The sequence below is a fragment of the Crocodylus siamensis genome, chromosome 1, assembly GCF_052110815.1.
Source record: "Crocodylus siamensis isolate JL-2025a chromosome 1, ASM5211081v1, whole genome shotgun sequence".
NCBI classification, from domain to species: Eukaryota; Metazoa; Chordata; order Crocodylia; family Crocodylidae; genus Crocodylus; species Crocodylus siamensis.
The window spans coordinates 14,289,602-14,361,690 of NC_143395.1; positions in this window are offsets into that span (position 1 = coordinate 14,289,602).

The following is a 72,089-nucleotide window of genomic DNA, read 5'->3' on the forward strand; positions in this document are numbered from 1 at the left end:
CTGCTCCCCAGCCCAGCACAGATCAGGACCTGTCCAAATCTCCATGGGTTAGAGAAAGTTGTCTCAGCCACCAGGCAGCTGTCTCCCAGCCATGTGAAGATTGGAACACATCCCAAACTCCATGTAGCTGGGAGGCTGTGTCTCACCGAGCTGAGACGTCTCTTCCTGCTCCTGTGGCTCTCTGCTGCATCAGCTGACCAGGAGCAATTTGCTCCCAATGAGTGTCCACACATGCACTTTGGCACATTAGTTTAAGGGGTCTTTTTCTAGTACCTTGAAAATAGAGCATTAGGCTAATCTACTGTGCTTTAGATCAGTCAAATATGCAGTAAAGTGTCTCATGTAGACACACCCATTCTGTATCAGCAATCTGTTCTTTTCATTACTTAAAAACCAGTACATTGTATGTCATCTGAAACCTCTCCCAGTAATAAACTAGGGCAGAAGTCTATCTTCCTTTGGGCACCCAAAAGGCAACTTTCTAGTAGCTTTTTTGGCACTTTTACACAGGTAGCAATTCTTCTGATCCTTCTGCATTTCTTCATAACTAAAGCTGATTGGCATTAATTAGATTTCCCTCGGTTATTTCATTATTATGAATAAAGTCCAATATCAGCCATTCCATTCCTTAGCCTGAAATCAGTGTCAGGCTGATGAACCTATGATTAGTCAGATCAACTGATATACCATTTTTAATAAAACAAACATGATCTTGTTTCCAGTTCTCTGGAAGTACTCCATGTTCTGAGATTTGTTAAAAGTCAGCAGTACAATATTAACTGGAATCCAAGACTACTAGCCTGATTTTAAGATCACGTCCCAGTAATTGGATTCTATACACGACAGTTTTATCAATTTGTTATACTTTTCCAGATATAGTATCTAATTATTGGAGGGTCATCTTCATTTCATTCTGACCACCTGTGCATCAGAAAAAGCAGTGGTCGAGGGGCAGGTGCTGGCGGCAGCAGTAAGGGGACAGGCAGGGGCAGGGCATTGAGGGGGCAGGTGATGGGGGGGAAGGTGGAGGGGGCAGCCAGTGTGTGGACATGCAGTAGGGCAGGAATTGAGGGAGGCAGGCATTCCCCCCTCAGTTTTTGGCCTCCACTTTCCTTCCCCCTGGTACCCCCCCAACACAGGTTGCAGGGAGGTGCAGAAGTAGCACAGAGGGAGGAGGAAGGTTGGGTGGGACATGAGGCTGGGGTGCAGAGAGAGGCAGGGTGAAAAGGCCTTGAGGGGAGAAACAGGCGACAATTGCAGCTTCCGTTCTGACCAGGAGTTGGGGCTGGAGCTGGAGCCACAGCAGCGACCTGTTTCCCTGACACCTCATACTTGAATCCAACATGAGGGGCTTTTTTCCTCACATTAAATTGGGGGAGAACCTCATCTTGGAATCAAGTAAATAGCAATATTCAAGAAACCTCCTTTGGCAACTCTTTTAAAATTCTTGAATGCAAATTATTTGAACCTGCTGATTTAAAAATGTCCAACCATACTAACTGTTATTTAACATACTCTGTAATTGCGATTGAAATAAAAAATACTTCATTATTGTCGTATGGTATTAACATGTTATTTATTTTTTTCCAGAGTTAGAAAATAACAGTTTGTTGAACATTGGCCTTTTCTGCATGATTACTGTCAATTCTACAATTTCCATCTAGTAATGGATTAATATCATTGCTTTCTTTTTCTTGTCCTTTCTCCTGTTGGCTATACATTTCTCCTGAGCTATCTTGCTTCTCTTATAAGTTTTCTATCATTCTAGCATCTAATTTACATTGTCTTTTTTTTTTATAATAAATATATAATATATGTATTTATTTAGTAATACATATTAGTTTTACTGATGCTTCCATTTTCCCTTGAAGCAAGGCTGTTTTTTGTGAACCATCTTAACCTTCTCTCTCAATTGTGGGATTGTGGTTTTCTGGGCATCTAGTAAACAGTTTCCAATTACCATTCACATTTTTCTGTTTAAATTTTTCCTCCCAGCTGATTTGGTTCATAATTGTTTTCAGCTTTTTGAAACTGGCCTTTTTAAAGCACCAAGTGTATGTGTGTATATATATATATATTTCTGGTTGGAACTTTATTCTGATTGCACGTAACAAATGTAATCAAGTCATGAACATTTGAACTTAAGTAACCACTAATTTTTAGTTCTGAGATCAATTCTTCTTCTTCTGTCAAGATGAGTTCAAATGTAGAATACAATGTTGGATGCAATATTTTTCGAGTTAAGAAATTGTCATCTGTAATTCTAGAAATTCGAAAGATGTTTTAATTCTGGGAACATGAGCCAGCCAAAAGATGTTGCTCAAAATGAAGCTTGCCAAGGGGAAAAAAAAGTTTTCCCTCCTATAAATTAGAGATAAGTTATATTTTTTTTCTACTGTAAGTCGGTCGTTTACAGTAGCCACCCCCCAGTACTCCTTTGGTGCTTTCTCTGTTATCACAATCATTCATAAACATTCAAGATTATTTATTTCTAAGTTGTCAGTGAGGAAGGTTAGGACTACACTGTGCATTGCACTCCTCAGTTTAACCCCATGCCATGGATAGACTGCTTCATATACACAGAGATCTATGTATACAGTATTGCGTACATACACTCAAAAATAGGCAATTTCACGGTTGATATTCAATGACTTTTGTTCTCCCCTTTTCTTCATATGCTCGTTCTTTATAGGCTTACCCAGGGATTTTAACATTCCAGTGCACTGAGTCTTTCAACCACACTGAAATAATATCAACTAGGTTGACTTTGTGCTTATAAATGAGCAAATTCAATTCCGTTTGTTTATTATATAGGTTCCTCCCATTGATATGTAGGCAATTAAAGACTGTCTTCTCTTCACATCACAAGGAGACTTGATTATTTCTTTTTGTTTAAGCAGCTACATTAGGCACAAGTGTTCCTAAATAATTCTGTGGAATCGTTCTTCCCCTTCCCTGTCTGTAATTGCAGGCATACTTTACCATGATCTCAGTGAGAAGAGGCAGGCAGTTAGCCATGTTAGTCTGAACTCAGGCAGATGGCAGGGCAGGCCAGAACCTTAGAGCCTATGAAGAAAGGCATAAGCTTTTGTAGGTGATAGTCTACTTCTTCAGATGCTCCCTGCTGCTGAGGCAGGGGGACATTGTGCCCACCCTGGCGGCAGGTAGCCCCTGGGGCAGGATGTAATGTCCCAGCCCTGGCCAGGAGACAGCTGTCTCCTAGCCGGGTGCTCCCTGCCAGCCCCTGGGCTAGCACCCTGGTGGTAGTAGGGGCCCATTGCATGGCCCCAGGAACCAGGAGCAGTTTGCTACCATTAACAGCAGCAAATCTGCTCCCCCTTCCCTGCATACGTAGACACCTGCCCAGAAGCATTTGTCCATGAGTAGTTTATTCACAAGTAAACTGATCCTGGATGAAAATGCATGTGTACATGAACCCAATGTCTACCTTTGTTAAGGACTTGGTTTACTGTGGCATACAGGATATTGTCCACTGATTATGCTGACAGCATTAATTAAATACAGTTTACTAAATAAATTTAAATTAAGCCATATGAAATTTCCAATTGGATGCCTTTAAAGTAAATAGTGGCCACATCTACATGAGATACTTACTGCACAGTAGCTTGTTACTACTGCACAGTACTGTTGCTGGGCGTAAACCATGACGCAACATTACTACACAGTAGTAGCAGGCTACTGCACAGTAGTAATGAGCTACTGTGCAGTAACCATCACTGGGCTACCGTTATGCAAATACTAAATGACTGTACAGTGACAACTGCACAGTGGGCAGCTTGTGTAGACATGCCCAGTAAGGCCCAAATCCAATCAGACTCTTACATTGATATATCACACAATGTTATGTCTCCTTACAGCTTCTTTTCATATCTTAATGATATCTATTGTAATCCAAGGTGACCTCTTCTTTTTAAGGGCATGATCTAAAGTTTATAGAAGACAGTAGAATGGCTTATATTGATATCTGTGAGCTTTCAATCAGGCCTTAAAGTTCTCTTTTTCTTTTTCTAGGACCTTTCTTTTCTACAGCATAAACAGACAAATTTGATTTTTAAAAAACTGCAATAACTACTAATTCTTCAAATGTTCCTTCATAGTTCTGAAAAATATTCTATAGCCTGAGTGGACAAAGAGTAATTTTTTCAGCTCTCTAGTTGGGAATACACTGATTCAGCATACATAGCTGATTAATCATGGCTTGGCCACTGTCTTGCTCTATGACTTTGGATTACTCCACCCACCCCAAGGCCTTTTTGTCTTATCTACATACATTACAAGCTCTATTTCCTACTCCGTATTCATGCAATTCCCGGCATGTTTTGGCCCTAATCTTTGTTCAGGTTTGTAGGAGCTACTGTAAAATAATAATAAAATACTCCCAATAATCAGGTGGCTGAAGGCATTGACTTTGACCTCATACCTGACAAACCACCTGAACATCACAGTGAACCTGTGCATTGAGTTAAACACGGCCCTGCCACGTACAATCATAACTCCTAACAAAATCCATGGGAGCTTTGTATGCATCTGAGGGCAGGGTTTGGGCTGTAAAGTTTAAGTACGAGCATCTGGGCACAATTTTCTCCACTAAACAGAATTCCAAGTTTCTGTAACATCTGCTGTGGGAACTATAAGGACTTTATATTAACGTTTTACACTGTGTTAGCTATAATCGCCTATTTTTATGAGAAAAGTGTAGTCATCTCCACCTGGTGGTTTTAGCGATATGGACACCTGTCTGTTAGGAATTGGACCGAGACCATCAACACTTTTTACATAGGCTAGCAAAGAACTGTCAGATGGTTATGACTTCAGGTTGTAATTTGCAAGTGACCTGCGTATGCTGGTTTTTTTCCAGCAGAACATCATTTTCAGATAAGCCTTTGTTTCTCTATTGGGATTCAGCAAGTTCCACCACTTCATATTTTTGGGAATTATTTGGCTAAGAGATACAATTGCACTGACACATGGAAAACAATATCCTTAAAAACTCACTGTTTGTGCCTAGTGATCTCACTGATAGGAAAGATAATGTATAATTGGTTGCTTTGTATTTAATGTACTAATAAAATGATTTAACATACTAATAAAATGACTACTTAAAATGGTTTTAAGAATTCCAGCAAACATCCACAGTTAATTTATCTAAATACAACTTCTTGGTTTTTGTTGTTAGGTTTTCTTTTATGCATACAGCCTTGATTCAGGAAAGCTCCTTATTCAGGAGGGGTATTTAAACACTTTATCTTTAAGCTATTACTGCATGTGTACACTGCAACACAGTGTACAGAAGCAATGAGCTCTATGCTGCCACGGCTGAGCTGCTCCCAGTATCTGAACAAAGTACTTACATGCTAGATCAAGCATTGCCATATTGCATACCCTTGATGTAGAACACACATCAAAGTACACATCCTACTTATCCTGAATTAGTGTCTGCCTTAAAACTATGTGCCTAGTATCATTTACCTAATGAGAAATTCTACTATTTTCTGCTCATTTGCTGAAGAATATTTTAACTATGCAAGATGCCATAAACAAGTGTAGTTGCCTTTTTTCCCCTTTGGATAGACGTTACTTGCTAGTCTGTAAATATCCTATGAATAAAATCCACAAGAAGAAAATGTACTAAAATTTTCCCTACAATGAAGTGGTATTTATATGATCTAATGTAAAAATCATGGTCATAAGTGTTTGCTAATTCATAGTTAAGCACATGCACATAGTTTTGGTTGGGACACTCCAAGACTCCATAGCCCAGTCCTGGTCAGTTGGTCAAAAGTCCCAGGCCAGAGTCCAGTAGGGAGGTGTAGGGCATGGTGCGCCAGGCAGATGGCTGGGCATGCACTGCTGCTCCTATGCAGGAATAGGTGCGCAGACTGGAACAGGTGCCACCCCACCTGCACGTGGCACATCCTTGCTGCCACACAGAAGCAGCGGTGCCTGCCCAGCCACCTGACTCACGCACCATGCTGCTCCACCTCCCTGCTGGACTCCAGCTCCGGACTTTGGGCCAGCTGGCCAGGACAGGGCTGTGGAGCCCTGGAGTGTCCTGACCACCCCGAGACTCCTGGTCACCCTAACAAAGCTTCACAATGGGCTAGCAACTGAAGTATCCTCAGCCCTTGTCTCTGAGTCAGAGGACCCATGGCAAGCTTTCTAACCACTTAGCAACCCCATCAGTTTTACAACATAGTTGAAGCAGCGCAATGTAATCTGTGAAGAATCAAGTCGGAAAGAGAGTAGTTGACAGTTTTGCTGTCATTGTTGGAAAGAAGCCTTTCTGAAGATTAACTCCACCACTCTTGAACATGTCTCTGCATGTGCTTAGCTTTAATCCCATGGCTGCATCCACTGACTTCATTAGTTCTACTCCTAGGCATAAAATGTCAAGAATGAGCTTAAGCATTACTATGATTGGGCATTTGAGGGCTGGCCACTCCACTTCCCTTGTGGGAAATACCTTTGTGAAAAAAGAAAGGGAGACAGTTTTGAAGGAGAGCTTACATCCTTAGAACAGTAATTATGGGACTGAAAACTATGGGATAGAACAATGGGAAAATGTAATATTATGGGAGGACTAGCTTTTTTGCATTTTTGATTTTATTTTCAATCTGTTTTACCCTTAAGTATCTGCATGTGCTAATGAACCGAGGTGTGATAATTGATATGTACTAGTAAAGGAATATTTGTACTGAGGAGACACAATGAGCTAGGGCAGGTGGGCAGGACATGGTTAGGTTGTTCCACCAAACCTTCCTTTTTAATGTATTTTAGCATATTTTAAATTGTACTAAAGAGCAGATGTTATTCTATGATAAAATACAATAAAATAAAATGCTTTAGTTCAAATAACAAGTTATTCACACTGGCAAGGAAAACTCCTGTTTTCCAGAATCATAAAATTGTGTCTGCACAAGTAAAATTTAATAACTTGCAGCTTACCACAAAAATGGAGCATCAGTCATGTTGCCAATCAATAACTTCAGTTCTCTATTTGTATGGATTGAATGGACATCTTCCTAGGGTCACCAGTGTGGTGAAAATCTTCCATTTACAGTCAGTTGTGGAGGTGTGAATTCTTATTTTGCAGTAAGCATGGGGATATTGCCAAAACTAATATTCTGGGCTCCATATGTGTTAAGTGATCAGCAGTTCTGGAGTGTAAAATCAGGAAGCCAAGCTAGGGAAACCTCTAGGAACATTGAGGCCAAGGGGAGAAATAGCCAGGAACAACTTCTTTGAAGTTTGGAAACATTTAAGGCAGGGAACACTTGTGTTTGGGAACTACCCAGGCTGAGTACATTACAAGTTATCCTGGTGTTGCTTTTATAGCAGCTTTTGGCGTGTTATATAATCATGTGAAGTTGCATGAAATTTGACTACAACCCTATCAGTGAAATATGTCAAATGAGAAGACAATGAAACCAGCATTTGTTGTCCACATTTGTTTCCACAAATCCCCATTCTTTGTTTTCCACATTTGTTTTTTATCTATTATGTTTTCCATCTTACCTCTGGAACTCATCTCTTATACATTTGTTAGAGTCAGCAGTTACACAACTATCAGCTATAAACATGTATTTTCCTAACAAGGATTCTTGGGAACTTTTTGTATGTCTATTATGTGAATTTATGTGTTGTGTATGCATGTATATATATATTATATATATTAATAGTTGTCATTCTTGTGTCTTAATGTTCTGTTAATTGCTGTTATAAGGTAAAATGCACTTCTCTGTGAAATGCCACCAAACTTCACTTAAACGATACATTAGTCTTCTTCTTGCCTTCTACACAGAAATTCACAGGTGCAAAGGTGAATTTTCCAATATAGAATATGACATAGAATACTGAAATGGAGCATAATAATAGCAGTCATTACAGGCACCACTATATTTAACTGCCATGAAAGTGTCACTAAGAATTATTCATGAATGACTATTATGAATTGATTCAGTAATTGCAATTGAAATTATCAGGGACCATATTTCAACTGATGGATTTTTTTCCAGTTATTTGTATCAGTTATATCTTGGACCATTTGCCAATCATTATCTTGGATGTGTTCTTGGTCACCTTGGCCACATTACATTATTTTGCCTACTTGATTGACTGGCTATTTAAACAGGGATATAATGTATGAATAACAAGTAAGGAAGAGAGAATAATGAATAACAAATAATGAATACTCTTGTTCACATGCAAATGACTAATCATGCAAAGAACAGTTATTTCTCAGACATTTCTACAAAGGAAAACTATTGCACAAACATGGTTGAACTGAACAGCTGTTTGGAATTGGAACAAACGTTCATGAACACTGTTTTTGCACTATCAACAAGTTCCACTTGGCAGACTATTTTCAGAAAATAAATAAAAAGGTTCATGAATACCATGAAAACAAAGTTGCAGTAGGTATTGAATAATTTTAATGAATAGTGGTGAATATATTTCTAGCAATAATTACTAGGATTTGGTCACAATCCTGATCCTCCCCCTCTATATGACATTAGTCAGGCCGCAGTTGGAGTACTGCATCCAGTTCTGGGCACCGCACCTCAGGAGGGATGTGGACAACATGGAGAGGGTCCAGAGGAGGCCACTCGTATGATCGGGGGCAGCAGGGCAGGTCCTACGAGAAGTGGCACAAGGCCTGAGCCTGTTCAGCCTCCACAAGAGAAGGCTGTGAGGGGATCTGGTGGCCATCTATAAACTGGCCAAGGGAGACCAGCAGGCAATGAGAGAGTCTCTGTTCCCCCAAACACTACTGGGAGTAACAAGGAATAATGGCCATAAGTTGACTGAGAGTAGATTCAGGCTAGATATTAGGAGGCACTACTTCACTGTCAGGGCGGCTAGGATCTGGAACCAACTTCCAAGCGAAGTGATGTTTGCTCCTACCCTGGGGGGTCTTTAAAAGAAGGCTAGATAGACACCTTACCGGGGTCGTTTGACCCCAGCATTCTTTCCTGCCCATGGCAGGGGGTCAGACTTGATGATCTGCTCAGGTCCCTTTCGACCCTACCTACTATGAAACTATGAAACTGATACTCACATGTCAATAGGAATGACAAATACAGGTTTCAAGAACCAGAAGTTACAACCGTCAGTCCTAAACAACATCAGTTGCTCCATCATATCGACCCAAGGACCTGATTGCATAAAACTCCTCCATGAACATGGACCAACATAATTTGATTGAGTCATTACTTCTAGACTGTAAATTGAGCCATATACGTCTAGGCTGTAAAATTTTTCCTCCATTCACAAAATAATCTTAGGAACAAAATAACATAGGACTATAAGGGTTCTCCTGTGTTACTGACTCAGGACCCCTTTATATCCTTACTGAATCTGTCAAAAAGGTAATTGTCCTAGGTCAAATCCAGATCAGTTCTGTGGGTGCCTAGATCTAGGCAGAATTTAGGTGCCTAAATTCCAGAAAGTGACTCAGATTGGCCTTGCTTCACAAAATGCATTAGCTACCTACATTCATTTCGTACATCCATTCTGGATTTCACAGATCCTAGAAAACTACAGCTGAGCTTCTGGGCATGCTCAGGAATGCTCAGTTTGACCCCCAGTGACCTGAACTATGCTGCTATCAATCCCTAGAGGAACCCAATTCATTAAACATTCTCCAAGGACTTCATTTCCCTGATATTTACTTCCTTCTATTTATAGCTGATTAATTGAAAATAATTGGAAAGGTATTTATATTACTTTTTTTACTAGTGCATATGTCTTGCACCACAACCAGGATGTGTAAGTATGTTGTGCTTGTGTATATTACATCGAAAAAGGTGTTTAACTGTCACACATTCACATGGGATAATTTCCTACCCCAGACGCATATTTTGTGCAGTATCTTAAAGTTAATTCATTGTAAAAAAAAAAAATTTTTAGGACATTGACACTAGCACTGCAGTACACAATATCCACAAAGAATAGCCAGCCATGAATGGTTTGCTCTCTGTGGATGAAAATCTGCCTGGGGTAACATGTTGCCCCAGGCATGAATGTGTTTTTCCATATGGGGTAACTACTTACCCCAAGCCCATGTTAATGCATTTCTGTATAAATGATAGGCCTAGACCTGTTTGGCAACTTTGGGTGGATGCATCTGAAAGGTAAGCATTCATTCACATCTCATTCATGTGCACTTCAGGTATCCATGGTTACTAATGGATGGCCATCCTCCACTCTGCTTTTGCAGAGGATGTGGTAATCCCTTTTGCTAACCACTTTTTTTGCAGGCTGCAAGGTCATCAAAACACCCTGCCCTTTGCCAAAAAAACCTCAGAAAATGTTGTCACACCTAAATCCACCTCTGCTCTCTTTTCTTATGGCAAAACTCCACCTTACCTGCCCCTTTCACAACAGTTTGCCCTGCCTTTGTTGGAAGTGAGGACAAGAAGCAAAGAGACAGCAGAGAAAAAACAGAACAACACCGTACTGCAATACAGCTTACACTATGGAGCCCCCTTCAATGGTAAGGGCTTGACACCCACCTGCTCTCAATAATCCCCTGCATGTGTGGTTTCCAAACAGCATCCACCCACATCTGGCTTGCCTGCAAAGGGTGGATGCTGGTCTCTGGCTTCTGTGCCCAGGAGGAGAGGGTACTACCTGTGTTGTCATAGGGCAGAGCGGAATTGTTTCTGTGACAGCATAGATGGACAGGCTTGTCTTTGATTGTTATTTATATGCATTCAGCAGTAATAATTTTTTTGGTTTTTTCTGCAGTCCAGTATGAGAAGGCAGCACGTATTCAGTACTGAAGCCTGTCTTGCACAGGTAACCAAGGAGGACAGCGACACATCCACTGGTGAAATCTTATCCCAGGCAGTGAAGATGCTGACTTTGTTCCAGGCATGGGAGATTGTTCAGAGCAAGAAGACCATGTGTCTATGGAAGCTTCATCTAGCTCAGATGGAGAGGAGTTGATGCCACAAGCAGAAGTGATGCCAATACTTCTACTGGGAAAGGGAAGAGGACCAGTCTGAAGCCGCCGTGGAATACAGAGAAGACCTACAGCAGGACATGGAGCAGAACCACTGCCACCACACCCAGAAAACATTGCAAATGATGACACTTTAGAGGAAAGAATGGCAGAGTGTGGGGAAAAAGTCCACAGCTAATATATCACTGGAGAACAGACAATAACATAGTCCATGAAAGTGCTGGGCCAACAAGAGAAAGTAATAAAGACACAGTGATGGAAACATTCCACCTGTTTCTCTCCCAAGATATCCTGGCTGTTATCATAAAAAAAAAAAAAAACAGAGAGGCAGAAAGAAGATTCAGGGAGTGGATTTGATAGCCATCTTGAAAATAGAAAGGGGTGGAAAAAGCTGAATGAAACAGAGCTGAAAGCCTACGTTGGCTTCCTGCTGCTGAGTGGTCTATACCATGGTGGTCACAAGGCACTGGAGGAGTTGTGGAAGCAGCACACTGGGCATCTTTGCTTCCATGCCACCATGACTTTAAAACAATTCCGTCAAATCACCAACTACATGAGATTTGACAACAGACTGACAAATGAGGAAAGGGGAGCCGTTGACAAGCTTGCTGCCTTCAGAGATATTTGGACACAATTTGTAGAGCAACTTAGGAAATAGTATATTCCAGGAATACACCCAACAGTTGATTTAGCAGCTCATTTTGTTCAGGGGTTGCTCTCCCTTCAGACAGTATAGGCCCAGCAAGCTTGCCAAATATGACTTGAATATTTGGTGGTGCAGTGATAAAGCAACAACATTCCCCCTGTCTGGAGACATCTACCTGGGCAAGCAACCAGAAGCTCCATGCCAAGGTAAATCTTGGTACCCAGGTCATTGAAAAATTGGTTCATCCCTGGTACAGGGCAGGAAGAAATATTGTGGGTGGCAATTTCTTCACAAATACTGACCTGGCAGTAAGACTGCTACAGCAGGACTTGACCTGTATGGGTACAATTCAGAAAGACAAGGTCAATATCTCAAACAAAATGCAATAGAAGAAGGGAAACTTTTTCATCCATTTTTACTTCTGATGGGGAATTCATCCTAGTTTCCTATGTTCCAAAAAAGTCCAAAGTTGTGCTGTTGCTGTCAAGCATGCAACCCTGTCAGTGGGTAGAGAGCCAGACATAATCCATGACTACAATATAAAGAAGGGTGGGGTGGATAACCTTGACCATTTAGTCCTTATGACCACCTGCAGATGGAAAATCAACAGGTGGCCAATGACACTATTTTTCAATATGCTGGATGTGGCTGCTATTGCAGCCACATCATTTGGCTAGGCCACAGTGCAACCTAGAAGCAAAAATCACATTTAAGAAGATGGTGCTTTTTTTTCAAGGATCTTGGAGAACAGTTGATTGATGAACAAATAAAATGAAAAATTATGGATACACATAATCTAAGTCCGTCGAGTCTAGTATGACTGCCCTAAATTACAAATTGCCACAGCGCACCCCGGGAGAACTTCCTGCAAGCATGAAGGACAGATGACCACAAAACCCAGAATGATGCAAAGATTATAAGCGATTTTCTTTTATACACCATAGTACATCACTGCTGCTTTGTGAGGAATGTAATATTTAGTTAAAACAGTTAGGAAATGTTTTTGGAAGTAATTGAAAACAGTGTGAACTGCAGACTTAGCAAATTGTTCATTCACGTTTTGAAACTTTAAAAAAAGTTTAAATTTTTATTCAGAGTTCTAGTTATATGATATTTTGGGTTCAAATCATCATAAATACTCTTTCAAACAATCTGTATGTTTAATAAATAGTTTTGGTACATTTATACTGTTGGCACTGGTTCCATTTTATTCATGCAGGTGGGGTAACAAGTTACCCCATGAGACCAACAATGTCAAACTGAAGGGTAACAAGTTACCCCATGAGAACAACAATGGTTATGGTTTCATGAGAACACATGAGGATTAAGTGGCATCCATTCCTGAGAACAGGTAAGCACCCTTGTTAGAGCTTGGCTTGGAGATATATGAGATACTGCTTTGGATTATCTCAGGGTTGGGCAAAATATGGCCAGAGGACTAGATCTGGTCCACCAGATGATTCTATCTGGCCTGGGGCCCCTAAAAAATTTAGAAAATTTATATTTATCTGCCCCTGGCTGCCTGTCAAAGATGATGGGAGTCAGGGGAAGTAGGACCCACGGGGACCCAGTAGCAAAACTAAACACCCACAGCAGCAAGGCCAGCCCAGCTCTGCCTCCTCCTCCAGCCCTCCCCTTCCTCACAAGCCCCAGCCAGAAGCTTCTGCCTAACAGGGGCTTTTGGAGGCTTCTGGCCTGGGACTGTTCCTGCCTCCCTGCACTGAGGGGAATACAGATAAGAAGGAGGGAGGAAAGAGGCAGGGAAAACCACAGGCTATCGCCCCAGTACTCACAGCCACCCAAGCCAGCTCCTGCAGTCCTGCAGCTGGGAACCACATGGTGCCGGCTGGTGGGTGGGGGAAGTGGGGAAATGGCTGCCACAGGCAGAGGGAAGGGGCAATGAGCAGGTGCACAAAGTGCAGTGACAGCCAGGTGGGAGCAGTCCGCACCAGTGGGGCCCAGAGCAGGGTGGCAGAAGTGCGGGGCCCAGGCTACCAGGGGCTCTGTGGAGCCTGGCTGGCTCCCTCCTCTCCCTGCTTGAGCAGCACAGCCCAGCTCCATATAGCCCCTGGCAACCCAGACCCTGCACTCCTGCCGTCCTGCTCTGCAACCTGCTGGTGCTGGCCGCAGTGCACCAGTGTGGGCCCCATGCTCCCACCTGGCTGTCACTGCACTCCATGCTCCCACTTACTGCCCCTCTCCCTTACCTGCTGCAGCCATTTCCCCACTTGCCCCCCTGCCTGCTGCACTCTGGCATCACGTGGTTCCCAGCTGCAGACGTAGTGTTGGAGTGGCTGGAGGAGGATGGGGGACAGAGAGCAGCAGGAGAAGGTTAGCGGTGGTAGATGGGGGGCAAGTGGCAGCGAGTGGGATTATGGGTCCTGCACCAGTGCCCCAGGGTCAGGAGTGGCTGGAGTGCAGAACCCAGGCTTGCAGGAGTGCTGGTGGGAGCTCTGCCTGCCAAGGAAGGGGGGCAGGTTGTGGGCAAATCCTCCCCCTCCACACAAGCCACAACCCTCCCCAGCTGCCCTCCCCCCACACACTCACAGCCCCTCACAAAACCCATACCCACCCACACCCGCCACAACTATCCGCTATCCCACAAGTCACACACACGCACACACAGACAGACAGACACACACACACACACACACACACACAGCCTCCCCCATACCCCACATACCCACAAACCTATATCAACACTTCCACCCATACCCTCCCACAATACACAGGAGTGAGACTTCATTTTAAGCTATTATAATATCACCTCTATGTACACGACACAAACACATTTAAATCAGGGACAAAAATATTTTCTGAAATTAAGTTAATGAATGTTGTAGTACATATTTGATTTTGAGAATATAATTTGGTATTTTTCTGGTTCAGAGATGGTAAAACCCGTTGCTGAAAGGAGTAATTCCAGGGGGCAGAGGGAAGGACTTCTGGTAGCAACAGTAAGGGGCTAGGGGGCAGGACTTCTGGTCCCAAGATGACAACCAGGGGCTGGGCCACTTGTCAAGGGGTGCAGCTATCCATGTGGCCCTCCATGGTTTGCCAAAACTCACTAAGCCACCCTCCACTCAAAATAATTGCCCATCCCTGGATTATCTGATAAAGGTAATACCCTTATGCTGAAGAAAAACTCATTCTTTAAACACTCTCATATGAACAAATGTTTGAGAAGTATGGGATTCATAGTGTGACCCTAGATCATTAGTGATTAAACAAGTCTGATTGTTCTAAGACTAGTTTAATACAGTGGTATGAACTATCTTTTCAGAAAATTAGCCCAGAGCATACCAGATCTTCCCTTTTTCTTCTTCCACCAGTTATTACCTGGTTTTTTACTTATGGCTTCCCACTGAGATAATATCCAGTTGCATTTCAAGCAACCCATGCTAAAGAACAAACCTATTATATGACATTATTTTTATCCTGGAAAGATATTGTTATATTGGCTTTATATGATCTAAATATTTGTTTTGTAGCACTGATCCTGATGACATACTGTTACATTTTGTGGAAATTAAGATTACACACTGCAAAACATGCTTTAAGTCTAGGGTAGGTTTGGGAAACAAAAAAGAGTTCTCTTTATGTTTAGTGATCTTCCATGTGGCCTAAGAGAAAGAATAGTTTAGTAGCTAGTGTATCAATGTAGACTCAGGAAACCTCAGTTCAATGCCTTCCTTTTCTATGGGCTTTGTGTGTAATGTTAGGTCTGTCATTCATGCAAGCCTGTAAAGGACAGATGATTAAAGCTGTTTAGCTGCCTAATAGTAAAATGTCCAGGCCTCATGTATGAATCACAATGTTGGACAATGTCACCAAGCATGGAAAAGAGAATTGAAGCAAGTGAGATGAGGTTCAAATGAAAATATTTTATTAAGAGCAGGCTGCAGGAGGAAACTGACAATTAACATCAGAAAGAGACAGCTGGAGTTTCTCAGAGTTATGAGGAAAGAGGAAATTGAAAGTCTCATCATAACTAGAAACATTGAAGGAAGGAGAGATCGTGGAAGACAGAGGTTGACTTATGTCAAGAGTCTATCTAAATGGATGAATGTATTGACCCTGGAAACTCTGGATGCCTCAAAGAGAAGAAATCTGTGGAAAACCATGGTCACCAACATCCTGTTTGGATATGGTATTTAGAGAGAGAGCGAGAGCTGCATAATAGGGGTGTGTGAAATGGGCTGCATTCAATTTGGATTTGGATTTGGCACAAATTGGGGACAGTTAGCTATTTGATTCATCGATTCAGGTCACAGTCCCTGATCTGATTCGTCTGAATTTGAAGATTCAATGCTGATTTGGAGAATCAGTGATTTGGCCATAGACACAGCTTTAAATATTCTTTCTACGTACCTCGAGGTACCAGGCGTGACTCGTGAACGCTGGAATGGTGGGGCAGGTAAAGCGTCCCACAGGATTATGGGGGGCTCCCCTGTGTGCTCATCAGTTAACCCGGAAGTGGAGCAGAAGTACTTCTGGCCCACTTGCAGGTCTGCTGGGGAGTGCTCAGGGCCCCCTGCCACTGCCCCCCCCAGGTTAGCAATCCGCCATGGCGGAACCCCAGGTGCCCCCCCGACCCAACATGCGCCGGTCACTGAGCTGACGGGGAGTGGGCAGGGGCCATCCTGCGCGCTCCCCGTCAGACCCAGAAGTGGACCAGAAGTCGCACAGGCTGCCGAGTGCATAGGGGAGCCCCCGTGCTCCTGCAGGACGCTCCATCCGCCCCACCATCACAACACTGATGAGCAGCCTGGTACCTTGAGTTATGTAGAAAAAACTTTTAAGGCCTATGTCTGAATCGCTGAATCTCTCCAAATTGATTCAGAGGGTTCTGATTCTATTCGGAGAGATTAAAGGGTCTCCTGATTCAATGTGGATTCAGAGATTCGGCCACCAAATCGGGCCAGATCTCCACCAAATCGAATCAGGGACCAAAGCGTCACACAGCGCTACTGCCTAATGCCTGTGGGAGTTTGATTCCTAGGGGGCTGCTATGACTCTAGATCTTAGTCTCTCTCTTTCTTCCTTGGTTCGTATTTTGCAAGGAAGTTATGAGAACTATATTTTAAAGACTGTGAGGTGTTCAGATAGACAGGTCCATGGGAGTATCTAAAATAGAAAAAGTTTATGATTCATTCTTAGCTGTGTCTTCTGTGTAGCTTTTATTGAAGAATCATATTAACAGGGTTAATATGATACACTATGTCTAAATGTAGGAATCAAATCAACACATCTTTATTTGGAAATTGTATCCAGCAAAAAAATGAATTCCCAAAGCAACTGGCTGTCATTTAAACATTGTCATTCTCCATTCAGCTCTTGCCTTGAAATGAATCACTATCCTCTTACTTTATGAATGACTGATCATATTTTCTTTTAAAGTGGGGACATCCAAAATGACTTATGTGCGGTTGCCAAACATAGGTAAATACAGATTTACAGGAACTTTGTGACCTTTCCAGCCATTTCTGCTTCCATCTCTCATATGTTTCTTTTTAAATATCAGCCATCATGTTACATTACTGAGAAAGCATCACATGATTTGTCACACTAAGTCACAGTTCAAACTGGTATGTCAGGACATGACAGGATGTGATGTGTTATACAATGGAGCACAACAAATTAGAAATGTGGCAGAGCAATATGTCATAATAAGGACTATTTTCAAAAGAAATGTCCACTTCAAGTCTATGCTAGATCTGGACATACCAAGAATAGGCCATTAGCAAATACCGATGATAATTCCACATGTCAAGTCACTAACTATTTGTGAAATACTAAAATAAAGGATATTTATTTGAAAATGAGCAAAGCCAGTGATTTATATATCATAGTCAACCAAACAAAAATAAAACAGCAACTTACATGCAGTACTGACGATTTAAATCAGTTCCTCTAGAGTGGAATGGCTCCATTGCTTGTTGTTTCTAATATTCTGAACCACCCAGTCCAACTTTCTCATTTAAATCTGTTGACTGCTGTTTTGTATATAACTAACAGTTTCCATAATGTGGAAACTTAATAGAGAGGGCCCTACTATCTCTCACTGCAAATGGAAAAATCTAGTAAAATATACCTTGCTAGATTTTGGAAAACTTAGTTATATCACAAGCTTTTTGGTAAATGTAATTGTCTTTACTGGGTGCATACACACGAGATGCTTAATGCCCCTTGGACTAATTCTACTGCATATTAGTGGAGCTGGCAAAAACTGTGCTAATGTGCAATAGGTTAGTCCAATGTGTATTAAGCATCACACAAATAAGTATTCATCTGCACTAATGCTCAGTAACACTGATTAAGGTGCATTAATGAACATGTAGATGTACCCGCTGTGACAATCATTTGGTGCTTTTATAAAAATGTCATTCAGACTGTCTACCGTTTGCTCTAGTGTGTTCTCTTCTGTTTCCATTCTTTAATCCCCTGCCTGTGTTTCCTCTACTATTTGTTCCCTACTCTCCTTTGCATGTGCTTTCTCCTGGCTCTCCTGTCACCTTGTATATAATTTCTTTCTTTTTAGTTCCGCTAGACCTGTTGTCCAATCTCCCACCCTTCTCCAAGTGGTCTTACAAATATTTGCCCATCTTCCATCTTGCAAATTCTTTTTCTAGTGGTGTCTTGCAGCTCTGCTCCCATTGCAGGTCTTCTCCCAGTAGTGTCTTTGGTCTCCTCTAGTGCACCTGTGTACTTTTTAGCAGGATCCTCAAGCATATGTATTTAAGATGACACTTCCTCCTCACTAACTGGACTTTCAGAAGCAATTAGAAACAAGCCAAAGAGTTGGTGATGTGACCACACAGTTTTCTGCATAATATTCACAAAGGGTAGGTCTTTGCGTTTGTTTATTGGAATCATACAACAACCAGCAGGGGCTCTATAGTCTGTACTTCAGTGCACCTACATTTATTCATGTCATTAGAATAGCCCCATTTGATCATGTTTGCTTCTGGTTTTCCAGTTTGCATGCTCAGGCAGTTCAGGCACCATCATATTGAGGATGTCTCAGCCCCTGTAGAAAGGTCCTCTTGGGGTTCCAGGTCCATTTGGCTGTGTGTAATCTTTCCTTGCATAACCTCAGTCATGCCTTTACAGCCATCGTGTCTAAGGGTGCAACACTGGCCACAAAACTCTTCTGAGCTTTAAGCTATTTGGTTACCTTTCTGTGATCATAGAGTGGACGCCTGGGGTTTTCCATCTGCCTTTCTGTCTGCTGCTCACTACCTTTCTTCTGACATCAGGTTTGGAGTATGACTCTGAACATGGGAGACAGGGGCATGAGAGGGAATGGCTTGGCTGGGGGAGGCTGCCACTATGGTATGCACAAGCCCTTTGGTCTGGCTCTCCTCCATTTCCTAAGTAAAAACTCTGGTGGTGACATTATCTTTATTTTTCATAGTGGCTGACCTGATGATTTCAGGGTTTTAGCATGATTTTAACTTGAGGAGTATATTTGTGCTTGGGAGTGGTGTTTTTCTTGCCATGGAGAGAGGTCTCTTTGAAGAGGAAGGGTTTGCAACATTTCCTAAAGATGGCCATGACCTTGATCTCCTCTGGCAGTTTGTTCCATAGCTGGATCTTTTGGACAGTGGATGCTTTGTTCCCAGTTCTCAAATGCTTCATCCTGGGATTTTCCTCTGCCTTGTCCCAGAGGAGTGCAGCTGTTGTGGGGGTTCATTAAGTGAAGTGTAGTCCTTAGTGTGGCTAGGTCCTGACCTATGAATTAGTTTGAAGATTAGGCCTCAAATGAGCATTAGAAACTGACTGGGAGCCAGTACTTGGATTTGAGTACAGGATAGGATAGATATGCTCTATGCAAGCTGAAGGCAGTCACATTGTGTACCAGCGAGCATGGTCTATGCATTGTCCACACACACGAGTGGTTTGCTGTGGTCAAGTCCTCATCTGGGAAGAAGCAATAAATCCACTTAGCAAACTGGAGGTAAAGGCATCGTGTTTAGATGCTATCACAAGGTGCCCATTCAAGAAACCCAAAGTTCCACGCTCTCTGGTGAATGGAGGTTGTATGATTCCAGGAAAAGGTAGGGACAATATAACAGTTAATTCTTCAAAACCTCTTTCCATTAATTATCACTTTATTTTTTCCTGGCTTGAGCTTCTTCCAAGAAGTGCTCTCTTGCAGATGTTGCAGCTCCATACTCTGGGGTGCTAAGCCAGTTCACAATAGCTCGGCTGGCTGGGATTCTTCTGCTTTGTTTGGAACATAGGACTGGGAGGGACAGCCTGAGTCATCAAAACCAGTCCTCCTGTTATAGGACTCTCATCATACAATCTTTTTCATACACTGATGAGCCGTATCAAGTGCCCATCCTAATGCTATTCAGCATTTTTGTCCGCATGATTCCTACTGGAAGGCTGTTCCTGAACTTTGCTGTTTTAATGGTTAGACACATTTTTTACCCTCAGTTTATTTACAGCCTGTTTGTGCCTCTTTATTCTTGTACCAACACTGTCCTTCAGCTTAAACAGCTCTTTTCCTTCTCATGTGTTGACATATTCCCTCTTAGCCTTTCTTTTGCTAAGCTAAACAAAACAAGCTCTACGTTCCCCTCATCAGCCTCGTAGACATTTTCTGCCCCTGTTCCAGACTGAATTAACCTTCCTTGAACACAGATGATCAAAACCATATGCAATAGTTAAGATAGGGGGCACTCGAGTATTTTAGACGACGAGTCCACATTGCAGAGAAGTTAAAAGCTGTTTTCACCTCTTGGGTAAAGTGTTGTAATCACTTTTTGCTTTGTTTTGTTTTTTTGCTAATGACAGAAGTATTCAAACCACTTGTCCTTCAGGTATCCTAACTTAATGCCTATGCTCCTCATCCGTTATGTAGCACACGTGTAAACTACTTTCATTTGATCGGTTGGTATAGGTTAGATTTTTCTCTTGGGTCAATGTTAGATATCAGGTGATTATCCTTATATAATAAGTCATTGACAACCTTTTATTGCATTTTGATTACTTGCTTTGCTAGACAGTGTTCACATGACTCTTCACACCAAAAGGTAAAAATCAAGGATGATGAGTCTACATGACCATCATGGATACAGAGACTAGTCTTAAGGTAATTGAGTTACTGAGTCTGAAAGTCTTATAACTCACTTGAGTTTGAAAATGACACTCGGGCTCCTGGATCACATGGATATTTTTGGAAATTTTAAGTATGGTAGCATCCCAAAAGATCATACCGTCTCAATGGGTAAAGGTGAGAGATGGAGCAGCCAAACCTCCTGCTGAGATCCCAAGTCAGTTGGGGGTCCCAGCCATGAGAGCACATGGTACACCCCCTCCCCCAGCTGGGAGCCCTCTCAGCTGAAGGGGCTCCAGGCTGTGGGAGCTTGCTTCTTGCCAGGGAGCCTGGACGCCCCCTGCACCATCAGTAAGGTACAATGGTGTTTGCGTCCCACAACCACATGTGGCATGGCAGAAGGTGCAATTGTGTGGATCGCACGTTAGATCCCATTGTGCCTTAACCTGCACGTGTAGAGGAGCCCTAATAGGTCACTACATTTCAATTATTCACAACTGTTTCAAGTGGATATGTGACACCACCCTCACATGGGTTTGGTGTGTGGCTTCATTAAACAACACCAAAAAAATGGCTCTCTCATTATTATAAAGCTAATCTCTCATTATCTTCACCGTCTCTCACACAAGTTAAAGATAGTTGTGCTGAGGAAGTAAGGGAATGATATTAAGAGAACTTGTTCTAAACATGGTAATGAGAAGAAGAGCCTGCAAGCAGATGGTCTTCTGGCTTCTCATTTCAGAGCTACTGTAGCAGGTGTTGAAAAAACCTTCCACCCTGCTGATGCATGAATGTGGAGAGAACAGCCATTTGGGAGAACCACAGCAAAGAGAAATGACTGTATGCGCTGCCATTTATCAGTGGGGAAAGTTCATAAATGCAACTCCTTTCATGGAACTGATTAATATTTCAAACAAATGTGTATCGCACAAAGGACACACTGCTATTCGCAGCACGACTATAAATTATTGCAGATTATTCAGGAAACAGGTTTGGAAAATAGACAACACATTTCACAAAGGTCTGGATGCCTGCAGCAAAATGGTTTATATTTATATTCTGGCATATCTGTAACATCAAGCTAAGCAAGTCATTTCAATTTAAGCACTATCGCTGGTTCTTTGTTGAGTTGTTCTCCGCTCCCACCCCTCTTGAAATAAGTGGAAAGTGTTGAAGAATACTATAGGTCTAAACATAACTTCTTCCTTATGACATTTTTTTGTTTTAAAAGTCAGACAGGATTCTAAGGCTCTATCTGCCACATTTGCTTTAGGTCAAACGCTTTTATTTTCATGACCTTCTTTCTAAATGCTTATAACCATTCAAGAGTTCAGCTGTTCAAAAAATTCTTTTACTTTATCAGCCACATGAGTAATCAACTCAGGATGATTACACTCAGGTTTCTGAAAAAAATCCATGGTGGACATACTTAGGCAATTAATATTAGCATAAATCACTCCCATCCTATGTTTCATCATTCATTTGCATAGCATTTCTCATATTTAGGATATCTATCATTCCAGTCATCAAATGTCTGAATGGAAGAAATTTTGCAAATCCTACCCATTTACCAAGATGATTTATATATTCATTTTACTTGCATGCATTTTAATTAATTACCAAGGTAAAAAACAGCATTATGCTATGCTTTTCCCTCTCTGCGGATAGCCAGTGCATCCGGTTTTCTGTTTACCAAATTTTCAAAAGTAGCCCCTGATTTCAGCAGACAGTGGTTTTGAGTGTTCAGGTTGAAACAACCTTGGGATGATGGTTAGCAATGGGGAGCACCAGTTATTCCCACCAACCATGATGGAAGTTATAGATGTTTAACATCAAGTTTAAGATTTTTCAAATTCACATCCAAAGTGTTGAGCACCAAAACATAGTGGCCACTTTCTTTTAACGGGAGACACTTTGTAGCAGAGACTGCCTTTATTTTTACGCTTTGGACAGAACTGAAAGTACAGACCAAACTAAGGAGCTATAGATGACAAACTGAACTGGTTTTCCTTGGTATAGAATGTATCCATTAAGAAAAATGTGCTCTACCCCAGTTGGGAAGCCTCAGATAATATCAATCACTAAAGGTGGAGTATATAAATTTCTACAGTGGGTGCAAAAGGCTATAGCTAAGATCTGTGTAGTCTTTTCCTTTTCTTCGCTTTTTTGAGGTTTTTGGACACGTATGCCAGGGAGTTTAGAGAAGAGCAAGGAAATGGTCAGAGGACTGGAGAAAATAATTTCTACGGAAAGATTTAATAGAATTAAATAACAGCCAAGCAAAAGTAGAGAAGAAACATGGTAGACATTTATAAATATTTGAAGGATGTAAATCTGAAGGAGGGCACAAGTAATCAGAGAGGGATCTTGGAGTCAGGATTGACTCCAGGATGAATATGAGTTGCCAATGTGATGAAGCAATAGGCAGAGCCATCCGCACCCTGTCATACATCGACAGGGGCATCACTAACAGGTCCAGACAGGTCTTGCTCCCCCTCTATGCGGCGCTGGTCAGGCCGCAGCTGGAGTACTGTGTCCAGTTCTGGGCGCCGCACTTCGGGAGGGACGTGAAGAACCTGGAGAGGGTCCAGAGGAGGCTCGAATGGCTGAGGGTCTCCATGGCCAGCCCTACAAGGAGAGGCTGAAGGACCTGAATCTCTTCAGTCTCCGCAAGAGGAGACTGAGGGGGGATCTTGTGGCTGCCTACAACCTTATCAGGGGCCACAAGCAGGGACTCGGGGAAAGTCTGTTCACCAGGGCCCCCCTTGGAGTTACTAGGAACAATGGCCACAAGCTGAGGAAGGATAGGTTTAGGTTAGATATTAGGAAGAACTACTTCACGGTAAGGGTGTCCAGAGCCTGGAATAGGCTTCCTAGAGAGGTGGTGCTCTCACCTTCCCTGGAAATCTTCAAGAGGGGACTGGATAGGCACCTGGCTGGGGTCTTATGACCCCTCCCACCCCCAGTGCTCCTTCCTGCCCATGGCAAGGGGTCAGACTAGATGATCTGTCTATGTCCTTCCCGACTCATTGATTCTATGATTCTAGGTAACAAGATGGAATTGAAAAAGAATCAGATTGAAAGTCTAGAAAAGTGTTCTTACATTGTGACCCATTGGGTGACAAAATTGAATGGCACTTATGAACTTATGTGGCACATTTAAGGCAAATGGGACAATAAGGACCTAATCCAATGCTCCTATAAAGGGAATGCGAGAGCTGTTTTTTGCCATGTTGGGTTTTGGATCAGATCCTAGATATACTTTAGAAAAATCATTCAAACGCGGCCAGAGATCAACTAGATAACCAGTTACATATTTTATCTTGTGTTATTTTGTCTCATGCAATTCTCTGATTTATTCTTTTGTATTTTCATCTTTATTTCATCTGTTATTTCATCTTTAAGATGCTTCATGTTCATTTCTTATGCACAGACACTTCTGTGACCTACAAATCTGACATTTTTGGATCTCACTTGGTTCCAATCACTTAATCAGGGCTTTAAGATTTTAGCTAAAATAAGCTGTTCCCATAGTGAAAGTCAGATACATCAGTGAGTCTTTCAGAAATAATAAACATGTTGGTATTCCTCCCCTACTCTTCATACAGAATGTAGGAAAACTCGGGAAACATACATTTAAAGAGAGACCTTGCAGCATGCCTGAAACTCAGCATGTCTGGTTCTAACGGACAAATGAATAAAGTGAATTCTAGACTCATGGGGACCACACACCCCTTGTTGTTTAACAGAGGAACGGTGAGCAAAAGAGTCTAATAAGCTCATAAGACTTGATGTCCTCATAATAAGTACTAAAGGCAGAAAACCCAAATCTTTCCACCATCCCACCAGGAAAAATCCAAGAAAATTAATGATTCCTACAGAACGTCCTGAAACTGAACTAAGTGATATTTTATTGGATCATCCAAGGAAGTGGGTTTCAGCATTCAGGAAATGCTACCATCAGACTTTCTCTTTCAGCGGGGAACTATTAGTTGGAATGTCCCTGAGGGAAAGAAAGTTAATCTATCAAGTGACCGGGCTTGAGAACATTTTTCAGCTTTGTAGGTCAAAGCCAATATCTTAACTTCTATTCTAAAATTTCCCATCAGTTAGTGCAGATGCCAGAGCACCCATGTCATTTTCTGACTGTAAAATGTCCACTTAACAAGAGGACAATCCTACTTTGCAATGAATTAACTTAATTTAATTTAACTTAACTTAACTTAATTTAAAATATTGCCCCATGTAGAACATTTGCAATAGTCTAACTTCAAGGTTCTATATGCACAGGTAATGGTACTGGGGTCTTCTCCCAAAACATCTGTAACCTTCAGGAAAAATACATCAAGAAACCATGGTTTGTGCAATGATTGCTTCTTACATACCTAGAATCTCATGGAACAGTGTAAGGAAGAAGAATGAATAAATAGCAGTGGGTTTAACCTAAACGAGGGTTATCAAGTGCCCTACACTTCGGAAGAGTTTGAAGTGCAAACACAAAGCAAAATCTTTGCAAAAGATCTTATCCCTGCAAAATGCACTCAACCAAACCTCCATCTGGAAGCTTTAAAACTGTGTACATGTAAATGCACATCTGCAGTCTAGGATTTCTGGGTTAAGTCTAGCTGTGAATACTGAAGCTCAATAACAGGTCTTTACAACACATATTGCTCTCAGAAAAACAATGATTTCTTTTATTTTGCCACACAGATGAGCAGGAATTAATTCCTATGTCATCATTTCCAAATATATTTGTTTCAATGCAACTGATCCCCAAAAGGTGGACTTGGCCCAGCAATGTTGAATCCTTCTGCCCCTGCTTGTTGTACAAAAAATAATCTCTTCGAGATTCTCTCTGTCTGTTTTCTGACCAGCTGTTTAAACATTAATAGCATGGTAAATATTGCTGTTGTTAAATAAGCTCCATACCTCAAGGACTTGCATTTATGGCATTATTAGACTTCATCATGACATAATATAAAACCTACTGCCAAATGATGGACTTTATATGAAGGCCAAAGTTTAAGTGGAAACACCCTTGTTATTTTTTTGCAGCAGAATGCCACACACCATGTGGGAAGCAGGCTGTCCAAGTCAGACCTTGCTGGGCTGACTAAATTCTGAAGACTGTTCATGAAGACCTGCAACTTGTATACATTAATAGATCAATGCTATTTAGCTCTCCTGGCATACAGTGAGGCATGTATCAGAAATATGACTGAAATACATGTAGGAAATGTCCATCCAGAGGAACAGAGTTTCATGAGTGGATGTTGGGATGTATTTATATTTAAATAATGACAGCTATATCATCACATCAAATGTGGCTTCATACTTTGGGTCTATAGGTCAAATCTGAACGGGTTCAGCTTTGCCCACCCCCACCGGTGATGAATTCAGCCTTGGATTTAGAATGGGTGGTGTCCATGTATTAACCGTCTTCCTAGGCAAAATGGCTAACTGAACTGGATTTGTAAATCAATTTAGCCATGAAAATCAAAGCACCAACGTCATTTCACAAGGAACTGAAAATAAGCTTTGAGCTTGGGTTTATGGAAGTGAAAAGCTGAGCCTTGCCAACACACCGTTTATTTTATTTTATTTTTACAGTTAAAAACCTATTCCTCCCTCAATTATGCCCAAAGAAACTGTACATGTACAAATAAGGGCTGAATTTTGTCAAAGATCTTCATTTCAGTTTCAGAGAAATTATAGGCCTCACAGTCCTAGCCTGAAGAAGAAAACCAAAAGAACTTTATTTAGGGATCAAGTATGATCAACGTACTGTGGCTGCCGACAGGTAAAAAAGTATAAGGAGGCTCCACATTACATTGTGAGGGAAGAACAGCTATTGCTGGGTTCCTATCTGCCTCCCAGATAGATGACCAGGGAGTAGGTAGGAATAGGCATATCATGGGCAAAATGTAAGCTCTGGTCCCCTACCATGACAGCTGATATACCAAAGATGGAACAGAGGACATAAAAAAAAAAAAAGAACAGCTTGCTTCTCCTGCTGAGACAAGAGAAATTAGGACCTCTGAGACTATATTGGCATCTTGGTGCTTTTTATTTTTGTCTGATTTTCAGGTGTCTTTTTTTTATTCAGAAGATACAGTAAATGTCTTATGATAGTAAAGAAAAGCTTAAGGACTGTATAGAGACATGGTAATGCTTGCTCGTAAGCTCAGAGCCTAAACAATGGTTTAGAAAGGGATGAATATACTGAAAAATTATCAAAGAAACCACGCTTGACAGGCTAATAGAAGGCAACATCCTGAGGGACAGCCAGCACGGGTTTGTTGCAGGTAGGTCTTGCCTGACCAATCTCATTTCCTTCTACGACCAGGTGACCTATCACCTAGACAAAAGGGAAGAGGCTGATATCATATCTTTGGACTTTTAAAAAGCCTTCAACCTGGTGTCCCATGATGTCGCACGCACACACTGTTCTCACTCACTCCACAGTCAATAAACAACGGGTTCCGCAAACACAGGCGCTCAAATACTAAATTGGTTGCACACACACACACACCAGGCAAAAGAGGGGGAGAAAGCATGAGACACGGCAGGTCTCAGCGAGCTCTTACTCTGTTGACAATGACCCCCAAAAGCAGTGCCGGCCCCTGCACTGGCCAGGCTTTATAACATCCAAACCACGCCACCTGTCACTTACATGCAGATCCAGTCATTACTCTCTCAATCATTGCCGATCATAGTCAATCACAGCTAGGACCATACAAATCAAACTATCCCAACAACCCATAACAACTCATTAACATAATGGTCCTAACTGCCGCAGGTCCCCTGGTTACCAAACAAACAAGTAGGTACTGGTCAAACGACTCACTGCACATGCTCAGCTTCCAGAAGTGGGTCATGACATCATTACAGTTAGGAGTTCAAATGTTCCTGAATACTCCAACCTCTCATCATCCAATGCCAGGACTCCACTGCCTGCAAAGCAAGACCCAGGATGGCATCCTCCCACTGTACTCGGCCCCGGTGAGGCTGCAGCTGGAGTCCTGCATCCAATTCTGGGCTCCACAGTTCAGGAAGGATGTGGAAAAGCTGGAAAGAGTCCAGAGGAGACCTGCATGCATGATCGGGGGGCAAGAGAACAGGCCCTACGAGGGGAGGCTGAGAGCCATGGGACTCTTCAACCTGGAGAAGCGCAGGCTCAGAGGTGACTTGGTGTCAACCTATGAGTACATAAGGGGTGTACATCAGGATCTGGGGGAATGCCTCTTTACCAGAGCACCCCGGGGGATGACAAGATCCAATGGTCAAAAGCTCCTGCAAGACCATTTTATACTGAACGTAAGGAAAAACTTCTTTAGTGTCTGAGCCCCCAAGGCCTGGGACAGAGTCCCCCCAGGGGTGGTGCAAGCACCTACTCTGGACTCTTTTAAGAAACATTTGGATGCTTATCTTGCTAGGATCCTTTGACCCTAGATGACATCCTGCCCTTTGGGCAAGGGGCTGGACCCAATGATTTTATGTGATCCCTTCCAACCCTAATGTCTATGAAATCTATGAGAAGTCAGCAGCATCTCCACTGCTATACACTGCTTATACACTGCACTCCTGCTGTGCTTACTAGCAGCAGAGATAAAAAGCCGGTAAAGCCCCTTACATATGCCTACAGTTTCTAGCTCCTGTCAGACCCGTGTGGCTCCACTATAGCAGCTGCACTGAAAGGGTATGAAACGTACCTGGGAGGCACCAGGTGCTAAAGGGGCTCCTGTAGCTGGCAGAAAGCATGGGTACATCTCTACATACCTCCTAGCAGCTTCTGTGTAGCAAGAGAGACTTTCTGTTGGTTGTACAGGAGAGCTCACAGTTTTTGCCAGCAGAACTAGTTCTGCCATAAAAGCTATATAGTGTGGACCTGAATAGAGGGACCACTGAATGGGGGCAATGGGTAAAAGGCAATGCAGTGAGGGGGAAGGATCCTGGAACAGGGCTCCCCCCGCAGTCCTTCTCGAAGCAATACTCCTTCCTATAGCAGCAACGCTGCCGCTCGCATTTCTGGCTCCCTGCACACCTAAAAGGCAACAGTGGAGCGTCCCAGACCGACCAACTTGTCGTGGTTCACTGGAGCATTTGACAAACCCTGTGAATTTCACTGGATCTAAAAGCTGCCTTCGAACTGAAACGGAGAACTCGGGTCGTCAGGGGAATTTCTCCAATGGTTTCCCACCTCTCAGCTTCCGTTCCTCTGTAGCTTTCAGGGCCTGGGAGACTGACGTTCTGGGATCGGAAAGCATTTAGGCAAAATGTTTACTAAAGCAAAAATTGCAGCAGGAAAGACTGGATTTTTATGGAATGCCCATGAATTCAAACCAATGAAAATTTCAGTTCCCCTATAAACATTTCAGCCAGCTTTAAGCAATGTGCAGCTGACACTTCCTTTACTCCAGGAAGCTCTAACCAGCAACAAAAGTTTCAATCCAAAAGATGACGTTAGTATAACAACAGAGCGCTATGCCATCTAGCCAACTCCCTGACTGCCCCTCGCTACCACACCTGGGAGCAGGATTTGAGCTATAGGCATTGATGTCACAGAGGAAGGAACCAGAGGAGTCATCAGGATACACTTGGAAGCAGCTTTTCAGGGCAGTTGGGAGGGGAATCAGGCTGGCGATAGCAGAGTGTGAGGGAGTTCAGATAAAAGAGTTCAAGCGGAGCAAGATTTGCAGTAATTGAGGCTTTAGAAGTTCACTTTTCCCTACATTTTTGAATGTTCAGGAGAGTTTTTCAGACCTGTCCTTTACCACTCTATAAAAGCAGTGGGAGACCAACTCAGCAAAGCTTACAAGAAGGGAACAGCACAAGTTTTCCAGTCTGGCAGCCTGTCTTTTGTACATTGGAGCCAAGTGTGCTGCCAGCAAGCCCCAGGTGTGCACCACATGAACAGGTGAAGAAAATAAAATATGTTTATGTGGGTTGTGATGACAGTGCTGAGTCCATATAAAGCATAACACATGACAAGGAGCGCGGCTGTCCCAAGATACCGACATTCCTCATGCGTGCTCACAGGCAGGCATCCAACGGCATGAGGCCTTCATCTTCTTGGAAAATCTAAGGCCCTCTACACTTCTTTGCAGGGTTTTTTACAGTTGATTTGTTTTCTTAAACTTTTTTTTTCCACATTTTAATTTTTTTCTTTTTGAGTGAGCAACAAGGCACTGCTTTATGAGGAGAGTCAAACTCACGCTGGTTTTACACCACTTTAACGTCAATGGAGTTCCTTCTGATTTGCAACAGCGCAAGGGAGAGCAGGATTGGGCACATAAGGGTCCTTTGAAAAGCACCATGTAAAAACTTTTAAAACTAATATTTAAATTAGTTATAGCCTAGTGAAAGTGCCTTGCATCTCAGCTTGCTGCTCTGTGCTCTAGCACAGTGTCTTCCCTACTTGAACACACGGCCTTCTCTTCCACAGCCTCATAAAATGTCTTCTAGGAGGCTGGCAGTGACTCTGTGCTTAAAAGACCTAGTGCATCTTTCATCTGTTACTCTCATTATTCCCTGTCCTTGGGGATTCCTTAAACCAAAGCTCTTTTTTTCAGCTGTTAAGAAATTGAACTGGTGTGCCTGGTGCATTGCACCGTCATTTATCCAGCAACTCCATCACACTGTTCAACTGAAGCTTTGATTTAAAAAAAACATTAAAATTAAAGTGCAGATCTACTTTCATAGGCAGGTAGTGCAGGGTGGTGACCTTCTGACCGCTACAGCACTGTGAGTGGCCAGGTGCACCAACAGACAGACAGAGTTTTGACTTTGTAGACTTTTATTATAAAAATATTAGCGGACATGAAAGCATTCATCAGTCAGAGCCTCATCTCTCCTCCCATCTCCCCACAATGTCTTTCACATGGTAAGGCTTTTAGGTCTAGTAGCCATCTTCCCTCATGCATGGTGCCCCCCCTCAATGGCCCAGCATAACACACACTGATCTCTTCTGTTTTAGGGTGAAGGGTCCAAGCTCAAGATGCTCACTGGGACTGGGAACCAAAAGAGGTGGAAAGCATCAACTGAACAGGCTTCTATGAGATGCTTTCTGTGGCTCTTGAGGGTCTCCGACTTGGCCAACTAGCAGGAAATTGGCCAAGCAGATCACGCTCATCACAGCCGTTCAGTATAGGACAGAGAAAATGCATGTTGTCTCACAGAAGTCCAAGTCCAGCATGCCAAAGAGGGCACTGAGGGCAGCCAAGTGGCCATAGCCTGGGGGCAGTCCTGAAGGGAATGGAAAAGCATCTCCTTCACCTCCTCCTCACAGAAAAGTCACGCTGATACTGATGCTGCTGGAGCTAAATGGCAGATAAAGGCAGTGGCCAAGTGTACAGCAGCTGCCGGGGAGGTCCTTCATCCTCTCATACAGGGTGTACCTGGTCAGGTGGGTTTGCTCTGGTATTGCTGCTGCTAGGTGTTGCCTCCAGGTTGTGTCAGGACAGGCAGTGAGATCAAGGGCATGATGCACCCAAACATGACATCAAAGTGAAAACTTATGGAGCAGACAGGTAACACACACCCTTTAGTTATTTAAGTCTCATAAAATTATCCATGGTAACAAGTCAGGCAAATGCCCCACTAGTGTAAGTTAAACCTGTGTAGGTGTTGTCGGTCTATACCTCCATGCCAGGGTAATTATTTGCTCTATACCAGGGTTCTCAACTTTTTTAGTTTCAGGCATTCCCCATGAATGGTTTTAACTTGGTGGCACCGTAGTTGAGAACCACCATTTTGCATATCAGTGGTTCTCAGCTGGGGTTAGGCTGCCACCTCAACCACATGGAACTGCCTTGTGCACAGTCCAATAAGCCTCAAGCACCCTCTCTTGCTGAAGCCCTTGCTGATCCCTCCTCCCATGCTCCTTCTGGAAACAGAGATGTGAGGGACAGGTCCACCTCAGGATCCCAGTTGAGAACCACTTCTCTGTGCCATAACGGTAGTCTTTCCTTTCCTTCTATCCAGTGACAATGTTCTGTATTAGCACCTACGAAGAGCAGCTTTCCCACAATAGCTGCCATATGTCTGCTTTGGATCCCAATGTAATTTACAGCGGCACACCAGACTGTTGTAAATCACACTTGTGTACGTGTATTATCTTTCCAGGTCTTTACTCCATCAATTAGACATGAAGTAAGTAGGGGTAATATCGTAACATCTATTTGCTATAGCTGATATGTACTGAATGTTCTCAATAAGATAAATGTAAAATAATTACAAATGAAGCTATTTAGGCTAAAATGGGACTGGAACTGGAAGTTGAACCATAGCACCATATTTTTTCTTCTCCCTAAAAAGAACGACGTACTGAGACTGAGAAAACAGAAGTCCATAACACCTGCTTGATTCAATGTTTGTTCCAGCGTGCTTGTTGATGTGTTGGGGAGTGGAAGATGTGAGAGGGAGCACACATGTATGTGCATACACATTTTTAGCTCTATCCAAAAAAGCACCTTTGTTTCAGTTCAAGAAATAGGGATACGTCTTGGCTTGGGTCAAACAAACAAAAATAATATGACATCTTCCCTTTTAAAAAAAGAATATCCTCTACTTCAACTGGGCTCTACACAGTGCACAAAGTACATGTCAAACATGTATCTGTTTTATGCACATGAAACAGTCCCAGAGTTCAGACTGGGAGGTAGAGTACTGGTGGCTTAAAACCAAAGTTACATTTTGTTTTCTGAACGTTCACTGGCTGCTTTACACTGTGGACAGTTACCAGCTTCAGCATTTTTTAAATATTTCCCATTAGCCTTTATTTGATATTTTATGCTTCCCCTCATAAAACCTTTAAACAGATTAATTGTGCCTGTGATGTTTGTTTATAAGAACAGCTGGTCTTCCTTCCAGTTTGTTTTTTAATTGTGATGTCTCAAAGATATCCTCGTAAAACTGAAGGGTGGATCTGAAAACAACCATGTTTTTATCAGAAAGGAAATCCAGATTAATGTTATTGGGGTGTGGGGGGGCATGTTCAAATAATGTTCAGTGCTTGTAAAACTTTACATGAAGGTCTTTTTATTATATTTTTAATGAAATACATTTATAATGTGCACACTCGCACACACAAGTACTGTTAGTCCTGGCAAGTTTATTTAAGCAAAAATATATAAGTAGAAATCATTACAGCTATTATAATAGGCTATCACAGGACAGATAATAAATCCAATCTCAAGAGTATGTGTAAAGCAAAACTGGTTTAAAAGCTGCTATGCTGTATCTCCTGCATGTGCTATAATTCAGAATACTTTCTCTTATTAGTTGGAAAGGATGGGTCAGGTTTCAGACGAAAGTAACCACTGGCTATAAACCAGATCAAATGAAAGCTCCAGTTTGAGAGAGCACCTTTAAAGTCCATTTGCAAGATACACTGTACACTGTTCAGCTGTTAAATGTCTTGTAAGTTTTCCAAGAACTTTGGTGAGCTTTCTTCATAAAATCTATATTATTTTCATTGAAGATTAATGATAGACTTATTAAAAAATCAAAAAGCTGGATAGGTTTTCTTTGATTATGAACAGGGGTCATCACACTACATTACTGTGGAATGTTTTTATAAGTTTTGTTGGTAGAACTACACTCCAAAAAAAAAAAATCTATCGGGCTTTCTTTTTTTTTCTTCTGAGTCAGTTTTTCATTTTGAAAGGATGTCATCTATTTTTTGTTGCTGCCTCCCCAAGTAAAATGGCAAAATACTGTCCATTTGCTACAGCTACACAATTGTAGTGCATCAAATTTCACTGTGATTTACCTACTGTGCAAACATGCTGAATTCAGCATGGTTGCACCGATGAGGCAAGGAAGGATCGTGTCCGTTAACGGCCATGAGACTGCACAATGAAAAGGAAGATAGATTGCAGCCTTGCTTATTTGTTACTGGAAGGAGGAAAATCAAGTCCTGATCCTGCCTTTTTTGTCTGAAGATCAGCTGCTAGACTCTGCTGATGCATCTATATGACCCATGGATCACAAGGCCATATTCTCTCATAAAGGGAAGCACATCTAATTCTATTTATTTTCCAAAAGTGAAAAAAAAAATTTTTTTTAAACCCTGTTGAGGTTGCTAAAAGATTAACAAATAACATACATACTGGCTCCAGTTACATAACATGGAGTAGGGCTTCAAAACAGTGCACCTCATTACAAAGTATGTGTCAGTAGGCACCAACTGTAGTGACTAGAATCTCTTGCTCTTTTCCAAATCAAATATGAATAAAATATAGCATCAACTCACAACAGCCACCATTTCAGACAAGCAAATCATAAAACACGAACTGGAAAGTATAGCATAGAGGTCCAGTTAGTGACCAGACCACTCTTCTTTACCTGCATGACAGGTGAGCCAATTTTTTTTTGGATATCTGTCCCTAACAGTTGTCTCTGTCTGTTCACACAGATAATTTTGAGATCAGGAATTACTTGAGCAAAAGCTTAGGCCAAGTCCATAAACGTGATGCTCATTCTGGGTGTGTCAATTGTGGGTACCCAACTTCAGACCACTTCTGCCACTGTCAGAAACAGGCTTCTGGGCTAGATGGACCATTGGTCTGATCCAGTATGGCATGCCTTATGTTTTTATGTAGCGTTCATCTATTCTGAAGCAAATATAATCAGATACCATTATGCCTTCTCAGGTTGGGCATTGTGTAACTGAAGCACTGACATTCAGTAGTACATTTTAAAAATCTAGGTTCAGATCCAAGCCGTTCTTATAAGCCCAAGCTCCACTTGGGCATCTGAACGACCAAAAATGAGGTGCCTTACCTCAGTAGTAATTCCCCATCTAAAATCCTCATGAAGTCAATGAAGAGGTGTGTATACCACCAAGGGCTGATATAGAGCACCTAGTTGCAAAGCACGTCACATTACAGGTACCCTACAAGAAATGTTGGGCACAGGGATGTGTCTGAATTCCACCTCTCATAAGAGATTAGGTGCAAGATTGACCTGTGAATGAAATGCCTCCACCATCTCAGGGTAAAAGGAGCACACTTCACACCACCAATCACCTGAGTTACATGCAAAATGCAGCACCTGCAGCTTCTTGTACAGAGACACTGATGATAGTTGTGCTGCATACCTTTTGCCAGATAGCCTAGTGATTAAAGTGCACACACAGAAAGTGGGAAATCTGAATTTAATATCCACCTCAGTCTGAACTGCATGTTCTGCATCCCAGGATAATATCTTAGACACCAGGCACCGGCCACTGTGGCTACACACCTTCTTAAAACCCATGCTAAATACTCAACCTAACTCCATATAGTCTATAGCAGGGCTGTTCAATTTTGGCACATGGCACCAGTGTGTGACCCCTGGGCCGCAGACCCCACAGTTTGTACACTGCAGAGGCAGCTTCCCTAACCACCACTCCTTCACTTTGTGGGCTGTACCTACAACATGCAGCCCTCCAACTGGTTGTACATGACCCCCCACCCTCCTACCACATGGGCTGTGCAGGTGGCACAGTGAAGTTAGTGTTGTTCTACCATGCAGTGGTGCTAGATGCCTACTTCAGTCATGCAGGGATGCTGTTGCAGAGGACAACTGGAATAGCACAACAGGTACAGGGGAAAAGACAGGTAGGAATAGGAAAAGATGATTTACATGGAGCCTCTTATTCCTCCATGCATGTAGAATGAAGCACAAGAGAGATGAAAGGTACTCCAACAACTAGGATATAGAAAGGGCCATAGGGGTTTACCTTCCTGCTCTGTATGCAGAAAGAAGATTGTTCCTCTAACATCTCACAGGAGCCACCCATATCCAACCAAGTAATCTGGGTTGTACACGAAGGACATGAATTTGGCCCAGGAGCACAAACCCACTTATTCATTCCCTTGGAATATCAGGTGTCTGTTCACCTCAAGGTACTGGACCTAGTCCCTCACCATGAACTTATATGCAAGCTTCCTCCAAAGTTGTTTTCAATACACTTGCTCTTAGTAGCTGATCTCTTGCAAGTCTGAAATGATTAAACATCTTGACATATGCTTGACTGTTTCAGATGGGCATGTTTTTTATCTCTCTAGCACCTGATCACATTAATAAGCAGCATTACTGGCTTTTTTGTATTTATATGCATTCAATATTTGTAAGAGGTATTGGACTAAGGCCAGAGAATGCATATCTCTCTTTCTCTGTGGAAATGTTACACCAGCTTGCTCATACTATAGCCCTCCCACAATGTTCCTCCAAAACAGTGAGGTGAACAGAATGGAAAACTATTGAGGACAACTTCTGTAGTGAGATGGGGCAACAGCAAGAAAAATCCCCCAGTCCAGCAGAGAAAGGGGCAGTGTTCCTTTTCTCCTCACTTCTCAGGTGTCCTTATTGATCTGTATTCATTGTAGGATTTTAAATCACTGCCTACCTCTGTAGTACACTACATGAAGTCTGCAGCTCCTCCGCTTAACACAAATATAGCGTCTGAGGGATGCTGTCTTTGTTGCAAAGAGATTCCAGGTGAAGGTGTTTTCAAAGGGCCCTGAGACATTTAGGTGTACAAGGATACACCTTGTACTCTTTGATACTCAGTGAAGCTGGGCATGTAATACCTTTAAGCGCTTTTGAAAATGCCAGTCTAACTGCAGTGCATAAAGGATACATTATTATTTATTATCTCTTTACAATTTTTATTTGTTTTAAACCTTTTATCTCACTTAACATAAAGAAGTTCTCAACGTGTCTTGAGACTCATTGATTTTTTATTATGGAGGGGATGTACCCTTGCCAAGCACTGTTACTCAACTTTGGTAATTGCAAATGGTCTTTAAAAGTCAAGAACCACCTGAGAAGGTATCTGGGGACCTGGCAGGACATTAAGATGGCTAGCATAGAAATGAGAAGAGCATACCTGTGAGAGCTGAGGCCAGAAGGATTGTGACAGTAATGAACTCCCCATTAGAATAGCAAGAGTAAAACCCTGTCCTAGCAAGCAGGGTCAATGGGCATTCATCAGGAGCCCATTAAAATAAACTCTTCCATTTGGCTGAAAAGAAACTAGCAGGAAGAAGATAGCTCTGAGGATATCCGGCAAGGGAAAACTGAATGGATGAGCTTGCATGGCCCATCAAGCTAGCATGGCTAAGGTGCACCTTTTTCATAACCAATAGGACACTCAGGAGGAATTTTACTGGCATTGCATCCAGCTGCCTTGGACTCCACTGCCTGAACATGAGAACCCATTTACAGTTGAGTCAGCTCAGAGGCAGCTTTAGTATGATCTGATAAGCCAAAGAAAGACTTAAGGTCACATCTCTGTAGACATAAGGAGATGCTCAGAGTAGAATTGTGTTTCACTTTACATGTCCAAATGGCATTTTCCAAGACACTTTTGGCATTTACCTGCAGGATGAGATTCTACTACCATGTGTTCACACAGGGGCTGTACATGTGCAGCTGGCTATGAGCTGGCTGGGCAAGTATGCATCTACATACACTGGATCTTCATGTTCTGACAGTCTACCCAGCAAAAACTCATCATTAGCATATGCTAGATGCTGGAGGAGGAGAAGGATGCCCCCAAGTTTTAACCCCAACAGCTGAGTGATTATGGCACTTGCCCAGGAAGCAGGAGATTCAGGTTCTAGCTTTCACCTCACCTGCAGAGGGTTTGAGGTGGCATCCCTCTGACTTCCCAGCACCTGACCACTGGTTAAGCATTATGTAGTCTCCGTTCTAGCCTTGCATTTGTCTGCACTCTCTGACTCCCAGTGGAATATACATCAGTGTTCAAAATGGCTGTAAATCACATTTACACTGGCCGCACCTACAAGAGATGCTGACTGCACAGTAGCCCAAGATTACCACACAGTAGTGTTGCATGGCAGAAATAATAACGCAACACTACTGCAGAGTACTTTTAGGCAACTGCACAGTCAGTGTTATAAAAAAGCCATTCATCAGCACTACTGTGCCATAATGTGGGTTACTAGTACTTGTAATCACTGCAGAGTCAGAATCTCATGTAGACGGGGTCACACTTGTAAATATAGCACAAGCCCAGCCCTTAACAATCATCAAGATTATGAAGACCCATCAAGCTCTGTATAAGAGAGAACTGCTCTGCAGCTGAGTATTGGGTCTCCATTCACATGGCCATTGCTAGGGCCTAGAGATGTCCCAAGACCTTCTTGAATATAAAAATTGCAGTGATACCTAATACATCCTCGTAATAACTCCCTGTTAAGATTCAAACTCCTGTTTTTTCCACTATAAATTAAGCATTCAGGAATTCACTCCTGACAGCACTGGATATGCATGGGATTGATGAAACCTAGGTAAATCTGTGCTTTCAAGTGCTATCTGTATCACTGCCACTGGGTATTGGGTTCCACCCATGTGTGGTTTTGGGGATGTAGTGCTGAAGTTTGATGTGCTAGTGGTCATCTGTGGGCTCCTGGTCTTTAGTTATCCCCCTCTCCAATGGGATATTATGGTATTTTAATTAAATATGGTATTTTAATTTTGATGTCGTCTCTGTTAGAAATGACAATAAAGTTTGTGGTTTGGGAAAGCTAGAAAGCGGACTTTGTTGCCTAAATTATACTGAGATCTCATCACCTAGGCCACGAAAATGATCACTCTCAGTCACCACCGACCTGAGCAGATTTGAACTGGTGACCAAGAAGTGAAAGTCTTTGTAGCTCATTACCAATATTGTCCAAACTTTCCTGCAACTCAATTTTTTTTGGATAATTATAGAGGAATAATAACAAAGTATCCCATAAACAGGTTCTTTAGATATTCAAACATGTCAGGTTGTACTTTCTACATTTTCAGATAATTGTGGGGTAAATATTTGTTAAATGAAGTATTTTACATCTGTCTTGGACCAAAGTGATCTTTCTGTCAGTAATACCACTGAACACTTGTAAAAGTATGCCGGCCATTACAGAGTTATGCACTCTTGGCAAATACAGTCTTTGAACTCACGTTACTGGACTGCCAGTAAAAAATACATTCTTTTTTTTATCAACTGGATGTCTTTCAATTATACAGTCATTGACAGAGAAGCAGTTGAAATAGATATAAAAAAAATTCTTTTTTAAATTCACACCAAATGGCAGGAGGTTGACATTTGTTTGTCTAGCTCTCAAAGAGACATTTGGTGTAGTTCAACAGGACAGAGAAAATATTGTATGAAGATCAAAAGGAAAAAACCATGTATACTTTCCTATGAAAGACAACACATGGTCCTCGCAGAGGGAAATGCTTCATTTAGTTCCCATACATCAGAGCTAGTACTTCACCTCATCGTTATATTCATCTGCAGTCAAATCGAATGGAGCAGCAGCTGGAGGACTAGACTGACCAAAGTTTTTGCTGTAATCCATTTTAATCCTATAAAATATAAAAAGCAAACATATTTAAAAACAACTGTGCCCTTAACCCCAATCTGTTAAAAAAGCTGGCTTAATTTAAAGTCCCATTATGGATGCACATAAATACAAAGCTTTCCTAACTTACAGTTAAGTTGCTCAATAATGTTTCCCATCGATGCAGTCATTAAAAATCTGTGAAATTGCTTTTTAATGAGACAGCAGCATGCAAAACAACCCCACTCCATTATCTTCACAACCATACATAACAATACACATCTGCACTCCTGGCCCTCATGTCACTATATTCACTTCCAATACAAGTGGAAGCACCCACCCATTAGCCACAAAAATGAATATACTTGAGGCATTAAGGATGTATAATCCCCTACCTCGGAAACATATTCAATTCCTTGACACAAAAAATTCTACCCATGTATCGTTCCATTTTCCAGAAATCTAATTTCAACTTTATTCCTTCCTACAAACAGGGAATTAATTGTTCTTTGTTCTTTATTTCCACTGCAAACCCTGCTTTTCCTCTCTCTACTTTGCTATATGTGTGTAAAATTGTTCCAGTGATTTCCCAAATGATTAGTGATAGCATTGATGGAACGTGTACTTGAGTGGCCTTCGCTAAGTTAACAAAGTTTGGTTTGTAAGTTAACAAGGTTTTTGTGAGCGATTTTTTTCTGGTTATTGGATGAGTAATAAGCTATTACTCACCCCTCTGCCCAAGTCCTTTGTTCCCAGGACTTCTGCAGTCCTGTTCATCTCCTGCAGCGTTAGACTCATAGGGCTAGTTCCACATACAGTTTTGCAGAGAGGTATGCATTCCTGGAGAATATGACTTCCTCAAGGATTTCTGAAAAGGGATGTTACTTCCACCTGGAAAGCCCTTCATTTCTACCATATTAAACTATGAACTGCTTAATCTGAATAAACTGAACATTGAAGAGCTTTGACTGTCAAGCAACATTTTTCCTTTATTAATTTGGAGAACTTTAAAATAGCTTGGCTTGCAAAGCCAAGAATTTAAATAAAGAAAAATTCTGTCACTTTTTGAATGAGCAATATTAAATGCATTAGGCACAACAATTCAGGTGGGTTTTTACAAAAAATATGTATTTTACCAATAAAAACAAAGGAGTGTAAAAGTCAAACAAATGGACATTTTTTAACATTGATATATTTCTGGATACTTGCCAACTTTAATAATCTAAACTCTGTTTAAATTAAAATATGGTGTCAGCTTTTAATACAAACCGTACATGGGTTGCAAGCTCACAATATGTGTTAAGTCTAAGAAAATCATCATCTATCATTGCACAATTTCAGCAGTGGCAGCTGTGTGTTTTTAAAAGGTTTCTATGAACACAGATCTTACTTTAAATGTAATACTATGTTTTATTACTCACACTTGAACTGACCTTCATAAATATCAAATCCTTACAATCATAAGTCCTGACATTTAATACTTTCCTGCAGACTAAGCAGGACCATGTTACATTATAAGGTCACTTGCCATTCACAGCTTTTAGAAAGACTTATCATTTTAATGAAGACACTAACTCAGACACTTATAGTAATGAAATGGTGGACATGCTTATTTCAGACTGCCTAAAAAAGCATATACGCTTACTTCAGTTTAACCAGTCCCCTGTATAGCATCATACTGAAGGAATGAAAAAATTCCCAGCCAGTTCATTGCTTGTCTATACTAACATACAGCATGTACTTTGTATTGTTACCCTAGGAAATGACTTATCAAGTGATCCTGGTGAGGTGATGATGGATTAACCCTGTTATCATGAGTAAGACTAAATGTTTTTCCCAATTGGCCTGCTCTTCTCCTTGCAGGAAGCACTCTCAATCACGGAGCCACCACATTCTGCCAACAGACAAACCAGTACATGCTGTCTCCATTGAAGTCAGTGGCCAACCTCTGTTCCTTTCAATAGAGCGAGAATTTTTCTCCACAGTGATCACTCTGCTACGTGCAGTCCGTAACATAGTCAGGCAATGATAAGAAAAATATTGACAAAGAAGAAGAGTACAGAGGATGGATTTCTATATACTTCTCTCAGTGCTATCTGTATCCCTTATTCTCCTTTAGTGTGTTCCGCTCTTGTATTCTGATTATTTGTAAATCTGTTTAATTGTGAATTAATCTTTGATTAAGCCTGTATTACCATGTTGCTACTCTGCTAATGAACAACAAATCAGTGACTTTTAGCACTCATTTAAATATGATATCATTCGAAAACAAGGTTATGATAAGGATGTGTCAATTCTATGTATAGGAATAAGTCTGCTGTTTCCCAATATCCTGATGATAACATTTGCAGAGTTGTATTTAGAAAAATTCAGGTAAATATGTTTGAGTAGCATAGGTTGCCCTGAGCAAGGCATTCAGATGTTCCCGATGTCACAGTGGCTTCTGGCATAGTTCCAGGTAATATTCAAGGCCCTGGCCTTAGTTTTCTAAGCCCTCAAAGGACAGGACCAGTACTACCACCTTTTTCATTACCAGGACCTATAATAACAACCACAGTCAAGGGAAATACCAAAGTTTTCATAGAATGATGCTTGTGAGAGAAAGGGAAAACTAGTTCTTATCATTTTACCTGTGGCTGAGTTATGCCCTTTCTGTCTCAGGAAAAAATGATAAGCCCAGCTCTTCAAATGAGCATCAGCTTGTCCACCATAACAATCTCTTCTGGGAGAAAACAAATCAGCTATTAAGTCAACAGATGGTGCTGGAGGAGAAGGCTATGAAGACTCATGGAAAATATAGGGAAAGCAATTGACCAAAAGTTTTCAGATTATTTGCTAGCTTGTCAAGTACTTGCTTCGGTGTTCCCTCAACCATGGGCATGGTGGGAGCTCCTGGTTCACCCCAGCTCAGGTTTATCGCCTTGGCAGGTGAGGCAGATTGGTGGGGATCCTCAGCCGAGACAATATCTGGGGGCCATGGGCAGAACTGGGACACTGGGGAAACGGAAGATGGAAAACCGCGGACAGGATGGAGGCTGGGAAGGCTTGACCCGAGACTGACACCCCAGGAACAGGGTAAGAGCCCAAATATGTCTCAGAGGCTCGAGGGAGCCCAAGCAAATAGAGTGAAAGAAGATAGGAAGGAGAAGAAGAAGAAAAGAAATAGGAGAGAAAAGAGAGCAAGATAAAAGAGGCAGATGCTCCCAAGCCACTTGCTTATTTGTTTTTGGAAGTGCTGGTTATTCACCATGGGCCACCAGTTAAGTGGGGCACAGCCACAATAAAAAGAAAAGGAGGAAGGAGAGACTGTAAAGAAAAAACAAAACCCCATTCGCCGGTGGCGTCATGGGTCAGACATCTGGGGAGGAAAGAAGCTACCACCCGGTAGAGAGAGAGAGGGAAGAAAGCAACACTCTCCCACATCTTACCTCTTTTTTTCATTTGTTTATATTGACTTATTATCAGCCATGGGCTGCCAATTAAGCCGGGCGTGACTGCAATCAGCAAGGAGAAAAAAAAGGGACTCCCTGTTCGCCTGCAGGTGTGGAAGAGTCAATGCCAGAGAGGCAACAAATTAAGCCAAGGGGTCATCTAGGACTCAGTCCCAGAAGAGGAAATTCGAAGGGCATCATAATAAAAAAAAAGGGAGAAAAAAAGAAAAGAACCTTTTCATCAGGTCATTTTGTTTTTCCATCCATTTTATTTTTTTATTGACACGGAGCTCGGGGCGGGAACCAACAGTCAGTAGTGGCGGAGGCAGGGTAGTCACTACCCCTCCCTTTCATTAACAACTTGTAAAAAAATTAAAACATCAAAGTCGGGGCAGGAAGGAAGAAAGAGAGAGTGAGAGCCCCACCCAGACTGACCGGGGTTTGTGGTGCTCCTGGAGAAGACAGGTGAATGTCAACCGAATGTAAGTGCACGCTCCCATACGCAGTGACTACCCGACAGTCACCAAGTTCAGTCACTCCTGAGGGACTAAGAAAGGAGCAGTCCACTTCTCACAAATTGATTTCTGTCTAAGCCAGGCACAGAGATTCAAGAGGTAATGGATCAGCAAGAGTTGATAGTTAGGACTGGTCACATAGGGCTCAGTGGGTGCATCTACACATGCATTTACACCTCTTAAATTTTCTGCACAGTAAATTACTGTGCAGTAAGTGGGAATAGCTGGTGTCTACATGTGCAGTCATTAAAGTTAGTCCCAAATCAGTCCACATACACAGTGTTACTGCACAGTAAGGCATCTAAGGCATCATGCAGGTATCAAACTTACGCCCAATTAGTTACTGTGCAGTAATACGCATGCAGATGCCTTACTGTGCAGTAACACTGCATGTGTGGACTGATTTGGAATTAACTTTAGTCCCAAGTCAATCCCCACACTGCATGAATGCCCTTTAATGCCTGCATGTGTAGACACCAGCCTATTCCTGCTTACTGCACAGTGACTTACTGAGCAACAAACTTAAGCTGGTATAAATGCACGTGTAGACAGCCCATTGAGCCCAAAGTGACCTGCCCTAACTATCAACTCTAGCTGATCCATTACCACTTGAATCACCATGCCTGGCTTAGCCAGAAATCAATTTGGAAAAGTGGTTTGGGAGAAGTGGACTCCTCTTTCTTAGCCTGGCCACCCCCAGGAGTGACTGAACTTTGGTGGCATCAAAGCAAATCCATGTGTCTATGTCCCACCTACCTTACCCAAGACAGCTAGCAAGAGAAGAAAGAAGGATGTGTTGAATCTTCTTCCAGGGTGCTGTAATTATTTGGACTTTGTACACAGCTTAAGAGCCCTTAGAAGTAATTCTGTCAGAGTCCAAGAAACGCCGATTAAAATGCAGCTTCTCTGCACTCCACTCCTAATGATGTATAAGGTATGATCTAGCCCTTTAGCAAGCTGTACAGGGATATACCTCAATAATGAGGAGAAACTGTGTTTCAATTGCCAAAGGTGATTGATTTCTCTGTAATGTTAATACAGTTGCCAATAAAGCAAGCAAGCAGGTCCTGTATCTGAAACAGTTTTCAAAGGAATGTATGTATGGCCATTTAACGGTCAGGAAACCATATCCAGAAAGGCTGGCTGCGGTATATTATGAAAGTTTTATGTTATACATTAAAAATATATTTTCAGCCCAGGTAAAAAATGAACTGTTCTTCAAGTAGGCTCCAGGTTCCAAATGGAGGCAACATATACTTTCCACATGAAGAATCACTGAGTATCAGAACAAAGGGAAGGCAAGTAAATTGACACCATGGTGTTTACTACAGTACTTGATACAACAAACCTCATATTCTCCTTCACCACTCAAAGTTATATGTCCCATAAAACTTGAAGAGACGTATTAAAACCCAACTCAGTAAAGCAACAACCAACATTGTTAACAGAGCTGAAACTAAAGCAAGTTTACCATAATGTTGCATTAGAGTTTCTAACGCTGAGCTTTTGATGGCAGCTCATTTTAAATCAGGATTTTCATTCTTCCCCATTATTGTTTGCATCTGAGTGTCTGAGCTTTGCAAAATGAAAGGAACATCATTTTTATATTATTTTAAAAAATAAAAATATGGAATGCTGTAATGAATTGCCTTGCTTCATCATTGCTATTTATTAAGGTGTATGCATTATGTCAGTTATGCAAGCTGAATTATTTTGTCTCTATATTGACCTCTGCATTGTAGCGCTTGGATCACTTGTTCTCTTTCTATTGAAATTGAAAGTAAATATCTACCATCAAGCAATAGGTAAGATGTAAAACACAAATTCTATTTCATATATTTTGATCATCTTAAAGATTTTTTGAGTGGCACAAATGAAAAGGAATCCAAAAAAATGGAAAATACATTAAACAAAAGTATCAAATTTTAATTTTTTGTCTGCCCAATGATTGTAGGGGCAAGGATGGATAGATGAAGTAAGATCTAGAATAGGAGAAGAGTACTTAAGGTGGAAGAAAAAATAAATCCTTTATAAAGAATTCAACAAAGCAGCAGCAGTTAGAAGACAACAAAGAAAAACAGATAAGAAAAGAAAACGCCATGATCCAGAAGCTATATCATCTATCAGTTATACTTGTAGGTTTAATTCAGTTCTTCACCACTAAAGAGAAGTAATGACTGCACAGGTAGCATTTCATGTTCTTTTTGTCATATTTATTGGAGACTCAGGCACATAGAGACATTCTGTTTCTACTGGAAGATTTGCAACTCTCCCAGTAGAAACCATGAACATACAGATGCTCAGGATTTTTCTTCTAAAGCAAAAACAGCTGCTCTGGGATAAAAAATAACTTGGGAAAAACCAAGAGTTAAATCCCTCCCAGGAGAGTTTCTCTTAGGAAAATGAATGTATGTATATTTTCCCTTCTGAGAGATGCCACATGCCATCCTCCAGCATCCCAGGATGCTTTGCTCCTTTCCTCAGGGCTCAGGCTTGACTCTACTGCTCCAATCAACCAGAGAGTCCTCCTAATCCCACAATGTGCTGTGGAGAAACATGGGCTGACCCTGAGCAGTCTGGATCAGCCAATCAGGATTGCACTCTGCACTGCATGCTGTTCAGTCTCCAGGCAGTATAAGGAAGCCTGCAGAGCATGCTGAGGTGTATGCACAGGGTTCCCCTGGCTGCACAGCCTCAGCACTGCAAGCTCTCTGTGCTTCTAGGGACAGGAATGCCTGTTCAGGGCTCTCTGATTAAGTTTTTTGTAACAAGAGAACAAACCCGGGAGAAGTCTCCCAGATGATTTGAATGTCTGTAAACAGCTTTAGGGGCTGCCATTTTAGATAAGTTTCTATACTTGTCTTCTGTCTTTGAAGGAGAACATGATTTCTACTTTCAGTGAACTATTTGGCTATAAATCTAACCTAAAGAAACCAAAGCCTAAGAATGTGTATGATCTGATGCTACTTTTATCATTCTTAACTGGATAGTAAGATTTCTTGATCACAAAGCTATTTGCAGAAGCCTTTCGTTTTCAGGCGCTAACCAAGTACACGAACGAACCAGAGTCTTTGGTGTCAAAACTACCTTTAACTTCTCTTTCCATCTGCCATGCAACATTCTAGGAAAACCCTCAGTTGTATCAGCCATAACCCTAAATCAGATGAGGACTGTTTCATGATACAGCGTGAAACTAAAGTGACTCTCAAATCAACTTCTCATGAGTAATGCAGTTTATCCATACAAAAAACTAGAACTCTTAGTTTCAAAATACCTTTTATTAGACCAACTGGAAAATGGCAAGAAAATTGTCCTTTTCTGCAAGCTTTCGGGATCAAAGTCCCTTTGTCAGGCTCTGGGAAAAGTGTAGATGGTACAAGATGGTAAAAAGTTTAAAGTGAGAATATAGGGTGAACTGCGTCAAAGTGATTTAGGATGCTAAGTCCCATTGACTTCCAAGGGAATTTAGGTGGGCAGATCTTTTAAGCATGGTTGAAAAATCCACCTATCAGTATAATGGGATTGCTTCTATACTTACATTTTAAAAAGGGCTTTGCTAGATCAGAACTTTAGAACTTCTAAAACTACCTTCAAATATACGTAACCCCATAGTGCATGCATGCTCTCTCTCTCCCGCACACCTTTTTTTCTTTCACAGTGATTTTTAGACAAGTAGGAGCCTTGATGTCTTCAATCACTGTGGAGGTCTCTGTGAAGTGCTTTATTTGTGCCCCTCATATCCTCTCTGGGAATGCTTGCATGGAGTGCAACAGTGTAGGAAAACCTACTGTGCGCTTACACAAGGATTTACAGTAGCACAGCCTAAACATTGTTTATTTAAACATATACCTGTAGATCACAAGCAAGCCACACTGGAGATATGCCTCCCTAATATCAGAACAAGCTAACATGCACTTTTTATGTACACATTACTGCCAAGCACTGCTTTACTGGCTTCACTGGTGGCACAGTGTCTTCTGTTTCTAATCGCCATGGCCTTTATGATACTGTACTTAATGAATTATGCTCCTCAGGAGGAGGTCAGTGAAAGAATTAAGCTAAAAACCCCTAACAGTGTTGTTGGCTGGAAGCCAGATTTTTTTAAGCTGTGTTTCTGCATGAGGTCTACCACAGCTGGAGCGAAACGACTTGCAGGTGGCTCAGCGGGCAGCAGATCACACAGTACTGCTCTGTCCGCCCCTCAACAGCAAGGAGGGAGTCACCTACGCCTGCCGTTGGTGGCTGAAAATGAGCAGGAAATGTCTGACAATCTTGATTAAGAACTCCCAAGCACTGAACTTTCCATAAGGAGAAGGCACACGCAGATCTCTCTCCTTTGACATTCTAACTTCCAATCTAAATCCTATTTAAGGTTCAGAGAAAAATGATCATTCTTATCCTTGTGATGTACATAGTGTATGTGTCTTCACAAACCTGACAGCCTACTTTGTGTGCACACCATAGGCTGAAAACGATGTCAAGTTTTTTTCCTGTTCTATTCAGAGACAATTTATAGGTTCTATTTAAAATGGAGGTGTAACCAACCAAGTAATTTTCTGGAGTGTTTTTTAAGATATTAATTTTAAAATGATGTTAACAGATGCATAGCATATGCACAATGGAAAATAATGGCCTCCAAACTGAAGGACAATGTGGCATAGCAAAGAGGAACCCCCAGATTGAGTAAAGCTGGGTTTCAGTCTCTTTGCTGCCCCTTGGACAAGTCATTCCATGTATCTGCACCTCCTGCCATTTGCCTACTGGAACTATGAGCTCATGAAAGTGCCCCTACATTGTAGCCACCCTCTTTCCCAAAGAGTGCCCTTTGAGTATATGGAGCAGGAGCACACGTTTGAGTTATCCAAATGCTGAGACTATTCTGCAATAATTCTGAAGTGAAAACACAAAGCGCCTGTACTGAAGCCCATCAAAGTCAACTGGAGTCTTCCTACTGACTTCAGTGGGACTTAAATTAAGCCCAAACCTTCTCTAAGATGCATCACTCCCAGGAAACTTCTTGCCATTCTTGACTATCATTTGAAGCAATGACCTTCAAATGAAGTCTGGTTACTGCAGGCTTCCCAGTAGTAATCTTGTTTGCTATTTCCCAGGCTTTAAGCTGGGAAAGCCCAAGAGACCTTAGAGCTTATGATCTTGGCAAAGCCCATGGGAGCAGGTTCCACTAATATGGATTGTGAAGGAGCAATATTATTTTGTGATGGTACCTAGGACAGTCCCTGTGTTTCACATGTGCCGCCCAGCCTACTGCTACCTTCACTGGGTTAGCGGGTCAGCATTTCCCACAAATGGGAAAGGCAAGAGTTTCAGAAATAACAAGACAGTAACAATGTGCTCTGTTTAGCCATTAGCATCAAGCCCAGAACACAGGGCTCACTCTTTCTGATCACTACTAAAATAGATTGTATTCTCTGTTGACCCGTGTGCACAGTGGGGTCTGAGTTTCCTGGGCAAGAGTGGCTTCAGTTTTGGAGGGAGATAGAACGAGTCAGTATATTTGGAGCCAAAAGGCTGGAGTGAAAATGTTTTTTTCTGGATTCCAACAAACCACTCCCATCCTGTACTTCCAGTAATGATGCTCCAGAGAAGCTGTGGCTCACATGGTCTCAAATGGAAGGGGTCTTAACATAGCAGTCCTGGCTCCCACACATTTAATTCATCCACAAAGTAATGTGCATTCTTCAGAGGAAGCCCAGAAACTAGACAAAGCCATGAAAATTCACAGAGACCCAACAGATAGCTCCACCCCCTCTGACCTCATATGCAATGTCTTCCACATCCTGGCATTTAGAAAGAGGCAGGAAAAGTCCATGTTGTTAGTGGGGCATTTAACAGTTTATCTTCATATGCTTGTGATACAGCAATGCCCATGGGCAGTGACTGGGGATTGTGATTGGAAAGAGTTAATGGTGCAACATGTATAGCTAAGGGTCCTCAGCTCCTCCCAGTTGATCTCTTATCCCTGTTCCTGCACTCTTGATCATTAAGGCTTAATTTATTGCACTTAAAAAAAACATATAATGAGTAACATACAAGCTCATGTTCCTAGTAGCACTCATTCCCTATAAATTCCCACTACACCTAGGAAACTGTGGTTTGATTTTTCTGTGTTGCTAATTGGTAAGCATAGCCAAAAAAATTGCTAGCAGGTTTTCATCTCTTGAATTTATTTACCACCATGGAAAGCTGGGGGAGTAGGGAATCATTCCTCTGGGAAAGGGGGAGAAACTGGAAGGATTACATTATTTTGACCTTACATTTGAGCTGACATCCAGTACAGTACTAAATCAATGACTTGGCACAATAGGATTAGCACGGGTGGGTTATGAGCAGTTTCACAGCACCACAGCTGTCCGATAGCTACCAGTGGAGGTCACTAGAGGCATCACTTGCAACAGAGTCAAACCAAAGAGACAAAAGAAAGAGAACCCTCCAGGTTAATTTAGCATGTGCACTACAAAATCCTGATCCACTCCAAAAGGCTGGTCCCTCCAAATTTATGATTTAGGACTACTAGTGAGCAGAAGTACATGAAAGGATATAGCAAAGCTGATCAGGTTGCATGTAATTCTTTATGCTTTCACCCTTCAAAAGTAATATTTTTTCAGCTAATTTAAAAACAATGCAGAAAGTCAGCAGACCCATTGTTGGAACAGGAGCGATGCTGGATGACAGATTTAAAAGAAATTAAACATATATCATCTGCTTCTACTTTGCTTTAGACCAGCCACCACTCCATGAGCACTTAAATGCAACAATAAAAAGCAAAGTTCTCTAATTGTTGCTTTGCAGGACTTGGATTGTAACCCTTTAATAAAACAAAAAAATTGTATAAAATAAGCACAGGCTGTTTGGCTACGCTCGAAGAATTTTATCTAAAGAAAGCAAACAAAAAGCACACAAAAATGTCAAGGATTTCCTTTGCTAAATTATAACCCATCACCTTGTATAGCAAACAGCTGACCGTACTTCCCCAGTAAACATTCTTGGAAGTGAATTCATTGATAAGAACAACTGAATTCTTCATTCAGGGATAGAGTCTGATGCCATTACTCATGCAGAACAGTACTTCACTCCTCCCGAGCAATGTGGTTCTTCTTGACATGAAATAGAGCATCAGGCTCTGACCCTCCGGGTTTTCTTTATCGCAGACCTCACCTGGGATAATAGTGGAGAACTCTTAATCCCATGGTTAACAGAAGGATGTAATTCACCTTTGCATAGTCAATAGTCATGTTATGCAAAAGAATATTATATACCTTATAGATAGTAATGTACAATACCCTTCCCCCTTCCCTCTGCACATAGTGCACCTAATTATACAACAGGGTTTGGCAGAAGAAATTTCCCCTAGTCATAGCTTTGGATAGCCAGTACCTGGAGAGATGGACTGATAGTCCCTATGACTGTTATTCTAACTACTATAACTAGCATGGATTCCAATGTGTATAACATTTTCTGATCTTATAGTCCACTCAGTTCATAAATATAAACCAGTAGGACCCATGTGCTCATTAGAGATGGTTGGGAATTTTTCAGTGAAAAATGTGTTTTCGTCCGATAAATGCCAGTCATTGAAACTGACACTTTTCATGGGAACATACAAATTTCAATGAAACATTTGTTGGGAAAGGTTTTTTGGGTCCTGAATGGAATTTCTAGTCAAAACCACTGAGAGAAGGAGAGAGAAACAACATGGTAATCATCTTTCCTCATAAATCAGTTCCTTCAATCTCCTGGTTACTTTTGCTGCTTTCCTCCATTGTCAATGTCTTCTTGCCAGGACTGTTTCCAGACCTGAATATGGTATTCCAGATGGGAAAGGGACAAACCCTTTCTATAAAGACTTCTCCTCTGTGACCTCATGCCAATTTTTCAATCTTTTTCAGCATTGCTCTCTCAAGTGCTATCTAGACTATTTGTGCCCCAAGGTCTTTTTAGCTGATTTGACACATTAGCTTTGTAAATCCAAATGTATCTATTCTACACAACAGGAGCTTCAATGGTTTAGTCATTGGTCTCTTGGAAGTTTTGTCTTTTCTTTTTGAACTATCCCACAGAACTATTTTCCTCAATAATCTCTAAGGCAAACCCCAGCTGGCAGCTCACTCCCCATCCTCCTACATCCCCACCCAACCTTCCAGCTGACAACCCCAGAGCCAGGAGGGAGATTGGGGTTCAGGGAGAGGGGTGGCTGCTCAGCTTCAGGCAGGCTCCTTGGCTCCTGCAGGCAGGCTTGATCCTCCCACAACCCAACAGGCAAATGTCTGTTGGTTTGGAGGTGTGGGGGGGCAGTCTACCTCATAGCGCTTTATGTAAAGTGCCATGAGTTAGAGCAGGGGCCTGCATGTCTGTCAGTGCCCCAAAGTGATACTCAGCCATACAAATTTTTCTTTTACAAGAGTCACCCATTCACTTAGTGTTTGACATCAGAAAGGTGTAGGTGCTTAAAAAAAAGTTTAGATCAGCTATCTGGATACCACAATCCTACACCTTTTCTTAGACCATACTTTTGTTCTTGAATTTCTCCAATCCTAGAAGGCAGCTGTTAAAATAGAGAAGTAGACATTGGTAGTGATTGCCAACTCTTTAAAATCAAGGCCTGGATCAACTACCCCTTTTGCCAATAAGTAGCACTTATACAGCTCACTTTAGTTTCAGAAGTGGAATGTTATGTCACTTACCCAGATTTTTAGGTACTCCTCACCCCTTGAAAACTTGCTGGGTCCAACCACTTATGCTCTATTGCAATTCCATTCCATCCAAGTAGTTGTAAAAACTCTGTATCAGTCTTGGAAATGTAAGTCACAGAAAACATACCACAAGTGACATAAGGGGAGGAAGAGGAGAAGGGTCCTATCTTTTTTTAGCCCAGGAGTCAAGCAGTGAGGGCACTTGCCCAAGCTCCAGTTCACTCAAACACCCAGGATGAATCTGGACCTCACTCTTTCCAGCAAAGTGCCTTAACCACAAGGATATAGGCCAAGCAGTCCCCTTACCAGTCCTGCTGAAGCAGACTCATAAAGGTAGGGCTAGACTCTGGGTCTTCCACTCCCTGGGCAAGTACCCTAACTCCTAGCTGTCTGCTAAAAGGTGCAAGAGGTCTCTACTACTGCTACTGTTTTGTCACTTACATGCAGTTACACACTGTCCGAGTAGGAAACAGGGTTGAAACTCTATGTAAATAGCCTGACAAGCCAGTCAGCTGCATAATTGCCATGTACCTGCCTAAGAATGAACCTGGATTTTGGCCTGAATCTTTTGCCAAACTGTCCAATACCTCCTTTTCCCCTAACCTTGCAAAGTTTCCATTGCTTATTACATGGCCCTTTATTTCCTTTTAGCACCTTCCAGTCAACTTGTTGCTCAAGAAGGTGCCTGGTCCTGAAAAGACTTAGTCACATTAGTAATCTTTACCTACATAAGTAGGCTCACTGGCTTCATTCAAATTGCTTCCATAAACAAAAAAGTATTTGTCTACCTGCAGAAGGGTGGTCCAATGGCTTGAGAGCAAGCCTTGCTTTTGCATGACCAGGTTCACTTCCTTCTCTTTGCCCTGTATGATGGTGGCAGTTACAAGAGCCAGGGCTCAAACTGGTTGAGGAAATGTGTGAATGAGGCTTAAGCACACTTTGGGCACGTCTTCATGTTCATTAATGCACTGTTGCTACTGAGTATTAAGTTTAGTACCTATGAGGTGCTAACTAAATGTACAGTAGCCAGCTCTATTGCACAGTAGCAAGGGCTCATGGTCTTTTCATGATGCTTAATGTGCATCTCATGTAGATTCACCCTTTAGCTATCTAAATAACAAGGAGTTTCAAACTGGTTCCACCTTGTGCTCCCATTTTGGACTTCAAAGGTCCCTAAACACTTTGAATGCACTTGTGTATATGGTCAAAAACACCTTGCAGTGGGCATTTCTGTGACTAATTCCAGCCTATGGTCCTTTGTAATTTAAACTGGTGTAAGCACTGGTCTGCCATCTTTTACTTCTTTAAAAACCAGTCCATTGCCCTTCATATGTAGCAGACTATTGAGGAATGCACTCCCACTGTCTCCTCAAAACATGCAATTGGGTTCAGACACACTTATACTGGGTATCTTACTATCACCCTGCCACATAAGCATGAAGTGGCCTCATCTTGGGGTGACAGTTCAAAAGTCTTCCCAAGGAATATGTGTGGGGGGGTATAAAGAACACAATAGAGGCATTGGCATAAGTGTCTCCATCTTGTGTGCATCCTCTGCATTAAAATGATCAGAACTGTATGTTACCGTCGTCAAGGTATAACTAAACAATAGAAATACTGAGTTAAACCGCAGAAGTATGGCTAAAAGCAGAAGCCCCCAAAAACCTGTTTCTGAGTAACTGCAACATGAACCTTTTTGGATAATTATCTTGCTCCATCTAGACTAGATCAGATTAAATAGAGTGCAAGGCCTTCAACTGGATAATCCAGACATAGCAAAGATTTTATTTAACCTGAACAAAGGGAAAACTTGAGGGGAAAACTGAAGGCGAGTTGCTAAATTGCAATGAGGGCAATGTGGAGGGGGGGGATGCTTTTCAATCTTTAAACTAAATAGCACCTGCATTCATAACAGGTTGGTAATCTGGAGTTCAGCTTGGGCTCATGACCCAGGCTTCTGAGCTGGTTTTATAGCCTGTGCTGAGCTCTGAGAGGTCATGGCTATACTGTTATCAATACCTAAACTAGCTAATTTTGCTCAAGCACGTATCCACACATTGTTATATCTTCTGATTGCAGCATAGAGCAGGCATTGGTCACACACAGCTTGTGTGTCAAATCGATCCTGCAAAATCACTGGACTCAGCCCGTGGAGCCTCAGGGCTTTGCCTGTACCAATCGCCTCCCTGGGGCTGAGCATCAAGGAGTGCAGCACGGTCAGAGAGCTGGAAGCTTTGCCCTTGCCAGTGCCACTTTTCTCCCTCCACTCGCCCCTGCCTCCTTCCCAAGGCTGCAGTATGGGTGCAGCTCCCGGCCAGAGGGGAGTTGCAAAGGGGCTGGAAGCTGGAAGCTGCACCTTGCTGCTGCTGCTTCTCCTTGCTCCCCTGTCCCTTCTGCTGCAGCCCCATTTCATAGCTGTGACCAGAGCCTGAGGGAAACTGCTAGGCCCAGATTGTGGAGTGGGGAGGCAGGTGCAGGGAGAAGTGGTAGCAGCATGACAGCAACTTCCAGGTCACGAGACCTGGTGCAACTCCCCACCACCTGGGAGCTGCTCACAACCCACAGCTAGGTAGTGAGGCTCAGCAGTGCAGGTGCAACTGCCCGAATCATGACTCTGGTGGGGGCAGAGGGGTAGTTCCCTGCCCCACTCCCCACCTTCTCACTGCTCATGTGCTGCCAAAACTATCTGGCTCCACTGGAGCCAAGTTGTTCAACTCCCTCCCCCGACCCACCCCAGCTTGAAAAAGTTTTCGGGCCCCTGGCATAGACAAAGACAACTTACAAAATAGTTTTAGGGGCTACTGTCAACCTGTTCATCTGAAAAATAATTATAACAAAAGCAAGTTATTTTTTCTCTTACCATTTGTGGCACAAAGTGAGTCTTGGTTTATTATTTCTTTAACCAAACAAAATTCCTTTATAAATGTATGAATCAAAACATTGAGGAGAGTAAAAAAAACCACATTTTTCTTGATGAGTTATTTTACAGGGTGTTTCCCTTTGTTATCTTCAGTGTTTCAGTAATTTAACACATGGAAAAATATTGACTAATCATTTTTGGCTGAAATTCTGTTATTTTATGTCTTAGGAAATGTAATTGCATCTTGAGGCACTGTTAGAGAAAACACTGGGAAACGGGGCAAGTTTCTTTATAATGCAGTTCTCTATTCATCTGGCAAACCATCCATGCTAGACTGAGCAGAACTTTGTCACAAAATTTTTGACACAGCAGGTGTAATGGAGAGCACAGTACACAAAAGGGTGCTATCATTTTATAACAAGAGCCAGCCGCCCATAGCGACCCATAAAGAATGTGGCCTTTGAAACAGCCTCCCTAGAATTCATGGTCTTTCAGAAAATATTACCATTGTTCTGAATTCCACTTAAAAATTTAATTTGCCCCCTGTTATTTCCAGGCAAATTCCAACCGAGCTTTGTTCTGTGTAGGTGCATGATATTCAGATATTATATGTTTTTCCTACATACCGCAATCTATGCATTTATAGAGTATTTATTTGTCCTGTGCATGTAAAGAGAACTGCTGCAGATATAATTCAGTTGGATACACTTATTATATATTGAAATCATATGTAGTCTATAATTGACCACATACACTGCATTAAGCTATGATATGCTTAATTACGTTTAGACAGAAAAGTACGTGAAAGTAAATGAAAGGGCTTGCTCATATAAGCAGAAAAATTGCAAGGTTGAAGTTCAAAGGTAAGGCTTAAAACATGTCCCTCCCTAACATGCAGAACAATGATATTACAGTAGAGATAATGCTTTAGATCAGACGTCTTTGATAATATTTGAAATATGTTAGTAAGCCAAAAAAAAAAGACTTATCTCAAGCACTTAACCTTTCATTTTGCAATGTTTTGCTTTGATGGTTTTAAATTAAGTACTTTGGGCTAAATTTATCTAGGTTTTAAGCACGGATAAAGAATATGCAACTGTCCTTCCATAGACGTGCCTACATTTATAAGCATGGATATTTGGAGTATGTGTGTGCTGTAGTAAGGAAGCAAAATTTCAGTCCATATGAATGTACCCAAAACAGCTTTAATCTAGCCAGTTTAGGTGCAAACAGCACTGTTACAGAGCCAGAGGCATCAGTGATGCTACTCAAACCCACTGAAGACCCTGCGTATTTAGTGAATGGTGACGCCTGTGCAGACCACAGCTTAACAACTCTTGGTACTCATGGTAGCAAGGTTAAAGGTAGCTCAGATATGTCTTACCCAAGCTACAATCACATCTCCACGATACAGTGTAAACATAATCTTCATTTCCGAATCGCTATAGCTGGTTACAATGACTGATGCATGCACTGCTAGTTAGTAATTACTCTCTTTGGCAGATAACGTGTCTTCTTCCTTCACTTGGCTCAGATTTTCCCAAAGTCTACAGAGAAAGCATAGGCTTCTAACACACAAGCAGTCACTTGCTGAAAGCAACCTATTTAATTTTTAAAAATATTACCTGTTAATAACAAAAAAAAATGCACTATCGAATCCTAGAATCCTAGAGAAGTAGGGTAGGAAGGGACCTCTAACCATACACATATAAATAACCCCGTACTTTGTATAGTAAATGAATAATCTACTCCTGGATTAAAGGATATTGTTGGTTAATTATATCAAGAATACCAACTAACCATTTGAAGCATTGATACTATTTGGTTCCTTTATTACATTGCATTATGCATTATTACTTTTCATTATGTAAACCTTAGAAAAACCTTGATTTTGGATTTGGTTCCAGATTTGGTCAAACAGTTCAATTTAGACAGACAAGTTTACCAAACCATAATTTAAAAAATCAGCTGTACACCAGTATCCTTTATTTTAGATAGCTTTGATAACAACATTTATTAAGAGCTTTCATGAGGTCTAAGAGCCATATTCCACAAATGCATTGTTTCCCAGGATACCATGTGGCAGGTTTTTTTATTGGTTACTGCTCCGTTGGCTTGTCTGTTTGCTATCCTAAACAATCATCAACAGCAGACGTGAAAAAGAATGTGTTTTCCCCAAATGTATAATGTTTCAAATTATGTTTGGTTACAAGAAGTCAAATCATGTTATTTCATATTACCATGTCTGACAAGAGGTAACAAAATATGGCATGACACAACACATGTCAGAGATCAGAAAACTGCAACACAGACTTTTTTTTAGAAAAGACCCAATTCCCTGCAAAACATTTCCAAGAAGCAAATATACAGCCAAATGGTTGAAGGCCGGTTTGGAAAACAACAAATACCAGTTTCTGCACAATCTGTATCAGGAGCTGGCAATTTTTTTTCAATCCATGGACTGGAAGAGCCTGGGTCTGGGCTGACATGGGGTGGGTGGCTTTAGCAGCACATAAGTAGTAAAGGGAGTGTCTTTCCCTATGTCCCCACCAGATCCACACAGCTAGGATCTGTACCCATGCCACCTCTGCTTCTTCAAGCACCTCCACTCCCCCAGTCCTTGGTTTCAAGCTGGAGGAAAACCATGCCAGGCTGGGGAGCTGGAAGTTGCTTCCATGCAGCTGCCATTTCTCCTGCCCCCACCTGCACCCCAACCCAACCTGGCCCCAGTGCAGCACTTGCACTGCAGCCTTAAGGAAGGGGGAGGATGGAAGGAGGGTCAGTGAGAATACAGTTTCCAGTTCCCCAGCCCTGGCACAGCTCCCCTCCAGCTTTAAGTTGCAGCCATGCCTCAGCCTTGGGGAAGTAGGATGCAGAGAAAACGGGGGTGGAGAGAAGCAGCATTGGCACCAGTAGAGCTTCTAGCTCCCTGGCCCTGGAACAGCTCCTTACTGCTCAGCTCCAGGGTGGGAACAGGCAAAGCCCTGCTGCTTTGTCCCAGCCCACAGGTCATATGTTGCTAACCCCTGGTCTAGCTGATTAATAAGGGAGAGGGACCTGTCAGGAGGGGAATTAAAAATGTGAAACCAATGACATGCAAGTCTAAATTAGGCGCTTCCCTTATGAAATCCATATGACTTCCCCTTTGTGTGGTTATTTTTATCCCAAGTTTATATTTAATAGAGCCAACCATTTTTTTCCAGTTTTCTAATCTACAGATAACATACAAAATATAGATTTGGTGATTGATATATTTCAGTCACCAGTGGTTTGCTCCAAAAAAGAAAGACTCCCCCCCACCCCTGCAAAAATAATAAAGTTGTGTCTATATCCAAATCACCAAATCTTTCTGAATCTCTCCGATTCTATTTGGAGGGTTTCCGATTTGATTCAGAGAGATTAAAGTGTCCTTTGATTTGATTCGGATTCAGAGATTTGGCCACTGAATCAGGCCAAATCGCCGCAAAATCGAATCAGGGACCAAAGCTTCACACAGCCCTACTTCTTATTATGAAAACTTCAAATTTCAAGATATATGAAAACAATAAACTTTCATGAAATCCATATTTTTCCTTTTGGAGCAAACAAAAGATTTTTGTTTGACCTGAAAAAAATTATTGCCAACTTTCCAATGCTTAAAATAATCCAAAATTGAATTTTGGATCCTAACTAAAACTGCTGGGTTTGTTTCCAGAAGTCCCAGTATTTCAAAAAATCCTGAATTCCTACAGACCTAGACATAAAGCTGTGTACAGCAGTGTACCTCTGTGGGTACTTATTATCTAGATTTTTAAAGCCTTCTTATCCTTGAAGACCAAAGGAGATTTAAGGGTACAGTTCTGCCAAAACCCCTAATAGGTAAGTTAACAGAGCAGTTCTGATGCCGTGATATGAGTCTGAGCCTTGCTCTAAAGGCTACTCTCAGTTAACCCAACTGTAAATGAATATTTTGTCATATGGATAAGGAGTCAAACGCAAAAGGATGTGATGACAGCCATGTCACTCTGTTGGGTGATAATGGCTACAGGAAACTTGTGTGAGTTAACTGTACTAGCTTGATGGGACACCAAACTCCAGAGAGGCCTTTGACGTCTGCATTTCCTTAGTTCATGTGGGTGGTTCTTTAGTCTATATCAGTGGTGAGCACCCCATCTGCCTCATGACTCCAGGAACTGTGACATTTAAAAATGCTAACGTTCCCTCACCGCCAAATTTCCAGACCCATGGGGCTTCCAGTGGGCCAAGTGATATGGCTCTGTGGCCTCGGTCCAGCCCGTGGGCTGTATTTTGGTCACCCCTCATGTAAATTAAGTCAGTACAGTAGATTGTGCCCCTACTTACTGCCTAAGTGGACTTAGATGTCTATGCGCAATCTTACTTAGGCCTCTTTGAGCCCCTGAAGGTCTATTAACACATCTATTTTTGTAATATGCTGTCATTTTAGCCTTAGAACTAAGTGAGAAGAAAGCAGTGAGGATAACCATCCCTTCTTCTGTACTAACAGTTTTTCAGGACTTGAGCAGGGTGAAATGGGATCACAATATGTATATTATCTTGTTATAATATATGCATAACTTCTATATATATAATATCATGTTAGAACATATACATATATTAAATATACTATCCTGCTTTAATGTATACATAATAAATCATACATTTTATCCAAAAGATATAGTATAACAGAAGAGGACACAAAATACTATAAAACTTGTTTAACTAATATCTTTTGTATAATCTACCCACAGTTAAAACAGCAAGGTTATTGCAAAACGCACCTTTTATGTTTTCAAAACATAACCTATTTTAATTTGTAGTTACAATTTTTTGCTATAGTACAAGCAAAGGGCAACTTTCCAGGCACCTGGTTGAGTAATGATTAGCCCTACGCCCTTTCTCTTGTAATTAGGTCATTACTCACTCATCGTTGCAATAACATTCCTATAATTACAAGAAATAAGACATTTATGCTCATAATATTCAGGATAGATTGGGGGGAGGGAAGAAACCATGAGGTAAATTTTAATAAAGAAAGTTCTCTTTTCTTATTCTTCACTAGGGGATAAAGGATGTTTCTGAGCTGAGCCCAAATCACATCTTCTACCTAATGTTAGCACTTAAAATTTGGCGACAAAGTGAAAATAAATACTTTTTAAATATTCTTTCCAGTTTCTGACATTTGTGTGTATCCAAAAATGGAGGCAGTGTGACAAGGCTGATGCATGGGAAAGACCAGGTATTAGGACAGATAGCATAGTGGCAGTAAATCTAGAAAGAGGGTAGTACGCATACCAGGAGGGTTCTGCAGCTCCACTTCCCACTCATTTTGGGGATCTATTGTGATCTTAATCACTTGCGCTGTTGTCTATGGGTCTGCTAACTGGAAGCCTGCAAGGTTTTTCAAGTCAAAATATACATCTACTTAAGTGAAAATGGATTTATCTCACAGATATATTACCTTATAACTGCAAAAGGAATACAATTAGTGGCCAATTATCCAGTAGTGATCAATTAGCAGGAGCTGGTATTCAAGCAAGAGCTGGGGGGAATTGGAATAACAGTGAATTAAACCACTGTGGTGAATTATTCCATAGAGAAATCAACCAGAGTTTACTATATTGCTTTCTTTGTGTTGCCAGGTTGTATTTTAAAGGTAAGCTCTTACTTCAGTGAAATTATTAACAAAGTTAGGCAAAACAGTCATAACATAGCTTGGGTTTCCTTAATTCAATCCAGATTCATTGATGGAACTGGATAGCACACAAAGTTGAAGGCATGGGAAGTGAAACTTCTTTGCTAAGGGTACAGGGAAAATAGTTTTTAGTAGAAAAGACACAAAGCTTGTCCATACATCCTCCTCACTTGTTCCCTTCAGCTGCGGCTCCCAAGGTCAAGCAGGACTTTTGGGTAACAAATCATAAGAGATATCAAAATGCTAAGAGACTCTTTGCACAGACTCCCTCCTCAGAGTAGTGAAAGTATATCAAGTACCACCCAGCCTCCTCTGCATCCAAGAAGCTAAGATGAACTAGACAAGAGGTGCTTAATCCTTGACCAAGCCATGGCATTTGCCCCATGTCAGACCCACAAGATAGGGCCTACTGTCCAGATCCAGGCTGCAAAATGGACTGGGCACCACCCATCCAGCCCAAATGTTGAACACCATTGGACCCCTCTGGCCAAGAGTTCACAGAGTTTCTGGTAAAGGGTTTTTGAGCTTCATTCTCCCATTGGTCCTATAGTTATTGATGTGCTATATGGAAATCTATTTTATTTGCTCAAGGCAAGATCTACACAAGGGCTGAAATGCTGCAATTCTCAATGAAGAACCTAACAGTTAAGTTCTTCCACTGGCTCACAGAGTCTGCAGCCTTGGATAAGGCACCTTGTTCCTTACACAATGCATGAGAGAATTATATGCCTAGAGACAGAAGGCAGACTACTCTAAAAAGCTGCCAAAGCTAGTAAGCCAGTAGAAATGGAAGGATTTAAACACCAACCTTTGCTTCAGATTCACAGCCAGGGACCCTCTCCTAGAATTAGGTTCCTGGGTCTGCCCTTTCTTCTAAAATACAACTAAAGGAGTTTTTATGAGAAATAGTCCTCATAATCAGGGATCCTGGTTCTCCATTTGCCATGGGAAAATGGAGAAAAATGTGGATGTCCCCTTTTTACCTGAGGAAAACATGGATTTCTCATTTTAGTGGAGAAACCCATGGATTTTGCAGTTTTGCACAGAGCTCTCTGCAGGCTGGCAGAGTTCCAGCCTGCAAGCTGTTGGGGGTAGCGGGAAGGGGCGTTCAGGCAGGGGGAGCCATGTGCATGTCACATGGTCACCAGGCAGCCTGGAGAACAGCTCCTGTAGGTAAGTGGGGGAGGAGTTGAGGCCCCCATAGGGAGGGAGTTGGGTAGGGCTGGGGCTATTGCCCAGCTGGACGGTGCATGGGGACCATACTGCACAGCCACAGGGCTCCAGAGGGGGGCAGGACTGGAGGACTGTGTGCAGCTGGTCCGGGGGGCAGGGGATGGAGTCAGTTCCCTGCCACTGCATGCACTCCCAGGGGGGCAGTGGGACCCGTGCCCCCCAGATCTGTGTGCAGGGTGGGGGCAGGGGTGAGTGTGGGCTGCCTGCTGTGGGCTCGGGATCCCGCACCCCCCCAACTGCTCCTGCCCCTACCGCAGGGCCTCTAGTGCCCAGCAGGTCTGACCTGGTGCTGTAGTACAGAGCGGGGCTGCACAGGGAAGCTCATTGCCTCTGCAAGCTCCACACTGCCCTGGAGACATGTCCCCTGCCCATGTGGCAGCAGAAAGGGGCACAACCCCACACCATCGCCCCTGCTGCTGCGGCTGCTGTGCAGGCAGGAAACACCTTGCTGGGACAGTGCAGAGCTCACAGTAGCAACAAGCTTCCCTGCGTGGCGCTGCTCTGCCCTGCAGTGTTGAGTCCTACACACTGGGCTGCAGAGGCCCCAGCAGAGGGCAGCAGGGCAGGGGGCCCGAGACTGCAGGGGGCAGCCCCGCACCCCCAGACAGACAGTAACCCCCAGTTGGCCAGCCAGTCCTCCTCACTCTGGAAATGCCAAACCCCTTTCCCCATCCCACAAGCTACTCCCAGTGCCAGTTTTCCTGATGGTCCCTAGTGCTGAGATCTGAGCAAGTAACTCAGGGTGAGAGGAAGGGTGCGTGGGATGGGAGAGTTGTTTGTCTGGGGGCAGTCACAGGGGAAAGAGCCCGCCATTCTCCACACAGACCCTGTGAACCCCCCTGATTCTCCCCAAACACTTCTGGACTCCAGCAACTCCCCCCCTGCAGACTCTGCCTGTCGCCTGATTCTCCCACAGACCCTGCCTTCTCCCCAGTTCTCCCACAGCCCTTGCTTGCCCCTCACAATTCCCTTCTTCTCCTTGCAGATGTTACCTGCTCCCCCATCCCCATCCCCTCTGTGAACACTTTGTGCTCCCTGATCCCCTGCAGACCCTGCTAACCCCACCAATCCCCCTTATCCCCACAGACCCAACCTGCCTCCCTGATTCCCCCTGCAGACACCTCTTGCTCCCCAACCCCACAATCCCTCCATGGACCCTGCCATGCCCGGACTGGGCTTCCCTGCTTGCAGCACCCATGGTCACTGTCCTGCAGGATCAGGCCCCTGAAGCCCTAGGAGCAGGGCCTGACCAATTGCGCCATCAACATCTGTAGACACCAATGAAGTGACATATCCTGGCACAGCTGATCCCACTCTAAATATGACATCTAAACTGGCAATTAGCCCCTTTAAAATCCAGCCCTCAGAATTGTGCCTGAGTAATTGGGTGGATGTGAGTTCCTTGTAGAAAGGGGATTTTTTCCTTCCCCTGTTTTTTCTCCTTGCTTTTATCATTTTAGCTTTGCAATTAATTTGCAGTAATTTGTGCACTTTCGGGTCATGTCTATGAGCCCTGAAATCTGCATATTTAAGAGGTAAATAAATAAAGGAAGTGAGATAAATCACACCAGGGAATGTGAAACATGGACTCATTAATGACACATAAGTGTTGACAGTGAGGAGGTACAACTGCACACCACCGCCCAAACTCCATTGCTGCCAGGTGCTGGCTCTGGCTAGGCTGCAGCCCCACGCCCTGCCATCAGTGCAGAAACCTGGGGGGGCTCGTGCTCCCCATGCTCTCCCCCTGCATTGCATATGCATGGACTGTTGTGTTTGACTCTGCAGTAAAGTTTTCATAGCAAAAATGAATGATTATAGGAAATATGTGATTATATGACACCAAGGTCACAACAGTTGATGTCCTAAATAAGCAAAATGTGGGAACGTTATCAAAGTGGAAGATTTTTCAGTCAATTCACAAAGCATTCTTCATAAGAAAAAAGACTTCCTTCGCTAGGATTTTATTGATCTGAATTTGGCTTTGGGTTTTAAGGCTGATTCAGCAATCCTGGGGTGCACAAACAGGGTGCTTAGTGGGTTGTGTAGGCCACGATTTTAGGGTCGCTTTAAGTATTTAGATGCTGAAGTCCCATTAAAGTTAATGGGAATTGTAAACTCACCTCCCTTCATTGGCTCTGAAAATCACAGCTGTGCTGGTTGCCATACAAGGGTACAGCTTTAGGAAAAAATATTGAGATTGGCTCCCTGAAGCTAGTGTGGGACAATAGAAAGATTCCCATTTATTTCAGTGAATTTTGGACCAAGTCCTCTCTAGAGAACATGTTATTTTACTGGGAAGGGCTGAATTGTATACAATCATAAAGGTACTTCAGTAAAGTGTTTTAACAATAAAAAACATTATTTTAAGGTTTAGAGAGGAAGAGAAGGGATCAATGGAATCACTGTTTAGCACAGTTCTTACGCAGTTAAAAGGGAAAGTGGTAGGTACTGTTGCTGCAGTTTTTTCTCCTATCTTAGAGAAACTGTACAGGCCATGATTCAGAGAAGTGAAGCTGAAGCTTCACAAAAATTAGTCTGGAACCTACTAGATAGCATTTAAATTGCACTGTCAAGATCTAAGACTTACTATTGTCCCAGGTAGGATTAGTGAAAGGCAATCTAACCTACATGGTGTGGTCTTGTGTAAAAGTTCAATTAGTCAATCGTTTTATATGTGATCAATAGGGATGTGATTGGCCAACTAGTCCTCACTTAATGTAAATAAGAACAGCCACTACAGCAGTATTTAAGTAATAGGTATTCACAGCTTTGGCTTGCTCTATCAGGGCAACATTATCAAAAAGTGTTAAACAAAATTAGTTTTCAAAAATAACATTTGAAGTTTTCAAGTCTGTCTCAAAAAATGGTCGTGCATAATGTTCAGAAGACCTGATTCTCAGTCCAGTTGCAGAACTTGTTTCCAAATGATTGGACTTGTGATGTGAAATATCTATTAGTTTTTGGTCCTATACAGAGAACAAATGTTTACAAAGTTGCATTTGTCTCAGATTTACCAGCAGGGGAGAGAAAGTCAAGCAAGGGTCCTGATAATACAGTCATTAATAAGCATAAGGGGACTCTTCTGACATAACAGGCTTCCCTGGGACATAGCTAGCATTCTGCTTACATCTCAGTTTATAATAGACCAACTAGTACAGCTTGTAAGCTGGGTGGTATTTTTATCCAAGTGCAAATGAGAAAGCTGACTAGAGAAACCAGAACCCTAGGAACAAGTGTTTAAAATAGCAGGAGGAAGGTAAAACAAAGGCAAATAACCCTTTTCCCATCCACGAGTTGCTTACTGGGAGATGTAAAACTCAAAGACTTTCCCAGAGAAAAGTAAAAGTTGTGTCCAAAGTCACTGTGCCAAGAAGTATCATGTCAAAAATTAATTTCTATGGAAAGTGGGCATGTCTATAAGATCATTAATCCACCTTTAAGTTTAATACTTGTATAATCAAATAATAAATCAGTGCACCATAACCCACAATACTGCACAGTAGCACCAGCACACACCATTTTAGTGATGCTACAGCACAGTAGCCTAATAATACTGCGCAGTAGTGTATTAGCACTGTTTGTGCGGTGATGTGCTACTGCAGAGTATTATTAGGCTACTGCACAGTTAGCGTCTTGCATAGACATGCCCATTTTTTCTTAGTTTATCTGTAGCAATAAATCCAATCCGACAAGGTTATTGTGACTTGAATTGAAAACTGTAACAAACCTATTTTGATCAGATCAAAACATTATAGTTGCTTACAAAGGACTTGAAAAAAAATCTCAGGTTAGATGCATAACTTGCTCAGGATGCTTGGGCTGCAGGTATATAGCAGTTTTACTGGGTAAAGTAGCAGTGTCACACTCAAGTGAGTTGATGGGCCAGACCCAGACTGTGGCACTTCTTGCAGGCCAGATGACCCACCTCTGGATCCAGCCCATGGGCTTCTCTCCACAGTTGCTGGTGCTGTTCTGGTACTGGCAGCAGCCAAGGAGCGAATGTCATCGCTGCTGAAGCCCCACTGTTGCAGCTGCTACAGCCACAGTGTCAGTGAAACCAGCACCCAGAAGGTGAACATCACTGATTTTAGTCATTATTAGTGACCAAAACTACTAAATCCAACAGTAATGTTCACCCTCTGGGTGCCAGCCTCACCAATAGCTCTAGCAGCCATGGCAGTGGGGCTTCAGCAGTGGGTGTTAACTTTTGGCTGTGGACAGCCTGTAAAGGGACATTTGGTTCCTTTAAGAAGCAACACTCAGTTGTATTGAGAGAACCCAGCTGAAGGGTATTTGCATAGACAGGGCAAACCCTGCTGGGGGCTTTAAAAAGCTCCCAGAAGAGTAAGCAAGGGAGGAAAAAACAAGCTTACTACATCGACAGTCCAGGCTGCTATGCTAGGGCTAGAAGCAAAGGGCTCCCCTGCTAGTGCCCAGGGCAGGGCAGAAGGGTTTTGTTTTGTGTATTTTGTTTGCTTGTTTGGTGCTTAAAGACTGTGTTATTTTGGAGGACTACCTGAAAAGCCACAATGAAAAATCCCTCAAGCTGGATGACCCACTTCCGTGGACCAGATCCAGTCCATGGACCATGTTTGACACTCCTGATCTTAAATAATAGAGTCAAAATATCGCTTCCATTTCCAGAGCCTTTGCTGACACCCATGAAGGAAGACTTACCCTCTGCCTACTATATTTAGGAATAAGGAGATGCCCTGAGTTCTACACAGGGAGAAGTTATTTTGATTACAGACCACAAGTCTCTTGTTAAAATTCTTGGACAAGAAATGGATAATCTGGCCAATACATTACAGGGATGGCCACTGAGGTTAACCTCTTGTCATGACTCTATTATTATGATATTATGTCTAAGCTATCTGAAAACAAAGCGAGCTTTATTTATCCAGTTGTCCATTAGCAATAAATATTTAATCTCAAAGAATTCCTTCTCATAATCCCTTTCTTTTATGGAGGGATTCTAGGGTCAGCCACATCAGAGATGACTAAAGACCACGGGCATGATTTTCGGTTGCCAGGTAACTTGTGCAGTCTTTAAAAACTGGGCAAGTGTTGCCATCTAGACTGCAAGTGTTTTCCCTAAGTTCTGCATGGGTGTGAATTATACAAGGCAGTGGGTAATAGAGAATCGGGCCCCTCCTATTTAGACAGATGGCAAGAATCTACTTATAAATCAGTTTTATTCCTCTGTTCAGTAGCAGCCAGACCAGCTCTGCTGCGTTAATGTCTTCCAGATTTGGTGGTTAAAAAAAATGGAGGGGAGTAAAGGACAGACACAGGAAAGCGGCACATCCTAAGTTTCCTTCCCACACCACATGCTTCTTTTGTAGAGGACCCATATGAAAGGGTAACTGCGTGGCCATAATGACAAAATAGGATGTGGATAAACTGGAGAGAGTCCAGCAGTGGGCAACAAGAATGGTTAGGGGGCTGGGGCACATGACTTCTGAGGAAAGGCTTGGGGAACAGGGCTTATTTAGTCTGGAAAAAAGAAGACTGAGGGGAAACGTAATAGCAGCTTTCAACTACCTGAAGGGCGTTCCAAAGAGGATGGAGCTGGACTGTTCTCAGTGGTGGCAGATGATGGAACAAGAAGCAATGGACTCAAGTTGCAGCAAGGGAGGTTTAATTTAGATATGAGGAAAAATGTTCTCACTCAGAGAGTAGTAAACCACTGTAACAACTGGAACAGGTTACCCAGAGAGGTTGCGTACTCTCCATCCATGAAGGTTTTCAAGACCCAGCTAGACAAAGCCTTGGCTGGGATGATCTAGTTGGGGCTGGTCTTGCTTTGAGCAGAAGGTTGGACTAGATGACCTCCTGAGGTTCCTTCCAGCCCTAATTTTTTTTATGATTCTATGATGTGACAAACCCTTTCTCCTAGAAAGCCAGAGATATGAATACTTCATAATGTAGTCCCCCCTCTGTCCACATCACTGAAGATCTCAAGGCCTCAACTGTTTATGATGAACTAGGAAAACACAAAGTGCATGTCAGAGTAGCATTAAGAGAATGTACGTGAGCGGGGTTAAATATGACCTGATACTCAGACAATCTTATCAATCTCAAGGCAAGGGTTTTTGTGGGTGAAATCTTGTAGCTGACCAACAGCATAGTTGGGCTAGATTTAGCAAGTTTTCAAATGCAATGCATTCTTCTTCAGGTCACCTGCATTCAAAAGCATATCCTAAACAGGCAGTTGGTCCAATAAAAGATGTATGCATAAAATTCCTTGCCTTTCATGTATTCCTTGGACCATCATGACTACAATAACACTCCAGTGCTCATTCAACTCTATATGTTTAATGATTAAGAAATAATGCCCTCTAGAAACTAGACTATTTATAGGATACAATAGTCATGGGTCCAATTCAGGAAGCACAAGTGGTAGTAAATATGACGTAAAGGGGTAAGTGACATCGGAGTAGTACAACAGTAGTGAAAACAGTCCCAGCCACACTGAATGCTTTGCCCATTTTCACCAACAGCCACAATGAAATTCAGAAATTCAGGGTATGCATAGAATCATAGAAGTAGGGTCAGAAGGGACCTTGTAGATCTTTAGTCCGACCCCCTGCCTGGGCAGGAGAAAAACTGGGCTCAAATGACTCAAGCCAGGTAGGCATGAAGCCTCTTCTTAGAGACCCCCAGGGTAGGAGCCAGCACCACTTCCCTTGGAAGTTGGTTCTGGATCCTAGCCGCCCTGACCATGAAGTAGTTCTTGCGGATGTCTAATCTAAACCTACTCTGCAACAACTTGTGGCCGTTATTCCTTGTTATGCCAGGGGGCGCTGGAGAAACAAGGTCCAAACCCTAGTGAGTTTATAGACGGTCACCAGGCCCCCCCTCAGCCTTCTCTTGTGAAGGCTGAACAGGTTCAGGTCCTGCAGTCTCTCATTGTAGGGTATGCCCTGTAGTCCCTGGATTATGCGGGTGGCCCTCCTCTGGACCCAGTGTTGTCCACATCCCTCCTGAAGTGGGGCGCCCAGAACTGGACGCAGTAATCCAGCTGTGGCCTGAGCAGTGTCGCATAGAGGGGGAGGATCACCTCCTTGGCCCGACTTGAGGTGCACCTGTGGATGCACGGCAAGGTCCGGCTAGCCCTGCCAACCGTGACCTCGCACTGTCAGCCCGTGTTCATCTTGGAGTCAATAATGACTCCAAGAACCCTTTCTGCCTCCATGCTCTCAAGAAGGGAGTTTCCCATCTTATGTTAACTTGGGTTACTACTGCCCAAGTGCAGCACCATGCACCCTCCACCACCCTCTGAGTATGACCCTTCAGCCAATCTGCAATCCATCTGACTGTGTAGGCATCAATGCCACAGTCGCCTAGTTTTTAATGAGGATGGGATGGGAGACGGTGTCAAAGGCCTTGCTGAAGTCCAGAAAGACTACGTCCATGGCGACACCTGCCTCCAATGCTTTTGTGACCTGATCATAAAAGGCAATCAGGTTGGTCTGACAGGACCTGCCCCTAATGAAACTGTGCTGGTTCCCCTTGGGCATCATCCCTGAAGCCGGCCCATCACAGATGTGCTCCTTAATGATCTTCTCAAAGAGTTTCCCTAGGATTGAGGTAAGGCATTAAGGTATTAAAGGCAGCAAAAGAAACTAACAGAGCCAATATGTATGATGCTTGGGAGAAAAAAACAGCATCATACTTATAGGCTTAGCAGTGTTACACTTGCTAGGACCGTGACTGAAAGAGAATTGAGGGTCTTGATTGACCACAAAGATGAACATGAGCCACCAATGCAATGCCGTGCCTTGCCAAGCAAACTATACACTGGCATGCATCCACCCATGCATCTCAAGCAAAACCAGAGACGTCATCCTCCTGCTTTACTCGGCCTTGGTGAGACTGCAGCTGGAGTACTGTGTCCAGTTTTGGGCCCTCCACTTCAGGAGGGATGCGGGTAAGCTCAAGGGAGTCCAGAGGAAAACCACTCATATGAGCAAAGGCCAAGACAGCAAGCTTCACAAGGAGTGGCTGAGGGACATGGAACTCTTCAGCCTGGCCAAAAGAAGGTTCGGGGGGACTTGTTGGCAGCCTATAAGTATATAAGGGGAGTGCATCAGGATCTGGGAGAACATTTGTTCACCAAAGCACCCTAAGGGAAAACTAAGTCTAATGGCCACAAACTTCTAGAAGGCTGATTCAGATTTGGTATAGGGAAAAACTTCTTTACAGTCCAAGTATCCAAGGTCTGGAACAGACTCGCCCACAGGTGGTGCAAGCACCTACTCTGGACTCATTCAAAAGGAGTTTGGATATTTATCTTGCATTTGATCCCAGGAGACATCCTGCCTCTGGCGGGGGGGCTGGATTTGATGATCTCACAAGGTCCCCTGTCTATGAAATCTATTAAATCTATGAAACAGCAATGCATCTGAATCTATAAGAAAAAAGTGAGTCCTTTCCTGCTTTTCCTTATGATCATTATGGTTGTGTCCACACATGCAGCTTGCAAAAGCTCAAATAGCAGTGGCACAAATTTGTGCCACAGATTTGTGCCTCACCACACGTGCATGAACATGCATTTTTCTGTGGAGCAAATTGTGCCACTTGGGGCAAACTGACCCTTCCAGAGCTGCATCCAGGGGGAGCTAGAGACTGGGGCCAGCACCTGTGCTGGCCCCAGGAGTATGAAAACCTGAGCAGTATGAAAACAGCTCAGGGCTACTTGCCCTCAGGACCTTCTGAGTGAGGCCAGCGCCTCACCCAGCCTTGCAGCACTCCCCACTCTACCATCTAAGCTGGTTGGAGAATACCAGACTGATTCACTTTTCCACCGTCCATCACCACCACCTCTATATGCTTGTGTGCCGCCTGATCCATCATGGCGCCAGCGCATCCCGCCCAGACACCAAGTGGTAGAACCTGCTTGGTGAGGGCGTGGCTGGGGCACCCCAGTGGCTGAGTCTTTACTTCACCCTCATCCCATGAGCCACTAGGGACCTCAGCTGGCAGCTCCTCCATTGGAGCCATCACCACGGGTGTGTATGTGGCTAGCTTCATGGACACCCTGGTCTCCTGCCCCTTTTGCGAGCAGAGGGAGACCCAGGCACACATGACCCTCGAGTACCACCTCCAGAGCCTCCTCCTGAGGTGTCCTTGGATGCCTTTGAAGACCGATGAGAGCAGCCTGGGGGGGGGGGGGGTTCTGCTCAGTGTCCCCCTCAGACACACATATTTTCATGTTTTGATCCTTTGACCCACACAACACTCCTATCCTTTTTTTTTCATTAGTTATCCCAAGAATTTAGTTGTACCACTCACTCATTAGCCCCACACCAGGTTACTAGTTAGCCAGGTGAGCCTTAGGGGCCATGGTATGAGTATTACAAATAGACAGGTGCTTCTGAGGCCCAGCTAGTTGGTATCTGGGGACACTAGCCCCTTGTGCCAGCTGGGCTGATGAAGCAGCCCTAACATAGACTGTCCCCTGCACCTTTTACCCGCTGCAGCAATCAGGCAGTGGGGGCTCCTGCCTGTCTGTTACCTGCTGCCACCTGCAACAGCATGCACCCTCTTAGACCTGCAGCCCCGTGTCTGCACTCCTCCCAGACCTGGATCGGGAACATACAGCCACCTGGGCTGTGGTGTGGGTACTGTAGCAGAGTCTCCTGAACCAGCTGCCAGTGGGTCACGGCTGCACATCTGGCCTTTGGTTGACACTGCTGTCATGTCTTCTAGTGCCCTTGCTCTGCCATCTGTGCAGCTATCGCCCATAAGATGTGCTCCTTGTGGTGGCCCACTTTGAGCTGTTGAACTGTATCTTCCTCTCCCCAAATGGCCAGGTCAGCCACTTCATCTGCCCTTCAGCTAGGTCCCTGGTGCTGGTCCTGGACAGGCTCCTCTGCCTGGACCCTGCTATTTGCCTTACCAACAGGGAACCTGGTGTTCCCTGTTTAAAAGTTGCAAATTCTCTGATAAAAAAAAATGTTCTCTAATTAAAATACCTCAAATCCATGTTCTTCTGCAATTAACATGAAATGCCACTATATATAAAGAGATCAGTTGGGCAAAGTTTTATTTATATATTTACAATTTTAAAGCAGTCTGGAAGCCTATCAGTGCCTCTATCATAATAAATTAATTCTAAATATCTATACACTTTGCCATTTGGTTTTGGATTTTTCTCATAGAAAAATCATAGCTTCCCCTGCCCCCTTCTCTGACCAGAATGTGGGGCACTGAGCAACACTGGGATGCCAGTACCCTGCCCCTGTCCATGCCCATGCCACTCACTTCTGACCCACAGCCATGCCTGCCCCCCACTAACTCCATCCCAGCAGTATCTCCATCCTAGCACCAGGACATGGGTTTAGCTGCAGCTGTCCCACCCACTGCTTTGTAGCTCTGAGCAGTGCCTGCCCTTGCTGTTCTGCTCCCTGTGCCTGTGCCCTGGCCCCAGCAATCCCCATGCTGTTCTTGGAAAGCCTTTGACTGGGGCTCAGGGACTGGGCTTGGCAAGCACCTTCCCTTCCCAGCCTCCCCCTGCACAAGCTGCTCTAGGGGGCAGGGGTATTCTAAGCTTGGCTCTGGCAACCTCTCCTACCGGGAGCACTACCCCATCCCCAAT